At 43.8% G+C, this 72,089-nt stretch overlaps 1 long non-coding RNA gene across 1 annotated transcript; it reads right to left on the reverse strand.

Annotated features, from left to right (window-relative positions):
- Nucleotides 1-39,362: 39,362 nt before the first annotated feature.
- On the reverse strand, nt 39,363-52,184 carry LOC138569259 (uncharacterized). Its single transcript, XR_011303192.1, has 3 exons — nt 52,056-52,184; nt 48,067-48,241; nt 39,363-45,156 (listed from the first exon to the last, which is right to left on the reverse strand). It is a non-coding gene; the product is annotated as an uncharacterized lncRNA (long non-coding RNA).
- Nucleotides 52,185-72,089: the final 19,905 nt, after the last annotated feature.

Genomic DNA, 72,089 nt, shown 5'->3' on the forward strand with positions numbered 1-72,089 from the left:
TCTATGGAATGTAGGTTTATGAAATGTTTGTGTCAATGTTTTTTTGTATCTGAAGGGTTCTGTTGGTAGTGTTTATTGTTCTGATGCTTAATTGTAACACATGATTTTTATATTTTTAAGTTTTTCCTATATGGATATATTTGATAATATGATATCATTCGCCTAAGGATATGTATGTACGTATATATGTATGAACTAGCTGTAACCGGCCACGCGTTGCTGTGGCTCAGTCTGGTTAAATGGAAAAGAAAGATATGTTGCGTGTTCTAGAGTGGGAACACGCAACATATAATTGTCCATGTGAGAAGCAATCCAGGTCTAGATCTAAACCGCACAATTCTAAAGATTGGCCTTCAGCTTTGTTGATGGTGATTGCAAATGCAAGTTGGCATGAATTGAGCTGTTACGATTTCTGCGCCGAACAACGTCATTTGGAAGCATGAGTTTATTTCCTGATGTTAGATGGGAAATGTTTTGATTCAGCGGTATATCCGGCAAGCAAAGTTTTTAATGGCTCTGGCGGTTCTCCAAGTTGAGGCAGTATAATTTTCCGGGCGGCACAACACATTCCTTTCGTTCATCCATTAAATTTCAGAGCCTTGCAATAAGGAAACACTTCAGTCATAATGCCGATGAGAACATGCCGGCTCAAACTATAATCATCAGCTGAGTTGTACCGGAATGCAAGGCGATTGTAATTACATGATTGCTGTGCACGGAGAAGTGTTTGACGCTGATCTGCTGTTTCTCGTTGACGTCTTTCAGCCACTCTCAGCCTGTCGCGTTCATTTTGTTGAGAACGAAGCAGATCTGAAGCTGCAGAACGCGATTGCCGTGCTCGCAACCGTGCATCCTGAAGTGTGGCTGCAAGTCGCTCTGCTGCTTCCTCGGCATGTATTTGAGCCATTCTAAATCAGAAACATTGAAATGGAATCGTAAAATATTTAGTATAGAGTGTGTTGCTTTTACGTCCACCAGATGGTGCAGTTTTTCAGAAAAAGCATGTTTTTACCTGTCAAAGGTGTGACATCTATGTATGGTAGGTATATAAAAACACGTGTGTATTCGAATGCAACGTAGTATCAAAATTTAAAAGCAATCAGTGAAGAACTTTCAGAGATTTAAGATTTTGAACAAACAAACATTTACATTTTTCTTTATATAGATTGTAGTTACTATTATGGTATTTAAATGCTAATTGTATATGTGTAAAGTTTTTTTTCAAAACTATAACACATTAAATAAATTAAGTAACATCCCCCATCTCTCTCCTCATATCCCCACCAGTCAGACTTATCCTTGCTCCCAAATTCCTCTTTCTCTCTCTCTCTCTCTCTCTCTCTCTCTCTCTCTCTCTCTCGCTCTCTATCTCTCTCTCTCTCTCTCTCAACTCCACAGCTGCACATTCATCACTCTGTCTCCTCTCTCCTTCTTGCCCTCTTTCATCCTTCACATCATCTCACACATTTGTACTTCCAATCCCCATACCTGTGCCTCCTCACTTGTCCCTTTCCCTCACCTGAATCCAAGGTTGACCCAAAGGCACACGTGACACCTGACAGTGGATGTGCACATCTTGTATGCCTGCAAACAATGGTCCAGATTGTGTCCGCATCCCAGGGCAAACCCTGTGTCCAGAGTGCATGACATGCTGTGGTGGTAATTTGTTTGCTTCACTGCCAGTGATTACTCTGTCAATGAGTTTGGATTTTGTCAGATTCATTGTTGCTCACACTCTTTGATATGGTCTTCCGGTTGTTGACACTGGGTAGACCATGGCTGTCACATTACCTTGTTCCATATGTTGTTTGTTTACTTTACTCAAATTCATGTCTTTGCAAGCTAAGAATGTTATTTCAGGTGAAATGCTGTGGATGCAAGACAGTTGTGTACCTCGTGCAGGTAGGTTTAAGGTACTCAGGGGGGCACGGGTTGAGGTGTAGTTGGTGGCAGGGAGGCTGTTATTGTGTGAGGTGTTTTTTTATAGCATTGGTCTGAGGTGAGCAGGTCCAAATGCATGGGTGTGGGGACACATGGTGAAGTTTGGCTGGTGAGTCATTGCTTGCAGTTTTTGCATGTGTCATGCCTGAAATGCAACATCCCCTTCACTCAGCTTTTCATGGTATGTCTACCCATGCTGGTAGTCCACTCCTGGCGCTTCTGCTCTGTCTGGCAATGCACACCCAAGACAACTTCACACCCAGCACAGCATTGCAGTCCATAAGGGGTCCAGCATGTTTGTCCAACTGCAGCAGGGTGGAGGGCACACCCCTGGATACCAGGCACATGCAATAAGCCTGGTGTTGTTGCTTGCCATGCATACAGTATAAGCTACACCAGCAGCTATTTAGATGTCTGTTGACAGCTACTGAGTGCATCTCAACGCTTCCTTCAGTTCCCAGTTCATTGGTCCCATTTCAGTCCAGTCCCTCTGTGCTCTGCCTTCCCTTCCTCTTGCCTGTCCCCTGCTTCCTTTTGTGTGCCATTCTCCTTTTCCTGAGTTTCCCATTCCCTTCTCTTGTCTGCTTGTCGGTTTTCTGCCTGTTGCCTCTGTCTCCTGCCTTCCTCTATGACTGCTGCCTGTTGGCCCAGCTGCCTTCTTCCAAATCCTATCTTTACTGCAATTGCTGACCTTCCGACATCTTGTACATTCCATCGTTGGCTCCCCTGCTAGTGTTTCCTACACTGTCCTGATGCCATGTTTTAGTTTATTAAGAATTTGTTAGGCGCCTATACAACACAATCGTTTTTGCAAGCGCCTCAAGACAAGTGCGAAGAGACAGTAATTATACAATTGGGTGCTACTAGGCCTTGTGACATTCGGAAGTGCAAGTGCAGTAAAAAGAAGTGCAGCAGATAGGTAAGGGATAGAAGAGCGCAAGGAATGTGCGACTGCTAGTGAGACCATGGGAGTGAAGTGCTGAGGTGTGCCAGGGGAGGAGGCCGCTGGCTAAGTGCACAGGTTGAACAATCCCAGGGGGTGCTGTACAGCCATCTAGTTGGGGGCACACAGGTGCAGTGCTGGGGGAGAGTGCTGGTGTCGACTGGGCAGGGGCCTGGTACTTGTGAGATGCATGAAGGTCCAGGCAGCCAGTCACAGCGGCAGTGGGGTGATTAGCAGGAGAAGGAAAGAGGGAAAGAGGTCGAGAAAAGCAGAGTTTTGTGAAGTTTCCAGAACTTAAGGAGGTCCAGCTTGAGTCTGAGAGGTGCAGGGAGGCTGTCCAAAGAGAGGCACCAGCTGAAGAGAGAGACCTGTCACCCACTCTCTGCTTAGAGAAGCGTTTTACAAGCAGAGAGTTGGATTTAGAGGGCCAGAGGGCTCTAGCAGGGATGTATTTAGGTAAAGAAAGTTACAGATAGCGTGGTCCCAGGCCCTAGAAAGCCTTGTGGATGATGCAGAAGGTCTTGAATTCGATCCTCGTGGCCACCGGGAGCCAGTAGAGAGTTCTTAGGAATGGAGAGATACGGTCCCGGGCTTGAGGCCAAGGATGCGTCTTGCAGCCCTATTCTGGATTAGCTGAAGGGTGCTGAAGGGAAGAAAGGGGGAGATTGAGGAAGCGGCTGTTGCAGTAGTCCAGCCTAGAGAGGACCAGAGCTCTGGAAATATTGAGCTTCTGGGGAAAGGTGAGGAATAGGAGAATGCCTCTGAGGGGGTGAAGCTGAAAGTGGGCCTTCTTACCAAGTTCCAAGATGTGAGGGGTAAAGGAGAGAGGGGAGACGAAGATGACCCCAAGATTGTTGACCTCTTGGGATGGTGAAGGTAGAAGCCCCAAGGAAGGCAGCCAGAGGGTGGCAGGGAAACAGGGCGCAGGTGTCCCAATAAGAAGGATCTGTGTCTTACTGGCATTAAGAAAGAGGTTGTTGGCCACACACCATGTCTGGATAGAGGTGCATGTTAATCAGGGGAAGCCAAATCATGGCATTGGAAGGGCTTCCAAGGATCAGTGATCTCTATTCGGAAGTCCTCTCAGTGTTATTCTGAGTACAGCTGGAACGAAGAATCTCAATGACCTCTCACCAAAACAAGGGGTAAATGGTACCTGGTCCTCCATGGCATGGCTCTCAGGGGGGCAGGCAGTGGAGGTGTTGTGGTGGGGGAAGGTGTCACTGTGTGGAGTGTTTTTAAATGCATTGACCCGAGGGGAGCAGGTCCCACTCCATAGGTGTGGGGACACATGGTGATGGGAGGCTAGCAAGTTATTGCTTGCAGTTTTTGCATGGCACTCAGGGGAGCACAGGTTGCACTGCCATTGGGTGCATGGATATGTTGCCTGCTCTGACCTTGTGTTATTTTTCTCCACTGAGGCATTCTGCAAGAGAAAATGGTTGCCGCTCTTCAAGGTAACAGTGCTGTGGGATGTCTGCACAGAGCACCCCGGCAGTGTATTCTGGTTAGGACACCTACGGAGGGGTCATGGATGAATTCCTGGGTTCAGCTGGAGCAGGCTCACAAGGGGAAAGATGTGAGGTGAAGTGAGCTTGCATTTTTCTCTCTCTGTTCAGCTATTCAGATGTAGATGTGTAGTGTGAGCATAATTGTTGACAGGGAATGGGGTGGCCATTAAACCTGTATATTTTTGGGAGACACGCAGTCTTCACAAGTTTTGATTACTGCTTTAATTGTGTGCTGTGCCTTCCTACCTGTGTTCTCCTGTGTGTTGTTGGGGGTCTGCGAGCACAATAGTTGGTGGTGGGCATGTGAAAGTGTTAGGGGATTTTGTTGATTGTGTTGTGTTCCTTGGTGTGGACGACATGAGTACAGTTGTTTCCACTTGCTAGACTGTGTCAGTGGTTATTTCCATTGATTTGATGGCTATGGACACACACAGTTTGCCTCTACCAGACACACATCCTCAGGGTGTTATTATGGGCACGGATGATTGTCCCCGATTCATCATTGATTGGCACCAGGAATGTGGTTTTACTGTGTGTTCTCCACAGGGTCTGGTATTCATGTGAGGTATGGTTGCACAAGCTGATTGCATGCAACCTCTCCCTGTGCCCTTTGGCTGACCAAATGCATAGGTGGTGCCTGTGGCTGAAGGCAATGTCCCTCATGAATCCATACTGATATGCCACTCCATGTGGCAACATTGTGCAGGACACAATCTACCTCTATGTCTGCGCATACTTCTGGTGGTGCATATAGCAATACCCCCCCCACACAGTGGTCAACGGAGTGGAAATGTGACTTGAGCACCCCAAATATGCGCTCCACTAGTAGCTATATGTGCTACGTTGTACCTCAGCTGGTGTGGTGGTATTCCTGAGGGGTATGAGCAGGAATCTTGAGAGCGTGCAGGCACTGTTCCCTGCAAATGTGTAAATGGTGTTATTGGCATTAATTGTCATGGTCTGTTGTTCAGTGTGTCACGTGACTGCATGCATATCCATGACAGTGGTTAGTCACCGAGGAGCCAGGTGTTGCCAAAGGTTCCCAATGCCAGGGCCTGGTACAGTGGTGACTGGCAGGAAATAAAGCTGTGTTACGCTCACCTGGTCTCTGCGGAGGCGTTGGGGCACGGTTGCAACCCTCCCTGAACTTGACTCACCCCCTTTCAGGCCTTTCCCTCAGTAGAAAAGCGGTGAGCGGTGATAGGTGATACTGCTCCTGCGTGGAAAAAAGAGTGTGTGAGTGCACCAATCTGTGATTGTTGTACCTCTCGAACCCTTCTCCCCAAAGTACGGTTTCTGTGAGCATACGCCGGCCCATAAAGCTCACCTGTGAATTTTGGAAGGTAAGCTCTCCATCCTGCTACTTCTGCAGGGGCACGTTGAATGGGATCTAGTTCCTTCACTGATCCCTGATAAGGATTAGTCCAGTCCAACTGGGGCTATACTTCTCCTTATGATTGGTAAGTGTCTCTTGAGCTCTTGTGATTCTGTTCATTCTGTTTAATGTCTTTATATGTTGCTCCTTATGCCCGCAATAATGTCTCTCTTCTGTTTTCTTCCCTTAGATGGAAATGCAGCCTCAATGCAGCTGTGAGAGCGGGCGGATGGAAGATTGATGCTACCGCAATGTTCGACAGCAGGTAAGTGATGGTTTAAGGAAAAGCACGAAGTATGGCGAAGCGTGACCTTAAACTGACTGTTTTTTTCAATGTCTAACCTTGTCTTCTGTTTTTCCTTTCAGGTACTGCTGTCGACGATGGAGCGTGTCGTGCTGCGGTGCCAAGATGAAGATTTCAGCGTTCCGGAAAGTGTAAAGATGTATGCTCGGTTTGCCGAAGAGATGTACAGGTAAGAACAGCTTCACCCAGTTGGTAAGTATGCTGGCAGGAAGCAGGATGTCCAGGAAGCAGAGTCTTCAAAGGTAAGCAGGTCTGACCTCAGGCGATGGTGAGCGTTACGCTGCTGGTAGGAGAAGAATAACGTGAAGCGTCTGTCTTGAGGATCAGGGCAGCTTATATAGCTGTGAATCCATTAGCAGCCACACCCAAGAATACACTTGGGGCTGCTTAATGGATGGAATTTTCAAGGTTAATGCATCTGAAGTGCTTAGTGGATGGAATGTTCAAGGTTAATGCATCTGAAGTGCTTAATGGATGGAATGTTCAAGGTTAATGCATCTGAAGTGCTATGTCCATAATAAAAGCTTTTGGTGTTAAATGTATGTTCTTGTTTACTTTTGTTCATAAGCCTGGTGCCAAAAGCGCCACGACAGTGTCCACCCAGGTCTCCGTGCATGCGACCCTTGCATGCCTGTGCCCCTGACTTCATGACCATGACAAGCTATCATGTGTGCTTCCAGGGAAATTGGCTTTGACATGCATGATGACTCTGCTTACATTACAGGCACATTGATGGAATGCCAATGCTTCTGGTTGGCGTAAATGTGCTCTGTCAATCAGGGGCGCTGTAGTGCGAAATGCGTGCAATCAATGGCTCTGAGAACACGTGGAAAGTCTGCTACAGCATAAAACTCCTGGCACACAATCTGCTTTGCCTGCGGTGTGCATGTGATGTGATGCAGTCCAATACCTGGTATAGACAGCAGGATTGTGTGGCCTGTGATATGCCCCCAACAATGGCAGTGGTGCAATTAAAGGAGCCTGTGGCTAAAAAATGTAGGGCTGTCAGCACCTTCTCCAGGGAGGTAAGTGCATGGGAGCAGATGGTGGGTGATTTAAGGTCTTTTACCGCTCCCTGACCAGGTCTGGGATGAATTGGAGGCAACTTGTACCTTGCATACACCTGGTCGTCTGACAGCACAAATAACATGGTAAGACCCTTGCTATCCTCATCCTCCTCCTCCTTCTAGCTCCATGTACGATGGCTCCCAGTATACCTCCATTCGTCCCGGCTGAGCGGCGTTTGAATGGTGTGCATTGCATGCTTTATACGGATGGGTTCCTTTGCACGCTGTACTTTGCGTCTCCTATCATGTGGCGGTAAGATCACAAAGTTTGCGTGTGACTTTTCCCGATGTTGAAGTTGCGCATTGAAATTCATGAATTTGGTTGGGTTTGCGCTTGACTGGGTGTGTAATTTCCATCAACACGCATTTTGTGTGGGGGATATGCATGTTCCGCCCCCTATTTGTTTGTTTGCGCAGGCCCGTCCCAAGCTCTGCGTGGTGTGTTGCGCAATGCCCTCGGCTGCATGCAAAGTTGTGATGGACCCACTCAAAGCCCTGAAAAGTCACGCAAGTCTGACACACGAATCAGTCGATGGAGTTCTGCACGGTGAAAAGTGCATGAAAATAATTCTGTGAACCAGGTCCAATGATTTTCATCCTGGTCATGTTAAATTCATGTGTAAAATCCATATGTATACACTACGAAGGAATTTTCACTTACTCCACATTTTAATGCATTTGTATCATGGAGTTAGGGCACGGAAAGGAATATCCATTTCTGCCTGAACCATCTGCTCCGCCATACACAGTATTTACAGCACATTTAAATTTTCATGCTATGGAATCTGCTTGCTTTTTACTGCAGCAAAAACGGGATGGATGCCATAGTATCCCATTGTATATACAGGAACTTGGTAAAAGAGCCCCAATTTGTACACTAATTGGCAAGAATCAATATAACATTGACTCGGAATGGGAGTATTGACTCCATTCTTGCATTACATGGAATCAGGGTAGGAAAAAGAATTCCTATGTTTAAAAATAAAATCGTATTTGGACCTAAAAGGGGTAGGCAGCCTGCACAGTTAGTGTACAAGAACGTGCATTTTCTTTCAAAATCTGGTTGGAAACATATTTTGGCTTCAGGTATCATACAAATAAAAATTCGGAAATCTCATGATAACAAACGGAAATATCCAAAGTAATGTGTTAGGGGTCAAAAAAGCAGACACAAATTCCAGTAAGCCAGAATTCAGCAATGTTAACTGGAAGTCCACACAATTCCCAAAGGACCGGTGGACATTCTCCTGTAGGCCTTCCTATTGTATATTAGAGTTACACCCAAAGAAGGCATCCTTTTAGCACAATGTTTCAATGGTTTCCAGGAAGGCCAAGGTAGAGCAGGCCTGTGCAAGAAACACCCATCGAAGATAAGTGCGCAGTGAAAAGCAACCTATAAATTACAAGATAGACTAAGGAAAACGAACTGGAGGCTTCTTCTAACTAAAAAGAAAAAGAAATAGTAGGGAATAAATACATAAGTGACAGTAAACGACTGTGATTAAACACTGACATGTCTCATGACAGCATGTCATTGCTGCATGCATCTTCTAGTGAAGTACAATAACACACTGTTTGCCCATTTTTATTTAGTTGTACATGTCTTTTTGGTGAGGGTAAAACATTGTATTTTTTTGCATTTGTTTATTATTTGTATCGCGCACCTAACCCTGAGGTAACTGGGCGTTGGAAAAATTTCAGAATGTTACAGGTATGCATACATAAGACATCAACAGTAGGGTCGACCAAGGTTACAGCTAGGTCTGGCAAACAATAAATACAGAGAGGTGAAGACATGACAATAATAAATACAAATGACATCATAGAATCAAAAAACTGTGAAGATATGACTATGGAGCAACTGAGAACATCTTTAGTGGTGTTACCAACTAAGGATTCAGATGTCAGACTTCTCTGTGAGCCAGCTCTTTACTCTAGTTCTGAACTCACAGAAGGAGGGTTCCATTCCGATGATGGGAGGCAAGGAGTTCCAATATTTGGCAGCTTGGACTGGGAAAATGGCCCTCCAGCAGTTTTTAGGTTAAACCTGGGAACTACGAGGAGATGAGATTGAGCGGATCTGGTGGGGCGGGCTGGTTGGTATTTGGAGAACTTGTCTGACAAGTATCTAGGAGCAGAATTTGACAGGCATTTGTGGGTGATTGCCAAGGCGAGTAGTGTTATTCTATCGCGCACTGGTAACCAGTTGGATTTCTGTCTCAGGCTCGAGATGTGACTGGATCTCGGAATGCTTGGCGCAGATCTTAGGGAATTGTTTCGTAAGACCTGGAGTCTGTTGTCAATATCACCTTCCAATTCTGGCCCCTCACTCCACTCCTCACCTGAGGAGAAGTCTTCAGTAGTCTTCTTCTACATTCACTTGAAAAAGGATTTCTTTTTATGTCGATAAGGTCTGCTGCGAAACAACGCCACAATGGTTGACGGGAAACCTGGAAACCAGTGGCCCCGGTTCCGCAGCAGCCAGTTGGGGAAAAATCCTAATAGGCAAAAAAAAACAGCAAGTTCTTCGTGATGACAGAAGTATACAGTCTGGTTCCGCAGAAGTATCCAGAGAGGGCAAACACACAGAAGACTGAAGAAGAGATCACAGCGGAGAGAAGCACCCGGAAGAGCTCCGGAAATCCCAGAAGGAGACAGACCAAGCAGAACCCCAGAGAAGTGAACCAAGGTAAGTGGGGCTCTGGAGAGTCGGGGAAAGAAGAAAGGGGAAGAAGGGAGCAATATAACTCAAGACGCCCGAGAAGCGCCAAAAGAACAAAGCGGAAGAAGAAGAGCGAAAGCTTGTGAGAGGTGCCACGGTGCACAGGGTGTGGGCAGCCATCCATGCCTGAATTTCTAAGTAGATATCATTGATTAACTTGGAATCATCGTCGTAGCGTCCTGACAACGTGATGAGCACCTGGGTGACATCTGCGTAATTTGTGTAGATGACACCCATGTTGTGAAGGCGGTCAAAGAGGACCTTCATGAAAATGTTGTGTAGCGCTGGTGAGACGCATGAGCCTTGGGGCACCCCACAGTGGATGGGGATCAGGTCTGCCGTGGCTGAAGGTGAAAAGACTCTGGTGGTGTGATTGGATAAAAAGGATTTAATCCAATCAGAGGCTTTGGTAGAGAAAGCTGCTGCCGTGGTTTGGTGTTCAGTGAGGATCTGGTGTTCAACCAGATCAAATGAAGCTGAGAGGTCTAACAGGACCTGGATGGCCAATTTGCCTTTGTCTTTATCCTCATCCATCTGTATTTTCAGATCCAGAAGGGCTGCCTCAGTCCCATGTCTGGGCCGAAAACCGGATTGGCGGAGGCCAAGTAGATTATTGTTCTCCGAAAGTTTCTGGATTTGCAGATATGCAAATCTGTCCAGAATTTTTAGAAGGAATGGGACAGTTGTGATAGGCCTATAGTTTGTTGGTATGTTGGGGTCTAGGGCGTTTTTTTTTTTAGGAGGGCATGACCCAGGCCTCCTTGAGGTTGTTAGGGACTTGGCTGGCATTAAAGGAGGCGTTAATCACTGTGGCGATGAAGGGGGACAGCTCTTTGGCGGCTTCCTTGATGATGGGAGCCAGGCAAATGTCTCCTTGACATTTTGAGGATTTTAGGCCTCTAATGATGTCTTCCACTTCTTTAGGAGTGACCGGGGAGAATGCAAATGGTGGGCAGTGAGGGGCTTGGTGCTTGGGTGAGTGCTTAGAGGATGTGCTGCTCGAAAGGCTATTCTTTTTGGCTTCTATTTTAGTTTGGAGGGAAGCTATTTTGCCCGCTAGAGCTTGTTGTATTTTGGCGCACCAGGCCACATCCTTTGTGCAGTCCTCTGATGGTGGGGCTGGGGATTCCAGTTCTGTTAGGATGCTAAAGAGCTCCTTAGTCTTTGATTTAGCATTGAGAATTCTATTGTTGTTGGTTTCTTATTTTGGTGGTGAGGATGGAGGTTTTGTAGGGGGCTGCTGCTATGTTGTACAGTGCTTCATTGTGAGAAGTAGGTGATTTACGCCAGATAGTTTCCGCCATTCTTTTTTCATTCCTCAAGGTTTCTAATTCTGGTGCGAACCATTTGTTGAGGTGGGCAGTTGGTTTGGCCTTTTTTAGTTTCAGTGTCGCAATATTGTTCAATGCTGACTCTAAGGTATTGTAATAGAGGTCTACTAGATTATTGGGGTCTAGATTCTTATAGATGGTGTAGTCCAAGATGTTGTTGAATAATGGGCATAAGTTGGGCAGTGTTATATTCTGGGAGTTCCTGCAAAGAGATGGGGGGCAATGATGGTAGGTGGGGGTGTGGTCCCCTGGATATCAAAGGATATGTAGTGGTGGTCTGTCCAAGCAATGGGTTTATTCTGGAATATTTTGATGAAGCAATTGAGGTCAGATAGCCAATCTAGGGTTTGACCCTTCACATGTGCGGGCTCCGTGATACAGTGCTTAAAGCCGAGCTGGGAGATCAAATTTTCAAGAGTTAGGGTGTTGGGATAATTTGGGTCCTGGATCCCAAGGTTCAGATCTCCAATTAGTATGATTTGGGAGCGTAATTTTGCATTGGCTGATAGGAGGCCAATGATGTCTTCATCAAAGGAGGAGATGGGACCTGGAGGTCGGTAGATAAGGTGCAATAGTATGGTTTGGGTGGCTGTTAGTGGGAATTTAACTGATAAGAGCTTAGCAGATGGTATGCTTGAGAGGGTGGTATCTCTAAGGTCCAGATTGTTTTTTGCAATGAGGGCAAGTCCTCCTCCTCTGCCTGTGTTTCTGTCATTTCTGATAATAGTATAACCCTCTGGGAGGGCTAGGGAAAGTGCGGCCCTGCTGCCTGTTGGAGCCAGGTTTCTGTGATGTTCAGAAAGTCCAGGCTGTGTTCAGAGATGATGTCTGCAATATTTGGGGCATGGGCAACTAATGATTGTGCATTGATCAGTGCACCTTTACGTGATGGCGTTGTTGTGGGAATAGATCCATGCAGGCTTTTTGAAGCAGTGGGTGATGTTTCCCTAGTATGGGCGGCCTGAGTTGGTAGGTTAGGATTCTTTGTAGAGCCTGCTGAGTGAGTGGTGGGAAAACACTTTTTAGATTTGGAAGTAGTGGGGTTGGGGATGCCATCTTGTGGGCGTCATATGATTGGTGTGTCGAGATCCTAGTCTCTTATTTCTGATATTCACGGGACACGGCATTAGCGGTTTAGGGGGTGTAGCGAAGCGTTGGAATCATTCTGTGGGACTTAGATGATTGGTAGAGGTATCACTGAGATAGGTGTTGACTACAGGTGTGTTGTTTTTTATGGTCTGGAATGGTGGCAGGAAGATGATAGGCCAGATGGCTTGGAATAGAGGGAGAATTGAGGCCATGGTGAGAGTGACTCTATGAAGGGCTGCCAATCGAGCAGATGAGGTGTCTTGGAGGTAGACTGCACTAGTCTGGTCCTTGATGGCACCCAGTTAAGTGCAGAGTAAGCAAGGAGCTTGGGTGAGGTTCTAAGTAGGCGACACTGCAGGGGCTGCTGGCAGGGGAGGTGTCCTATGAGGGCCTAGTGCAGACCAAAATGCACAGTCTTGGTACAGGACCTATGAGCGTAGCAGTTTAACAGTTGTAGGCTACATGCAGGACAGCATAAACACAGCAAGATGCATAGGTGAGCTAGCATAGTATGGTGCAGGATAACATAGTATAAGGCAGGGGCTAGGTGAGTAAGGTGCCGTGCACAGGCTAGGTTAATGCATCACAATGTCCGAGTTCAAATCAAGGTGCACACGCTAGTTAAGCGCAGTAATTGTAAATAGACACTCAAATACCAATTGAAGGTCTGAGATCCTTATGTTGTAGCGCAAGGCTGGTAAGGCATGAGACACTGTGCAAGCAAGTTAACAAGGTATAGGCAAATTAACATAGTGTATTTCGAGGGCTGGGTGAATGTGGGATGGTACGTAGGCTAGGGCTAAGACCAATTAAGACAACTACAATGCACAGATTGTTTAATCATAACATGGTGCAATGGCAGGTTGATATAATACAATGTAGAAAAGCATGAACACAACAAGATGCATAGGTGAACTTGCATAGTATGGTGCATGACAACATAGTATAATGCAGGGGCTGGGTGAGTAAGGCGTGGTGCAGAGGTTAGGTTAATACAACACAGTGTCAGAATACAACTTATAGTGCACAAGCTAGTTAAGCGCAACACGTAGAGAGGGCAGTAAATATATTGGCTAGTAATGGCAAATAAGCACTCAGATACCAAGCGTACCTAATAGCGGGATAAATAGCGAGGGTGAATATCAATACTCAGAATGCAGTGGGTGCCTAGTTTTAGAGGAGCTAGACCTCAGGGTGATAGCGGTAGGCACAAGACAGTGTTCTTCTTCAATAATAGATAATAGAAGGCAGAAGTCAATATTATCAGGACAGCCGTGGCAGACATACACATCTGCACAGACATTGCGTCTGGCCGGAGTGAAAGTCAGGAGGAGTCATCTAATTGAAGGCTGGTGCTGCACGTAAGCAGCACTATGAATGTTGACCAACGCCACTAGATGTAGGAGATAACCAGCGGGTGGCAGCGATCTCGTGGACGGTTGTGTGTGCGATTTTTCTGCAGCGAGATCGACTCTTAAGGAGAGCAGGACTTGCGTCGCCCTGTAGGCGAGGAAAGTGGGTGTGGATACTGTGTGCACAATAGTAGATCAGGCACAGGGGAGTACTCACAGATGTTGGTCAAGGGAGGGAGCAGCAGCGAGTCTGGCCGATGGCATATCCATGCACGGACCGGTAAAGACAGGCGCGCTGTCTTTTGTTGTGGTCCTTCGTATTTGGACCCGGCCCACGCCTTCCGGTGCTGGTGGAGGCTGGATGTATGCGATGGGGCTTCGGTGGGGCCAATCAGCTTCAGTGCGTCCTTTGCTAAGCAACGAATAAACAACATAACGCACGTCAGGACGCCGCCATTTTAGGTTTCCTCCTGGTGATCTGAGCCCTGCAGTTGAACTGGGCAGATCGCAGATTCTACGGCAGATGGGCCGGCAAACGCGGAATAGCACGGCAGGTGCAGGGGAGGCATATTCGGCTGAATAGCTTACCCACAGCATTATGGTGGGTGCCGGCAATGCAGCTGCTCCTCCAAGAGTCAGTGTTTGCAGCAGCGAGGGCTCCTGCCCTCGGTGGCTTTTGCAATCAGAGGGCCTAATTTACAAAAGGTTTAGCACTGCACACAGTGACATGGCACTGCCAACATACGCTTTGCATCGTGCTAAATGCATTTTTTTCCAATTCACATATCAGACTTTGTGCGAGACTGAACTCAATTCGCCGGAAGGGCCAGCGCAAAGAACAGAAAGGCGCCAGAACATGCAAAATCCCCATTAAAGGAGGAAAATGAGGAAGAACGTGGGTATGGGGAAGGGACTCACCATGCAAGCCAACATGCCACATTAAGCGCTAACTCGCTAAGTAAACCCTATTCACAGAAACAATCAGGCTATCTGTTTGACGCAAAAGGAGAACTAACACACTTCCATCCATCACCGGTCGTAAAGCATAAAGCACACTGATACCCCACAGCTAAAAAGCGCAATGCAACCCCAATGAACATACAATTGCCATAATGCTGGATCCTGCATTGCTATCACTGATATTACTACATGGAAGGAGGAGGAAGAGTGCCAGAATCTTCTATTCACAAACAAGAATATTTGGGATGCTAGATGAGGAGGTGTATGGAAGACACAAATTCCCTAACTTTATCATCCCAGACCTGGTCATGGAGTGGGAGAATGATCTGACATCAACCACCTTGTGCTTGCACGCACTGGCACCCCGGGTGAGAGTACTATCACCCTCACACTTCCTGACCACTGGATAATTCCAGCAAACCACAACCATTGTCAGAGGAATGTCGCAGACCACACAATCAAGGTGCCTCCACCAGGTATTGTGCGGCATTCTAGAACATGTGCATAGGCACATATACATACCAAGCACACTGAAGGCATGGCACTTTCCCTGGGTCGTAGGAGCCATTGACTGCACCCATGTAGTGCTGCAACCCCCCGAGAGACTGTGCATATCTATCACAACAGGTAACATTGGTATTCCATCAATGTGCAGGTGATCTTTGATGTCAAGGGACACATCTTGCATGTGAATGCGAATTACCGAGGATGCATGCATGATAGCTACATCTTCCAGCATTCCCCCATATATCTGGCTCATGCATCAGGAACCTTTGGAAACAACTTGCTTGTGGGTGAGTTTCAACTATAGCACACCCATAAGAAGTCATATGACACAAAAGAACGCAAACAATGACAATACATTCAATTAATAACCATTGTATTCTTTGCAGGAGACAGGGCCTACCTGCTGTCACCATTCCTATTGACATCGATAATGAATACAGCCACAACAGGTGAGACACGCTACAACGCAGCTCACATTGCCACTAGTACATATTGGAGTTCACATTCAGAGTGATCAAGTCACGGTTTTGCTTCCTTGAACACTTAGGTGGAGTATTTCAACATGCACCCCATGTAGTATGCAAAATCATTGTGGCATGTCATGTCCTGCATAATATTGTCACACGTTGTGGCATAGCAGTAGAGCTACATCAGGGCCTCCAACCTCATCCATGGGCAACTCACATTCCAGACTAAAGGGCACAGGGACGGGACACATGCAACTAGTTACAAACCTACTCTTCATGAATTGCAACCCCTGTGGAACTCACACAGTAAACCCACATTCCTGATGACCTTCAATGATGCAATTGGGCTAATCCAGCTTGCCTATAACAACACCCTGAGAGTGCTACTCTTGGATTGGCAAACAGTGTGTGCTCCAGAACATTAAAAGTGCAATGCCACTCCATCACAATCCACCACATGAAATACACAAACAACAGCCACAGTCATTTAAAGTGGAAATGAGAGTTTCCATGTCACGGGCCCAAAATTCCAAATTTGGCAAAGCCAGCCCCTGGCACAATGTCTCCATGCCATGTGTTCCCCTGAGTTACACGCATCAAGTGGAACAAAAGGGCTCACCTGCTTGCCATCTTGATGATGTATCCTTCTCAACCATTGCTTCTGGTCCTGCTCACCTCCTATCACCACTGCCATGCAGGTGCTCCTGAGATGAGGGAAATCAACAGCTGCCCACCTACTCCTTCTTCTTGCATGTCTCTGATACCCTCCCTTGTACAATCTTGAAGATGTCCTCCAAATCTTCCAGAAAGCAAACTAGCCACTCACAGAAATCACAAACATAAAAAAATATGTAAGGTTGGACACCCTTTACCATCAACATTTCTTGATCTCATCAATAGGAACACATCACCAACATTACACATGACACATGAGAAAGACACTTAGGCCTCCCACACCCGCACCTCACCAGCAATGCACTGCATACTACACATATCATCCACATGCATACTTATCATCTGAATCATTTTCTTACGTGGATTTTGGGAGTCAGGTGTGTTGCATACTGATGCATCATGGACTTGGGTGGACTGGGAACCAAAAGGGGCCATGGAAATAATTCTAAAAGTGGCCCCATATCAAACATTTTCAACTCAGCCAACCTTGTCGCTGTGAGAAAATGTTGAAATACCACACCAAATGTGCATAGGCCTACCAGAAAATGTCCGGAGGTCCCTATTGGACAGTCCACCTCTGATTATGGAGTAGCTACTTGACATGATGAATGACAGCAGATGGCATGCAAGGCTGACATAACAGATACTGAAAATAAATTCTAGGTCGTAATTATTCAAAAAAACATTATTTTATTCAAAACGTTCGTTTTTCATGAAAAGACAGAAATAAAATCATTCAACTGTGTCAACAAGGAATACTCATTTGGTATAATTACAAAATACAACATGTTTACTAAATAGAAAAGGGCATTAATCAAAACCACTCAAAAGATATTCAAAAAAACAATATTTCAACCAAACCATTCATACACATTCAAAATAATTCATAAAAATTACATTACAAAAAACCAAACATGAAGAGCATATTTTTTCTTTTCTTCTTCAATGGAACTTTATGAATACATATTCCAGCTGAACAGACCAGGGTTCCCTGTCAGGGAAGTTTACAAAGCCCTGGAATGAACAAAGCCCAACCGATTTCAGCGTAAGGTTGTTCAAAACGTCTTCACCAGGGGAAAGCACAATACTATTTAAACAATCCAGATCCACAAAAGGGACAAAAAGAATGTAGGCGGAGATTGCAAAACAGATGGAATGGAAAGTTGTTCCACTACAGATATTCAATAAACTTCAAAAACGGAGCAGCGGGAAACGTTCCTGATACATTTCATGCCATACAGGAGTGCTAAAAACACTCAGAAACAGAGATTCACCCAAAGGGTTGAATGGAAGGTCGGCTCTACAAATGCTATCTGTCACCTGAATGATTCGGTGCAAAGCCCAAACATGAGCTTGTGGGACCACCCGTAACACACAGTCCAAGAGTCTTCAATCTGACTTGCCAGGAGTGTAAATGTAATGCCACACCAAAAAGAAGCTACTGTATCAGCTCTCTCCAAAAACATGTGCACAGGAACATCCTGAGAAGACTGACTTCAAGCAGCAAGTCATGGAGGTGTAACCAGTATCACAAAGCACATGTATAGTTTATCAAGGAAACATGCATACACACAGTTATGTAGGACATCTCACATCTTTAGTGACAGTGATCATCACCAGATCATCACCACATGTAATTATACATGCTAAACCCACTTGTGCCCCATCATGCCACTATTGGAATGCATACTTCACAAGCCATGAACATGCATGACAGGGCACAACCTTACCTGGTGGTACTGCTGTTGTGCTATGAATCCCTCACCACCTCCACCTAATACTGGGACACTGCATTGGTGTTAGGAGGGTCAGTTTCCAGAAGAGGGAACTTGGGTGGATATCGGGTGATCTAGGTGTCCTCTCAGGAAATGTTGGCACTGGATGAGACAAGATACCTGAAATCACATTAAACATTTCTTTGGACCAGCTAAAGGAGTCTGTCTGACAGACTGCACTTATACGCATCAATGTTGAATGGATGTTCAACTGAATGTTGGAGGCTGTACCAGTCCACAACACCATGTCAGTTGACTTCACTGAGCATGGCTACATGCCCAGTCCCCCAGCTCAGAAATGAGGCCACTAGCTAGAGCAGTTGAGTCACTGCCCTTTAGAGCACAATGGCCCTGACATGAGGCCAATCAAATATACAGTCACCTTGGAGGGGAAAAAGAACAGGAATACAAATCCATGCTCGCTCCACAGGCTCATGGAAACCAGGTGCATGATGAAGGGGTGGTGAGGGCAAGAGTAAAGAGGTCTGAGGGGACATGGTCAATGGCATCACCTGTGTGGGTCACTAGGAACCCCCATCCTGTGAATCATGGGATGGTGCACTATGACCACGCAATGCCAATGCCTGGTCCTCATTGGCTATGGCCACTCATGAGAGAGATGTGTTCATGAGTGCCACAATTGCAACAAGGTCCTAATGATGGTTAACACGAGTGCACAAATAGTAAGCAGGCATGGTGACCCTTGATATCTCCAACTGCATGGTGTGAGTTTGCCACAAGGCAGACATCTCCTGACAGTGGAGGCCTGTCAGGTTCAGGTGTTCCCTTCACCCCTTCCGAGTCACTCCAATCCCCTTCCTCCTCACCTGTAAGTTCTGAATTCAAAGTTCCTCCGAACAGCTTCTTCCACAGCTCTTCTTTCTTCTTTCCTTTTTTTGTGGAAGGCATCTGCCCCAAAGGGAAGCCACTCTGAGCCCAAAATAGAAGGTCCGGGGGGCCCTTCCTCCGGTTCAGACCAGAGGGGAAAAAGCCGTTGGCACAAAAAACCCCTTTGTGATGGTCTCTGGTGGTCTTCCCACTTGATTATGCAGAAGGTAAGTTCCGTATTAACAGGGATGAGATGCCGGCAGAAATATGGCAAACAGTTAAGGATTGGAGTGGAGGAGCCAGGACAGGTACCTGGGGGCGGGCCCAAAGACAGACCGCAGAAGCACTGTAGCTAAGACCCAGAGGGAGAGCAAGAGTAAAGGGAAGGGAAAGAGGAAAAGATCTCTGTGAAACCTGGGGGGAGCCCTCGAGTCCCAGGAGAGAGAGAGCAAAAGAAAGACAGGAGGAAGGGCGCCAGCAGCAGGGAAAAGCAAGCCGGAGCCGAGAGAAGGCGCAGGGCAGCACACCGATAGAGAAAACTTACGAGCGCTCCAACCCGAAAGCCGGACGCGAGTTGGATGCAACGCGCAGACTTCCAGGTTGGAGCGGCTAAAACGGTCCTCACCGGCAACCGGCAGAAAAGACTAGACCGCCGCTGAGCGTTGCATGAAGACATGGCGGAACGGCTAATGGCTGCTCCAACGCCATCGGCTCCATGCACGCCAGTCACTGCGGTGTGTGACAAGGCCCTTGAGGCTGACAACTCCTCATGCAAAGATTGAATTACGGAATCCATGTCCTCACAGCGGAATTATCTTGAGGCCAACATATCCTCATGCAGAGATTGTATCAAAGAATCTGTGTCTGCAGAGTGGAAATCCCTTCAGGCCAACATCTCCTCATGCAGAGTTTGTCTCAAGGAACCAATGTCTTAAAGGTGGCTTTTGTTAGGGAGAATTCTCAAGAATGTGGTAATTTCCTTTACCTTTTGAGACCCCAGCAACTTTGCTGGATTTCTAGGATTTTATTTTTTACCTGGGAAGAGTGTGAGCCTTTTTTTCCCACTCTTCCATGTATTTTGATGTGTGTTTTACTTTTGTGTTCTTTGGTTATGGAGTTTTAAAACAATTCCATAGGCATTATCTTTTTCTGGGTGTCACACAACACCTTCAGTGCAGTGGCACAAGGATGTCTTCCAGACTTCACAAGGTTTAAATACCTTCTCTGGGAGGGCTACTGTCTCCCAGAGCATGTAAAGTTAAATTGACTTTGGTAGTCTCTTTAAATTTACAGACCCAACACACACTGTCTTCCTATAGAGTGCTGGAGGGGTTGCCTAGATTAGATTTCCCTGAGTCAAAACACTCATGTAACAGTCAAATGTTACCCTTTCCTACTTTAAATGGCTTGTGGCAGTGGTTTAGATCAAACTACCATGATTTTTCCCGACCGCGAACAACGGTATTTAAAAATCGGGTCAGCCGTGTTTTTCAATATGGCGCCCAAGACCTAACTGTAGAAACAGACTTGGGTCGACTTTTTTCGCCATTTCTTTTAGGAAAGGTCCTTCTTGTGTTTGTCTCTACGTGCCAAACCAGGTTTGGTCACTTTGTTCGTTGGCCTTTGGTGGGCTTCAGTGCTGAAGCCCTCCTCTGGCACCAGGGTGTTTGAGGTCGACAGGATGAGAGGGAGATGCCCAAAACTCCCTGTGCTTAGTCTCCTAGGGGACCTGAATGCACTCCGGCGTGATTGGCCGGCTCGCTGTCCGGCAAGGACAGCCACCATGCTGTGTGAGTGACAGCCATGCTGGAATGAATGGGGGAAACTGTTTAAAAGCAGGTCTCTGGGACCTGGAAAGCAGATTCGACCACTGGAACGAAAGAACCGAAGACGAGCTGAAGGAAGAGGACTGCTGCAACTCCTGGACAACCAGGAAACCGTGCTGCAGGCCCGAATTGCCTGAAACTCCATCGGCAGAGAAGCCCTTCAAGGTTAACGTCTTCCCTTGAGTTTGGTGTGAACAACCAACTCGTAAGCCGGCTGGACACAACGTCCCCTCCTGGTCGAATTTTCTGCAGAGTGCTGTCGAAAACCGGATACCCAGTGGGAAGGATACCAGTTTGTGGTCTTTAAGGCACTCACACCTTAAACCAACATTTTGCCAAGCTTGTGGCCTCATCCCTGGGCAGTGCAGGAACCTTCTGACGTCCTCCTTTTAGTCCCCACGACTGAAGCTCAGGAACAGTGAGATCTGTTCGAACTGCCAGGAACAACTGCCTCAGCTACAGCTCTTCCTACAGCTCTGTGAAAACGCAGTCCGGAAATCTTTTCGGCCATTGCGAAAGTTTGTGAAACTTTCCCAACTTTGAAGGATTGTCCTTTCCTAATCATTCGTCTAACTTTTCACCTAACCAAATTTTTCTAAACTCTGTGGCAAACACTTAACTGTTTACTATCTGAACTGTTCTATCCTTTACAAAGACTCTGAACAATTGACTTTGGCCCAGGCCTATTGAATTGAATTGCTGGTTGTAGTCTACTGAAACCCTTTGCCCTGCCTATCAAAGTATTTGGGCTGTTGATTCTTGTGCAATTTTGCTCCCACTTCAGGGGAGCTGAACTTGTTCAGTACTTATTGGTTGTGTATTTGTGGTGTATTAAGTATATGATATTGAGCTGCTCTTGCTAGTGTAATGTTTTCAAACTGACTGTGTAAATAAATATATATTCTTTTACCAAGAAACCTTGAGTAAGTGTTGGTTTGAAACACTGTATGTTTTGGTCTTTTGTGTAACTTGTCCTACTGCTCACTCAACTCTTGAGACATGTCTGGCTGCTCAGCCCCTGCTACCACATAACTGTGTAGTACAGGCTTGCACCAAAGGTGAAATTGTACTGACACTTGTAGTCTTAATTGCATGTCGTTTTCCCAAAGGGTACTGCATGTGATTCTGCCTAACACCTTTTCCTTGATACCAACAGCTATGTATGCAGGGTTTGCCTCAAGGTGTCCATCTCTTGCCTCAGGATGTCCCATGAGGCAATAAACCCATCATGCATGAATTACCTATAGGTAGAACTTTGATGACATTTTCCACCAGGCAATGAATATCGCTGGCCATCTCTTGCAGGACCTCCCCTCATTGGGCACTTGCATGCACCAACTCCTCTTACCACTCCAAGTGTCCATCAGGAATACATCCACTACGTGTGCATGGCCTATCAAGCCAGGATGCCAGTAACGGGCATGTCACAGTGAGTGCATTGTCATAGGCTAGCAGTCTACAACCCTCCCACGGACATCAGCCTCTGCTGCTGACTCCATGATGGTAGGCAAGTTTGCAGACACAAAATCCACCATTGAAACAGGCCTCTCCACTGCCATGCCCAATTTCTCCAGGCTGTCTTTGGCTATCTTTGGACTCAGCAGCCTCAAGGAACTGAAAGAGCTCCAATGCATCCAAACTTCTCAGTGGTGGACATTCCACTATGTCCCCCATGTCTCCAGCACACTGCTGGCAAGGTAGAGAGTGTGCAGGAATTCTACGCAATTGCACACATTCCACGGGTCCTGGGAGCCATTGACTGCCCCCATGTAGCCTTCCAGCCGTGCTGAGAGACTGAGCACATCTATCGCAACCGGAAACTTTGGAATTCCATTAATGTGCAGGTGATCTCTGATGCCAAGGGGCACATTATACATGTCAATGCAAATTACCCGGGAAGCATGCATGACAGCTATATCTACTGCCACTCCCCCATATACCAGGCCCTTGAATCAGGAGCATTTGAAAATACCTAGCTGGCGGGTGAGTATCAGCTATCAAGCAAATACAAGCAGTCACATGACACACAGAAAAACAAGCAATGTCAATCAATGCTAACAACAATTTCCTGCTTTGCAGGGGACATTGCCAACCCACTCTCACCATTCCTATTGCCACTATTCAGGGATCCAGCCACCCCAGATAAGGCAAGCTACAACATAACACACATAGCTCCTAGGACCCAGGGAAAGTGCGCATTCAGGGTGTTCAAGTCACGCTTCTGTTTCCTTGACCACTCAGGTGGCATATTGCTATATCCACCCCCTCCAGTACGCAAGATCCTCATGGCATGTTGTGTCCTGCACAATATTGCCACACATCATTGCATAGCAGTAGAGCTGCAGGAGGGACACTGCCCTTATCCACAGGCACAACCCATTCCCTTAGTAGGCCAAAGGCCACAGGGGCAGGGCATACTCAATCAGGTTGTAAAAAGAATCTTCACCTGAACTGCAACCCCTCTGGATCACACACAGTGAAACCACATCCCTGATGCCCTTCCTTGATGCAAAAGGGCCAATCCAGCTTGCCCATAACAACACCCTGGGAATGCGTGTCTGTGAATGGCAAACTGTGTTTACCCCATAACACTAAAAGTACAAAACCAGCCCATCCACATCCATCACGTCAAGTACATGAACCACCCACACAGTCAAAGCAAGTGGAAATAACAGTATTCTTGTAACAGGAAAAAATCATAAACAGAATGAAGACTTCCCCAGGCACAATGTCATCATATTGGCTTGATGTATGAATTGGGGTCACCCCCACTGAGCTGACACCCACATTTTAAAACTATGAGCAGCTGCAGTGGTCAAAAGGGCATGCCTTGAGCCCTCAGGCACAAAAAAATAGAAAAACACATTAGTGTTCAAAGCCACTTTTGCATAAGACCCAATATATAGGTTCAAAATGATCCTTATATCTCACAAGGAAATAGCAAACAAAGGTCTATAGGTTAACAATGTCCTTACACAGATCTGGTCCGATAGCACAGCAAGTAGATCACTTGCTTCGACATCTTTGCAGAGCCTGGTGACACAGGTTCAAATCTCGGCAGGGCCAAACTCAGCCTTTCATCCTTACAAGGTCAATAAACAAACACCACACACCGTGGGTAATAATAAGCTGAGCTCAGATGCCTGAACGTTTGTAGCGCTATATAAATGCTAAATTTTTATTTAATATTTTTATATCTCAATAGACAATCGTTCACAAAGGTTCATGGAAGATTAAACGTTCTTAACAACAACAAAACCAAGAACCCCCACAGTGTATTTCCTGCCAAAAGTGCATAAGGTCTTGGATACAATACCAGAAAGGAGACCAACTGTAAGTGGAATTGGTTGGGTAACTGAAAAGTATTCCAAATACATAGACAGTATTATTAGTCAGGAAGTACCAAAACTCTCTTTCTATTTGAGAGATACAATGCAATTTTTAAAAATGTGTAATGCACTCTCATGTGCAAGAGATTGACTTTTTGGATGTACACTGATATGTTAAAGTCAATAGAATCCTAACAAGAACATTCCGTAAGCCAACAGAGGTGAACTCAGTACTTTCGACTTCCAGTTCACAGAAGTCTAGTGTTATTCAAAGTATACGAGTGGGTGAGTTTGTCCGGGCACAGCAAGCAAAGGAACATAGTTTGCAAATGAACAGAAAGGATTTGCTGCAACACAAGGGGGTGGGGACTGGAGGGTATTTTGTGGAGATTTGGGGCCTGACGGTATTTTCTTACCGCCGAAAAATAACTTAGCAACAATCACTCCTTGTATTCAGATTGGGCCATGTACAACAATAATACAGTGGACATGCATTATTTCAGCACACAGACATGCGTATTTGGTATGCATGGTTGGTATGCGTGGTTGGTATGCATTATTCCCTTGTTTTATTTGTGGCCCCAATATCCAGAACCCCTTATTTTTGTTTAGATTTTTCGTGTAATCACTAGAGAGACCTCAGGCTTGCATTTCAAGAACACCACATTTTTATTTTTAGTGTGCCACCATGGGCAATTTCTCTGTCTTATCTACGACAGCGAGCTATCATGTGGTATTTTCACTATCTTATATACGGTAGTGAACTATGTCCCGGGCCTCCCTTTTTTGCCGACTCATAGACCTCCAACAAACTACAACACACACAGTTAGTTATATTTGCTCATACTGAATTACATTGTGCACACGGCTGCTGCCAAATTTGATGTTTAGCTAGCTTGAAAATGACAATTGCACTCTCTAAACATCTCCCCACATCATCAGCACTGTATTGGTAAATATAAAACACACCACCCGTCTGCTTTCAAATATTTTTGTGTATTATAAAAGTTGCATTTAAACACAATCTCACTTTTTACAGAAATAAATAAAATAGCACAGTAACAGCATTGTCTGTGATACACTGAAAAGAGAGTGGTGGAGACAAGAACTCAATTTGCAACATTAAACATGTGAGTAAAGCACAGGAATGTCTTTTCCTACACTGACTGAATATTCTCGTACACACTCAGCCCCCACACTTCTGTAATTACCTTATCTGTTCAGCGTGAGTTTTCTCCAGCTGTTCTCTTTCTGAATTTGGCTCTCTTGAAGATTAACCCCAGTGAAAACAAGCGTCTTTCGTTCTCAAACCGGGGTTATTGCCTGGAATTCTCAGCTTTTGCAGCAGGAAATCTTCAGCCAGGAAACAGGTCCTTCTCCCAGCTCTGCCAAATCTCGATTGTACTCCCCCTCTCCTCAAGCTCCCCCAGCAAAACTCTAATCACTGCCTCTAGCATGATACTTGCTATGACGCTGCTCCAATCAGAATCAATCATGCCATCTCCTCCCTCACTACACAATGGCTCATTTCTACAGTAACCATTTGTAACCAACTGATTTCCTGTTCCTTCAAGCCCTTTGCTTCCTGTAGTTATGTGGACAGAGCAGCAGAGAAAAAGAAAAAAAAATTAATGTGCGTTTAAAAGTTCACTTTCAGAGTAGGCCTAATTCTGCAGTGGAGACACATTTTTATTAGTGGGTTATGTTAAATGCAGTTTTATTAGTCAGGTTAGTTATTAATGATGTTAGTTATTAATTTTCAAATGTGTCTCTTGCACCATAGGCATTTCAGGTGAAAAATAGTGTGCATCTTTGAATGTGCACGTGTGCTTTTAACTGTAAAAATAGATTTGCATCTTATATGTTAAAATCGTTTTTGACTGAATAGTCTGTCTTTACTTATATGCCCATGTTAATCTGGCAACACATATAACAATGCACCACACCCGTGTGGTGGTGCTGCATCAAAAAAAAATTGCTACCTGTGCAGTAGTGCTGTACTCTGTGCTGTAACACGCCAAATATCCTTACATATACCCTCCTTTTGTTTTTAGAACTTGGCTATGATCCAAGCCAATTCCTAAAACAACTTGTTCTTTTTTTTCTTTTAAAATGCATGTGTATTGGGATATCTTTCTCTTCCTGACGTAGCTAGTAAAATCAGTAACATTTTCATTTTTACTGATAGCACAATCAACCATCCACCCATGATTATCACCAGGACAGCCAAACCCACTATTGAGCGTTCCCCCCAGGTTCCCCAATTAAATCTTTCCACTTCTATTATCCCCAGATTACTAATTGTAATATTGTTTTTTCTCAAATTCATTTTTATAACATGTCTTTCTTTGTGATTCAATAAATATTCCACATCCGGATCTATTGGAAAATTATCCCTTTGAAAAAAATCGATATTTTCCACTTGGCTTTCCCAAACATCATTTGTTACATGAAACAGTGTTAACCCCCCAATTGACACAATTGTATCCTTTGGAACCTGTAAATAAAAAACATTATATTTCACCTGTTTAACCACGTATGTTCCATGGTTTAAATGTACTACCGTCATGTTCTTTAAACAGGTGCTGACCAACCATTTACCTCTGACCATCTTAGCCTGTGCCATTTCTTCACTCCCCATATTGATGTACCCGAACGGAGCTCTAAGCCAGGCATATTGAGTCCTGTCAAATGTAAAGGAAAATAAATGTTGTATCTCCTCTGCCAATGGCACTCACCAATATCCAGAGGTGAGATCTAATGTGGTAAATACATTTGAACCATGTACCTGAGCTAGGCCCTGATCAATGAATGGCAGTGGCCATCTAGATACTGGTACTCTTTTATTTAACTCTCTCAAGTCCGCACATAGCCGCCATTGACCATTTGGCTTTAACACACCTAAAATAGGTGTATTGGATGTGCTATGAATGGGCCTGATGATTCCCCGCGATTCCAAATTTTTAATAATCTCTGCCAATGATTCTAAACATGCCAGCGGTAGTCTATACTGGCGTACAAACACTGGATTTCTGCTACACCCTTCTGGTAGTGTGGCCACATGTAAATCAGTTAAACCACAATCATAAGCATCTTTTGCAAATACATCCTTAAACTCCATAAATATCTCCCTCAGATTGTCCCTATCCTCATTGCTTTCACACGCATCCGCTAAGGAGATCTGCTCTTCTACCATTTTGGAAAATTCTGGAAAATCTTCTGGTAAGGCAATCTCGGCGCTTTCCTTTAACTGTGTGGCTGTGTCTTTTTGTAAAGCTGCCACTTTTAAATATTTTGGCATATCAGCTTCCACTTCAATGGGCTGATTTTCTGTTTCATTTTCATTTAAATTAAATATTATGCAATCCTCTTGATGGCAGCACACTGTCTCATTTGAATGTTAAGGATACACAGAATGAATTTTAAATATTCCTTTGGGCTGAGAGTCCAGGTGTTCTGGCAACTCACCCTTGGCATCTACATACTTTTCAGGAATATTTCCAATCACCATGTTATTTAAATCTGCCGTATAATGTGATTTTTGTATGGCCATTCCTAATGGGGAGTTTCCCTCTAAATGAATATCCTGACAACCTTTATTATTTACCATAATTTTTACAGATTCTTCACCAATGTCTACCAATGGAATGTATTCATAATACAGGCCTTGCTGTTTTATAGATTCATTCAGGCATACAAATGCATCAGAGCCTTTCATCTGCTGTCCATTTTTACATTTCAGTGTTATTGCAAACTGTTTTGTAAATGCAGGAATAATAGTATCTTTCCTCATTTGAAATTCGATTGCATAAGGAACCAGTTATGCACAATGATAAGCCCTTCTTTTGTCTTCAAATTCAGGTGCCGGACCACCTAGGCGTGACCATATTTTTTGATTAAGGAAATATAACACCATACACATTCTGTGCATGATGTCATTGCCCATGTAAAATTCATTTTGTGCTCCACTCACTATCCATACATTATGGTAAATTGTTTTCTGCCCAATGCTAATTTTAAGCAATGCATCTGCCTGCAATTCGGTTTTCAAAGTCTGGACTGTCCAACCCAGAAACATATTGGTTTTTAATCTTAAATCTCGGGATTTCTTCCCTCTCCATTATTTTTTGCAACAATTTCTCATTAATGAAACTCATTTCATGTCCAAGCGCTAAAGTGGCTTTTATTGTTTTAAAATAGTCATTTATACCAACATGAACCCATGGTTGCTCATCTTCCATGTGTATTTCTGCCAGAGTGGTAATGTGTTTTTCTGAATCTGTTTTAGGAGCAATATTCTGTTTGCATGTTTTCTCTTTTAAATAAAAACGTAATGTGTGCTCATCTATGGCAGTCTGCCAATTTTTCCTTGGGTCCAAGTATATTTGTACAGGTAGTTTTTCATTGTCGCTCTGCATTTTGTCTTGACACATTAATATAACAGTGACACTAGGTATGCAGCTATTCTGGAGATATACCTCCACAGCATCATTTGTTTTGGCAACGGTGTGACATTCATTTATATTGCTGTTTTGTGATTTTAGTTTCTTAGGCCTCAATGGTTTTTTGGTTAAGGACCACAGCACTCCATTCACCCCATCTATGAGAGGAGACAATCTTTTCAGGCAACCTGTCCCCATCAGAAATGGAATTTCACAAATAGATGTGATCAATACCTCTTGTTTCATTCTGTGCTTTCCTATTTTTATGTCAACCTCAGTTACACCTATGATGGGCACCTCCTCCCCATTAAAGTTATGCACTGGGCTTGATTTTCCTTCACTGTGATCTGACTCTGTGGGGGTCTCCCTTCATTGATATTCTTTACCAGCTCCTTGGACATAATTGTGGCCTGTGCGCCAGTGTCAATCATTGCAAAGGTGTGGCATTTTTCTTCTACAGTGATGGGTGTATAATATCTGTCCTCATTTTCCTCTAATACACATAAGAAATGTGAATTCTTACTGATTTCAGGGCTCACCTTTCTCAGGTCTTTTTCACTTTTGGCTAAACACATTGGTAAATGGAAAGACATTTTTCCCTCCTTTTTACCCATTTCTGCGCGAGAGACTTTATTTATTTCTCCATGATCAGAGGTTTTTTGGAGTGTGGCCACTGTTCGCCCATCCATCTGGGTAACATCAGAGACCACATTACAACCTTCCAACTGAACATGTGTAACAACATCATTCAGCAATTTGTCATTTTTTTAATTCTGTGCATTTGTGATCATTTAGTGTGATACCAGCCCTTTCAGCCTCTTCAAAAATATGTGGCTCAAAGAATTCTTCAGGTGATTGACTTGTACCCTCCTTCTGAGTATTTCCTTTTTCTATCTGTGTTTGGTCATTGTTTTGCTTGCCCATGGAAGGAGCTATAGTATCCCCACTTACTCCCTGTTCACTGGTATTCCCCATGCATGAGTCATTTTTCTTAAATCTGTCCCTTTGTTCTTTTGGAATTCCTAATGTTTCTTTTTTATTTGTACAAATCTTTACTGTTTTATTTAGCTCTAGGTTAAACCGTACCTCTTTTTTAGAAGTATTTGCACTTTCTGTCACAAGTTCATTTACTGGCACTTTCACATTTAATCCATTAGGCATCTGAGAGTCGTTATGCAAAATTATATCAGAGCAATCATTTTGGCACTGCAGTTATCATGAGTACTTAGTCACTTTTCGGAAGCCCCCCGGTCATTGCTATGGCCATCAGCCCCCTCTTTGGAAGGTTGTTTTTGCGCTGTACAGAGCTTTCCTATTTGCTCAGCTAACATTTTCACTTGGGCCTCAAGGCACTGTAACCTTTCCATCTCTCTAGGATCCTCTTTCTGTGGCCTAGGTCGATATTGGTTGTTTTCCCCCTGATTGGATCTATTCTGATACCTCTCAGGTGATTGATGTCGGTTGGGATGGTTTCTGAACTCTTGATTCATTTGTGGAGGGGAGCGGGTTGCACCCATCCTTTGATTATAGTCCCCTGGTGGGGAATCATTGTATTGACGTGGATTGTAGTTCACGTTTTGCCTCATGTCCTGTCTCTCAGATTGAGGGTACTGGCCCCTAGGTTGATTTCCATTATCAGTAAATCGATCCACATATCGGGGCCTATCCTGATTACCATATATCATGGTGTTGGGATCAAATCTGCTCTGTGTCCCCAATGACTGGTAGGGACCATCATTTCTTTGATCTTGATTTTGTCTCTGGTTATTGTTCATACCTGCCATATCACGCCAATATCCTACCCGGGGTCTGTCCCCTAAATACCTAGGGCTGATGTAGCTCTCTCTATTACTAGGATCATGTGACTGGAACATTGGTACAGGAAATGGCGATCTTTGTTGATTACCCCTTTGTTCAGGTGTCACATTATTTTTACCTTGGCTTTGAGCAGACACAAGGGACATTTTGGCTGACCTGATTTCCATTACTGTGGCTGAGGGTTCTTTAGATTTAGGTCTAGTATCTTTCATTTTATCACTTTCTCTACCCTGACAATAGAGTACCTCATATAGTTTTGTGCTTTGATGTACAATCCATTCAAGGGACTTGTCACGGTCAAATTCACGGACCAATTGGGATATGTCTTTCTGTAGCCCATAGAAGTATGCAGTTTTAAACTCATTGCAATTTGAGTCAAAAGATACATCAAAGCGAGAAAATGCTCTTTTTAAGTCTTGTAAAAATTGGCGAGGGGATGTATTAGGTCCAGCAGTAATTGTGTAAGCGACTTTCTTTGCCTCCTGCAATGACTGAAAAGGAGAAAAATGACGCCTAATTTCTTTTTCAAACTCCAACCAGGTCATATTCTGCTGTTCATTTAATCCCCTTATGATGCTGGCCGTCGGGGCATCTAAAGTTAAATGAAAATATTGTCTGTACTGTTCCTTAGGTATCTGGAGTGCTTTAAAAATGTCATGCACCGCTTCTAAGTGATCCTCAATGCAGCATTCACCTCCCTTTTTAAATGGTTTGATCAGGGCTTTAATGGATTTCATTATTTTTATGGGGCTACTTGTTGCAATGCATGGTATTGCACTATTTTGTGATTCAATCCTGTTTTCAGGTGTATGAGATTGGTGGCTGCCCCCAATGGGAGTATCAAATCCCCCAAGGGCGCTGCAACCAAGTTCAGTCACCGGCCCAGTCACTGGAGCACTAGCTCTTTGGGCAGAGCTAGAATTCACCTCCACTCCATTGAATGTGGTACCCTGCCGCCTCTCCTGGGACCTGGGAATGCACATTTGCTGTTCTAAGTCCTTACACTTTTTAAGAAGTCTGTTTGCTTCATTTTGCAAATAGTTGTTTTCATCACTCATCTTATTAATCACCTCCTGCATGTCGCACATTTGCATTTTGCATTCATTGAACTCTTTATTTCTCTTCTCTTTCTTGAATCATTTTAATCATTTCTTGTTCTGCACTCTGGAGATCACATTCTTTTTCACAATGTTCTTTTTGTAAAATCTGCATTTCTGAAACAACCTCATCTTTATCTTGTCTAATGTGGTCCACTAAGAGTTTTAAGTGTACCAATTCTTGCTCACAATCCTCAAATTGTTTCTTGCTTTTGGATAACTGAGCATCAAAGTCTCTGCATTTTAATTGCATGTCTTTTTGGCATACATCCAATTCTGCTCTTAACATTTCCTGATTTTTACTTGCCCCATCTAATTCAGTCTTTAACCTGTTAATTAGCTGAGTATCATTCTCCTGCATTCGCAGGGACTTATTCAAAATAAACCATATTTTGCCGCATAGCCGTATTAAACAGTCTTTCTCTGCACTTTTATCGGCTGCATTCAATAATCTTGTAAGGCAGACCTGAATTATGCTGCCTTCTGCAAAAATATTGTCTAGTTTTTCTTTCTGCACCTCACCCTGAATGCGTTCACACCATTCGAACGTGCTGTTCGACGACCAAGTCCCATGTGCAAACAACTTTGCCTCTAAATATTGCACTAGGTCTGAGAATGTGGTTTCCCTTTGTGACATTCTGAAATTCGTTTTTAGTGGCACACTGATATTATAAAATCGGTTCCCTTTAATGTGCAAATGGCAGTGCGAGACACGCTTGCCACGCCCAGTAGGTACTCTATGATCACTTTCCCGGCCTGCAACGCACCATAAATATGTAGGGTATTTTGTGGAGATTTGGGGCCTGACGGTATTTTCTTGCCACCGAAAAATAACTTAGCAACAATCACTCCTTGTATTCAGATTGGGCCACGTACAACAATAATACAGTGGACATGCATTATTTCAGCACACAGACATGCGTATTTGGTATGCGTGGTTGGTATGCATTATTCCCTTGTTTTATTTGTGGCCCCAATATCCAGAACCCCTTATTTTTGTTTAGATTTTTCGTGTAATCACTAGAGAGACCTCAGGCTTGCATTTCAAGAACACCACATTTTCATTTTTAGTGTGCCACCATGGGCAATTTCTCTCTGTCTTATCTACGGCAGCGAGCTATCATGTGGTATTTTCACTATCTTATATACGGTAGTGAACTATGTCCCGGGCCTCCCTTTTTTGCCGACTCATAGACCTCCAACAAACTACAACACACACAGTTAGTTATAATTGCTCATACTGAATTACATCGTGCACACGGCTGCCGCCAAATTTAATGTTTAGCTAGCTTGAAAATGACAATTGCACTGTCTAAACATCTCCCCACATCATCAGCACTGTATTGGTAAACATAAAACACACCACCCATCTGCTTTCAAATATTTTTGTGTATTATAAAAGTTGCATTTAAACACAATCTCACTTTTTACAGAAATAAATAAAATAGCACAGTAACAGCATTGTCTGTGATACACTGAAAAGAGAGTGGCGGAGACAAGAACTCAATTTGCAACATTAAACATGTGAGTAAAGCACAGGAATGTCTTTTCCTACACTGACTGAATATTCTCGTACACACTCAGCCCCCACACTTCTGTAATTACCTTATCTGTTCAGCATGAGTTTTCTCTTTCTGAATTTGGCTCCCTTGAAGATTAACCCCAGTGAAAACAAGCGTCTTTCGTTCTCAAACCGGGGTTATTGCCTGGAATTCTCAGCTTTTGCAGCAGGAAATCTTCAGCCAGGAAACAGGTCCTTCTCCCAGCTCTGCCAAATCTAGATTGTACTCCCCCTCTCCTCAAGCTCCCCCAGCAAAACTCTAATCACTGCCTCTAGCATGATACTTGCTATGACGCTGCTCCAATCAGAATCAATCATGCCATCTCCTCCCTCACTACACAATGGCTCATTTCTACAGTAACCATTTGTAACCAACTGATTTCCTGTTCCTTCGAGCCCTTTGCTTCCTGTAGTTATGTGGACAGAGCAGCAGAGAAAAAGAAAAGAAAATGAATGTGCGTTTAAAAGTTCACTTTCAGAGTAGGCCTAATTCTGCAGTGGAGACACATTTTTATTAGTGGGTTATGTTAAATGCAGTTTTATTGGTCAGGTTAGTTATTAATGATGTTAGTTATTAATTTTCAAATGTGTCTCTTGCACCATAGGCATTTCAGGTGAAAAATAGTGTGCATTTTTGAATGTGCACATGTGCTTTTAACTGTAAAAATAGATTTGCATCTTATATGTTAAAATCGTTTTTGACTGAATAGCATGTCTTTACTTATATGTCCATGTTAATCTGGCAACACATATAGCAATGCACCACACCCATGTGGTGGTGCTGCATCAAAAAAAAATTGCTACCTGTGCAGTAGTGCTGTACTCTGTGCTGTAACACGCCAAATATCCTTACAGGACTACAGATATAAGTCCTGTGAGGATGGTGACACAGTATTCATGGAGAATGTGAAACTGTTTAAAATTCTGCAGAAGCATTGGGGAACACTGATGTTGGATACTGAGTTGCAAGGGTATATATCTAAGAAACCAGATGTGGTCTTTACGAGAGCACCAACTCTGAAAAAGGAACTATACCCTTTGTTCCTTAAATCTGTTTAGAAACCAGTAATGTGTCTAAAGCCTAAACCCAAAGGGTTTTTTAAATGTGGCACATGTGAAATGTGCAAATATACTCAAGAATGTAAGGAGGTTACGATTAATATCTACCAATCGTTGGTTATTCAGGATTCTATTAATTGTAGAAGCAGATTTGTGGTATATGCGATCATCTGTCCACGTGGTCTCTATTATGTCAGTCAGTCAATAAACCTTTATTTGACATCAAATCTTTAAGTCAACACATACAGTAAACAATAAATATCAAGAGGATAAAAGATATTTATACAATGACTAAAATTGATAACATACATTTTTCAATATTCCATAATTAAGAATTGGTAACATGAAAATTCTCCAGTTTTAATCGTTTAGCACCTCTCAACTATCAAAAGTGGCCCATTGTCGAAGTAACATTAATCTCTAATGGACTGGCTTTCTTTTATATCATAGCTCAGAGGAGAGCCCAGCTTGCAGCCTCTGGCCTTAACATTGACTACCTGCTTCCATTGCTATTTGATTTAACATTGTCTTTTTTAATAGCCATGATCTGTGGATATACCTTGCAACCACAAAGACTGAAGTTCATTGTCTCAGGAATAACATTGCTGTCCTAGTATTGCTTACCCCTGTTTCCCAGAGTAACGGTCTTAGATAAAGGTACCCGAGATGTTTCATTTTTTCACATAACAGCATAAAGTGAGTCATTGATTCAACAGCCTCCCCACACAACTGGAATGTATCAGTGTTTGTCTCTTTCCAATTGCAAGAGAAAGCAGGCACCTGCAGAGCCCCCGAACTCAATCTCATGTATAAGGCGTTTTCGTAGTGGGGCGAAATAACATCTTGGTATGATTTTCAACCTTGGGTCATAACTTCCAGGTAGGCGGGCCCAATTTAAGTTTAAGAGCATCCATAGCCAAGCAATCCCTTGCCCTTTGTGCCACCAGGAACCTTTGCACTTTCTTAATTCCCAACGGCTGATCTTGGGGGGTTGCCCAATTCTGAGAGGGTCTTTTTTACATGTCAAACCCATTCTATAGATGTCCCTCCATTTAGGGACATTATGTGATTTAATGTGTCTGTGTGTTTCTCTAACCCTACTTGGTTCCACATTTTTAACCAGAACACTGCAGGTCTTATTGACGCTTTTGAAGCCATTCGGGTTACTTCTAACTGAAAGAGTAACCGTGCAGATGGGGTGCTCTTAGGCAATGAAACCAATGTTTTCAAGAATTTTAATTCGGTACAGGTAAATTTGCCCAAATTGGTGTAACCCCACAATTCTGCCCAATATATTTGTATTTGTATTTATTGATTTATAAAGCGCCTTACACCAAGGCGCTGTACAGTGGAACCACTTAGCACATAAAACATAAACAATATAACGGTAGAAGCAAAATTACAATATGAACCATTCAACAAAACAGTGAAAAGAGCAATTAACTGAGGGGAGAAGGGGGGGTAGTGGTGATGAGTTGGAGGAGGGAAAGCGAAGGGAGAGAGAGGGGAGGTAGGAGAGGGGGGAGAGATAGTCAAGCCGAAAGAGTCAGGAGGGAGGGGATGGAGAGGGGCAGGGGGTTTCAAGGAGGAGAATGGAGGAGGAGAGATTTAAGGGAAGTGCGAAAAGAGGAGAAGGTAGGGGTGGAGCGGATTGCGAGAGGAAGGGAGTTCCAGTGCAGAGGCGCTAAGAGTTGGAAGGAGCGGAAATGGGAGGAGGCGCAGTGGGAAGGAGGAACAGTGAGAAGGAAATGGTCAGCAGATTGAAGGGAACAGGAGTGGGAGTAGAAAGTGAGAAGGGAGGAGAGGTAAGGGGGAGCAAGACCATGGAGGGATTTGAAGACAAGGCATAGAAAGTGAAATTTAAGTTGAGCGTGGAATGGTAGCCAGCCAAGGCAGGATAGCGAGGTGGAGATAGAGTCACGAAAGGTAAGGAGACAAAGGGTACGAACAGCAGAGTGCTAGATGGATTTAAGGGGGGCAAGATGAGATGTAGGTAGTCCAAAGAGTAGGGAAGAGCAATAGAAGAGGCGGGAGAAGATGAGGGAGGAGATTAAGAGTTTGGTAGCGTAGAACGTGAGGGAGGGACGGATTTTGAGAATATTGAAGAGGTGATAGCGACAGGTGCGAGAAGTGAGGGAAATGTGTTGTGAGAAGGAGAGAGAGGAGGCAAAGAGGACGCCTAAATTACGAGCTTGGAGAGAGATAGGGAGATTAGAGGGAGGAAAGTAAATGAACGGGGGAGGTGAGGGAGGGGGAAGAGAGTTGGAGGGAAAGAATAGGACTTCGGTTTTGTCAGTGTTAAGAGAGAGAAAGTGGGAGGACATCCAGTTCTTAATGGCAGTAAGGCAGGAAGAGAGTTTTTGGTGAAGGTCAGTTGAGAAGGGGGAGAAAGAGAGGAAGAGTTGAGTGTCGTCGGCATAGAAGTGGTGGGAGATGCCAAACGAGGAGATAATCAAGAGGATGGGTAGGAGAGGTCCGGCCGCCCCAGGATACAGTAAAGGAGCGGGAAGAGAGGTAAGAGGATAACCAGTTGAGAACAGAGCCTTTGAACCCGAAGGAGGAAAGAGTGTGGAGAAGGAGGGGATGATCGACAGTGTCAAAGGCTGCAGAGAGATCGAGGAGAATGAGGATGGAGGATTGCTTGGCATGGCGAGCAGAGAGGAGGGAGTTAAGGATAGAGGAGAGAGCAGTTTCAGTGGAATGTTTGGGACGGAAGCCAGATTGGGAGGGCGGAAGGAGAGAGAAAGTAGTGACAAAGGATGAGAGCTGAGAATAGGCAAGATGCTCAAGAAGCTTAGAGAGGAATGGGAGAAGAGAGATAGGTCTGAAGTTCGAGGTGAGAAGTGGATCAGCAGAAGGTTTCTTCAGAATAGGAATAATCGTAGCATGCTTGATCGCGGCGGGAAAGGTTGCTGAGGAGAGGCAGATGTTGAAGAAGGAGGTAAGGTAGGGGATAAGAAGAGGGTAGATCTTAGGGATAAGGAGGGAAGGGAGAGGGTCAGTTGGGGCGGACGTGGGGTGGGCTTTGGATAGAAGGGCGGAGACATCGGACGGGGAGACGAGTGAGAAGATGGACATGGAGGATGAGGGAGGGGAGGGGAGGGGAGAGAGGGAGAGGGGAAGTCAGAGGGGGTGTTGATTTTTTGCCTGAGGGTGAGAATTTTGGAGGAGAAGAAGTTAGCGAAGTCAGAAGGAGAGAGCTTGGAATTGGAGGAGGGATCATGAGTGGGAGGAGAGAGAATTCGAGAAAGAGTTTGGAAGATGCGGCGAGGGTGGGTGGCTTGAGATTGGAGTAGGTTAGAGTAGTAGGAGGATATAGCCGAGGTAAGACAAGAGTTGTAGAGTAAGTGGTAAGAGAAGTGAGAGGTTTGGTTGGAGAGTGAGGGAGGTTTGAGCCAGAGTCTCTCCAGACGGCGGAGAAGGTGGCGCATAGAGAGGAGATGAGGAGTAAGCCAAGGTTGAGAGGGTTTCTGAGTTGGACGGAAGAGAGAAAGGGGGTAAAGTTGATCAAGGGCGGAGGAGATAGAGGAGGAAAGGGAGGATAGAGCATCAGTCGCGGATAGTAAAGAGAAGTCTTGGAGAGTTGGAAGAGAAGAAGAGCAAGTGTCAATAAAGAGAGTAGGGTTGAAGTTACATAAGTCACGCCGTGAGTAGATTGGAGGGGAGGGATTAGCAGCAGAGGAGTGTGGGAGAGGAGAAAGGGAGAAAGAGAGTGGGACGTGATTGGAGAGATAGACAGGAAGAGAAGAGACTGGGGAAGAGGGGTAGGAAGAATTGAAGATGAGGTCAAGGGTGGAGCCAGAGGAGTGAGTGGGGGAGGAAGGAAGGGGGGAAAGGAGGTAGGAGTCTAGGATGGAGAAGAGGTGAGAGGATTGCGGGGGAGAAGGAAGATGAAGATTAAAGTCACCCTCGACTTGTTCCCAGGATCTAAGAAACACCTGAATAAAATCCAGGTGAGCATGTTGTGTACTTCCCCTCACATAAAAATACTATATCATCTCCGATTATAGACAGACACCTTCTGTGTGTCGAATCCAAAATCTGGAGTATACCTAGACCCAAACCTATCTATGACTAGGCAAGTGAATGCCATCACTTCTGACCGAGCATACCCCACCAAACTACTAAATTAAGCCAGACCATTCCTATCCAAGGACAATTGCCTTACCATTGCCAAAGCTATAGCAGGGTCAAGACTCGACTACTGTAATGCCTTTTTTGTGGGTATGTCAGCAGAAAATATGGAGAAACTACAGATAATCCAAAAAAGGTTCCTCTGCGCAGCTATAGGCATCCCTAAAGGGAACATATATCTGCCGCCAGAAAACAGGCTCACTGGCTACCCATCAAAGAGTGCGTCCTCTTGAAAACCCTCGCTCTTACCCACAAACGTGTCACCCAAACAGTCACCGTCTATCTGGCCCAAAGAATTCACAGAGCTGCATTGTCCAGACCAACTAGAACACCCTACTCTAAGATGCTGACAGTACCCAAAATCAAGCGATTCAAAGCAGGAGGCACCAGCTTCCCCTACTTAGCAGTCCTGCAATGGAATGCCCTTCCACCATCCCTAAGAGCGGAAACCTCCCACATAGCCTTCAGCAAAGCTGTCAAGACTCTACTCTTCACCTAAACCTGACTAGATGATATATCAATAAGCCTGCCTGTAATATACGTAATGTATGTATTAAGTTTGCTCTCCTTGATATCTTTATACAACAATACAACATGCCTGCCTGTAATATATATAATGTCTGTATTAAGTTTGCATTGATTCCAAAGGCCATGCCCAGGCCTCATGTAACTGAGCTTATCACATGTAACAGCGCATCAATGCCTAAGGGCTGTTTGCGTGCTCTATACATTTAAATAAATAACTAAAAATAAAAATATACACTTATTTTTTAGGCACTTCCGGTCCTCAACCATTTCAACACCCTTGCAGGGGATATCAGTCATTATGACTGAGGGGCATGGATCTCTCCCTGGTGAGTTTGGTCTATTCATTGTTAGACCTCTCGCAGATGTACTTGGGCCATACTTCTTTTGGCCCAACACATTTTGACTGTTCCTCATTGGGACCCTATCACGGAAGTTCCGGCAATTTCTCATTTGGCCTAGCAGAATTGGACCATTCCTCATTGAGGCCCTATAAGGTGGGTTTGCTACATTGCTCCTTGGTATACCATCTGGTGTCTACCCAAAGCTAAAGTATATGGGCCTGTCAATGGAGGGCCCATATCGGCTTGAGTTCTGTTCAGGGTCGGTCCTTAATACTGGGTCCACCTAAAATGTTATAATTCCTCCCATTGCAGGGTTTGTTTAGGCCCCTTGAGGACACCCTACTCATAACTTTTCCTTCAGATGCTGTATTTTTGGGCTTGAGGTCTTCATTTAGTACTGGCATCTGTTGTAGCACATTTTATCCTACCTTTGAACGAGGCTTTCAAATCATCCAACTAATTTTTTAAGTTTGATGATCTTTATTAAGTTTATAAAAACAAAATGTTAGAACATCATAATCAATACCATACAGATAACCATATAGCCAGAGAATATTCAAAGTGTACATGAACAACAAGTGAGCAAAACTGTCAAAAATAATGCTGGGAGAGTAGAACAGGCAAACTAGTGTTTTAAAAATGTCAAGTGCCAGCCAAATGCTACAAACTCCATATCAAAAAGACATATGAATAAATAATAGACAAACCAGGGAGACAGCCAAAGGGACAGACAAGCAAAAGGAAGGAGGGGAAGGAGAGGAGCATATAACATTAAAGCATTGTAAACTCTGGAATTGAATTGAGGCGCCAGTCAAAAAACAAAAAAACAAACGTGCAAATCAGTTTGAGGAAGAAGGGATGGTACAGCAACATCTAAGTGTGCATCAATGGACAGCTCAAGAGCCATGGGAAGTCAAGCTAAAGTGATCCAAATAGCAAATGAAATGAGCCCATTTTGCATTAAATTTGGGAATAGCGTCAAGGTAAATGGCCATTCATTGTTCCATTCTCTGCACATGACTTATGTTGTTCCATCATCCCTTAACGGAGACACTTTGCAAGGTTTTCCAATTTGTAGAGACAAGCTGAAGGGCAAGAGCAAGAAAGAGGTTGTAGAGCTTAGCTGATTCTCGTACATTTACATTGTTGATGGCATGGCTGCCTAGAAAAACATTCAGAAATGAGAGAGGGATATTGACATCCAAGATTAAGTGAAGAAATCGCCACACCTCTTTCCAAGACTTGAGTACATAAGCACATATGTTTATAGGAAGAGGGGGCATCTCCACAAGGCCAACATTTGTCCCCTTCCCCAGGTTTTGATTTAAATAATGTCAGGGGAGTAATAAAGTATCTATGAATGAAACAATACAGATGTTGCGTAATGTTAGCAGAGGTGGAGACACCTTTAATCTTTGCAAACAATAGAGACGGGAGTGTTATCATCTAAGGTAGCACCAAAGTCCAACTCCCAGTTAGACTGCACAAGCCATTTAGTAATAGGATGATCAGGATTACACAAAACTTTATAAAATTGTGCAGCAGGGGCATCAGAAGCCATGGTTAAGAGCAAGAGAGTAGAGGCATCAGGTAAAGGATACAATTCGCAGAACACAGTAGCGCGTCCAAACACGCATTGACCAATTTATTACAAAAGTTGAAATCTGAAATAGGCATGGGGAAGAGATATTTTAGCTGTTGGAATGAGAGAGGGGAGCTGTTATTAATAATCTGATAAATAAATCTGATGCCTTTGCTTAACCAGGACTTGCCGTAGAGTGCCTTGCCATTGATAGCAATAGCTTTATTGTGCCACAGATATGGAGAGAGATGCTGCGGCGGATCTGCAATGGGGGATGAGAAACAGTCTCAAGGCAGAGGTGGAAGCCTTGTTGGGGTCTGAGAATGCAGAAGGGATATGACTGAAGATGTAAATTAGGTCAGTAATGTCATATGGGAGTAGCAGGTTTTTTTTCAATATATACAATGAGGGAATGTGACAAGGAGCGGAAGTGGTGAATCAGCAAAAGGTTCATTTCAGTAAGAAGGCAGAGTGATAGAGTTTACAATCCAGATATCTGACACCCCTGCCATCATACGGGGCTCTTATCTTGCTAACAACAATTATTTTACATTTCTTTGACCCCCACAGGAAATTGAGAAGAATAGAATTTAATTGACTTGAAGAATGAGGAAGGTAATGGAATCGGGAGTAGCTGCAGATAGTACAGAACAATAGGGGCAAACATCATTTTAATGTTATCAAGATGACCTTACCAGAATAGATAAAGGGGTGACCAACTCAATGTGATTTCTTTGAGTCCCTTGATTAGTTACTCAGAATTAATTTTAACAGTGTCGACCAGAGTAGAAGGGAATCATAAACCTAAATATTTAATTGAGTCCTGGCATTATTTAAATCCAAACACATCCAAATCATGCTTAACGCAAAAGGAGTTAAGAGGAAGAATCTCTGAATTATCTCTGTTTACCTTATATCCAGAGACCAAGAAAAACTGACGTAGTCTATCTAGCAAATAAGGAAGATGGAGCTTGGGGTTTTTATTAAGAATCAAGATGTCATCAGCATATGCAGCAATTTTAATGCAAGATGTTCCATATGTGATTCCAGGGATGTTTCCATTTGATCTAATGAGTTCTTACAGAGGTTCTAGAGATAGAATGTAGAGAATGGGGGAGAGAGGGAAGCCTTGCCTGGTGCCTCTTAGTAAAGGGAAGAAGGACGAGGATCGACCATTAATACATATAGAAGATTTAGGGCAGGAATAGAGATAGAGAAGTTTTGTAAGGGATATAACATTTGCACCACACCCATGCCACCACTGAGTTTGAAACATAAAATCCCAGTTGACCCGATCAAAGGCCTTTTCAGCATCAAGTGCAATAGCAGCATAACCAAAATGGTCCTTTTTGCCCTTCAATACCATTTGTAGAGAGCATCAAGTAGAAGCCTGGCATTCGCAGAAATGTTCCTGCCCTTGATGTAGCTGACTTGATCAGACTTAATCAAGGCGGGTAGAGAAGATGCAATCCTGTTTTGGCAAAAACCTTGCTCTCTGCATTAATGAGAGTGATTGGTCTGTAATTGTTGGGAAGATCGGGGTCTTTGTCGGCCTTGGGGAAAAGAATGAGAAGTGCTTCGGAGAAGGAACCAGAGGAACATTGCTTAGATGCAAAATAAGAGTATGGAGTCTTTAACCTGGGAAAGATGGAGCTAGAAAAGTGATTGAAAAAGTCAATAGAGAGTCCATCAGGACCAGGGGCTTTCGCTCTACCCAATCACTTAATAGCATGATTAATCTTAAGAAGTGTAACCTCTCCCTCTAAATGGGCGAGATTAGTTTGAAGATAGGATACTCTATTGATCTTATTGAAGAAAGAGTCAATACAAGTAGGAGAAACAGAAGTCTGGGGGGTATATAATTCAGAGTAAAATTGTTTAAAACAGTTCAGAATATCATCCGAATGCCAGATTTATCCTTAATGTGTGAGATACAGGTTTTCTATTTTTTGGACTTAAGGTATGAGGCAAGAGACTTGCCAGCCTTATTGGAAGTCTGACACATTTTGGTTTTGTATTCCAACAGCGCACCAGTGGCCAGCTCAGTGAGTTCTTTATTTATCTGAAAGCGCAATAAAAAGGACCAAACGAAGATTAGCATCCAAGGGAGATCGATACAATTGTTTTTCAGCATCAGAAAGCAGGCGTTACAAGTCATGGAGGTGTACCTTACAAGAGTAGGCGATGATATGACCACGCAATGTTATTTGAAGGCATCCCAATTGGTGATAACTGAGGTATCACAGCCTAGATTTTCAGCAAAATACAGTTGTTGAAAAGAATGAAATGACTGGATAAACTGTTGATCATGTAGCAAGCTGTTGTTGAATCTCCTGCGAGAGGGTGACTTTTTGATATCAGCAAGGTTAAACATGGTAGAGACAGGGGCATGATCAGAGATGATGATGTTAGAATTATTAGAGTCAATGATAGTACCTGTGAGAGATTTCAATGAAAAAATATAATCGAGACGTGATACAGTGTCATGAGGGGATGAGTAGAAGGTGTAATCTAAGTGAGTTGGGTGAGAGAGCCTCCAGGTGTCGACAAGGCCAGTCTCAGCTAGACAACATGCTAAGGCCTTATGAGACTTGGAGCTTTTAAAGATACACTTAGATTTCCTGTCTAAAAAGGGATCCCGAAACGGATTAACATCACCACACAAAATAAGCTTATTGAGGCCAGAACTAAATAATAATTTAATAGAATGCCAGAAACCAGGTTCAGGCAGAGTGGGGCCATAGACATTCATAATAGACAGAGAATCAGAGCCAATCAGAAGTTTAATGCAAGCCTATCGCCCATTGGTGTCAGCATCCTGTGCTAATATTTTGAAGGACAGTTGTTTGCTGATAAGTATAGCAATACCATTTGTCTTGCCCAGGACTAGCAGTAACATCTTTAATCCAGAACGATTTAAGCTTCATGGTTTCAGAAAGAGACAGGTGAGTCTCCTGTACACATGCAAGAGATGGCTTAAGTTAATTAAGGTGGGAGATGATTTTTTTGTCTTTTAATTGGGTTATTACACCCTTTGATGTTCCAAGTTAAGCACTTAAAAACTATAGTGGCGCATGAGTATAGGTGTAGAGAACTGCAACATATGTTCCAAAACAGAGTAGAAAAAAAGAGTAATCCAGAGAAGAGTGCACCGATAAATCAAATGCAGACTTAAAAACATGCAATAGCAACAAAAATGGCTTCAAAGCTAAGGCCAGACACAGAAGGAAAGAACATGAGGGTGAAGGGGAAGGAAAGGAAGCCTGACCATAGTTAAGGAGTGTTTACACACAAGGGGAAAATAAAATCACCATTCCAAGTGGCAAAACACATTAAAAAAATGATCAGGGTCAGGCTAAAAAATGGGGAAAAATGGGGGAAAAAAGGAACGCGAGTAGGTGACACCACCAGGATCGTCAAACACACACGGGCAGTCCTCTACAGGAGATGGGTCACAAAACCACACCCGGCCCATCAAAAATACAGAACATGAATTTATAACAATAATGCATGTAATGAGTTCAAAGAAACCACCAAGTGCAGAAAAGGATCAAGGTCTCGAATTAGAGGGTGAATCCAAGGAAAGTGCTGTGTCCATGGCTTCAGTTTTTATAGACCGAATAAAGTCCTTCATTTAGACAGTATTGTCAAAAATGGCTGTTCACCAATCGTGAGTAATTTTAAAGGAGCAAGGATGAAAAAGGCTGGATCTCACATTAAGCTTTTACATGGCTGGACGAAAAGACAACAAATCCTTACAACGTTGAGCAGTTATTTTTGCCACATCCTGCGTGAATTGAATTTTGCTACCTTGCCAGCTGAGGGGATTTCTCTCCTTAACCTTTGAGATTAGAAGTTGAAGTTGAATAAATTATAGAAGATAAAATATCAGCATGCAAAGGGGTTGATTAAATGACAAGGATCTTCTGTCTGGACCGATGTTGAGTGAGATATTTGGTTGGAGCCAAACCAGGACTGGTAGCATCTTTTGTAGCAATGATATGGGATCAGACCCTTTAGATCCATATGGTAGACCAGCAACGCACAGATTATTTCACCAACTTCTGTTCTCCAACTCCTCAGTGTGTCTTTGAAGATCTTTGATTGTTTTTAGCAGCAATACCACTTTTGGGGAGACATCCTCCACAAAACCGATTCTTCTCTCCATTTCATCATTCTTCCTTCAAAACCCTTCCACCTGTCATCAAGTTGCTGCAGTTTCTGGTTGGTTTTTTCAATGAAGAATTTTAGAGCTCTGATCTCTTGTAGATAGCTTCAATAGCCGCGTCAGCAGATGAGAGAGGTGGCTGTGAGTCAATGTTGGGCCTTTTTAGATTGGCCGAGGGAGGAATTGAGTCCTTGGTGATGAGCTGTGACTTTTGAATGCCTTTACCAGAAGCCATGACAGCAAATAAGGTAGGCAGGCTAGACCACTGTACAAGTGGAGTAGGATAACAGTGGTGATAGAGCACCAATGCAATAGAGTCAACACAGCAGTCAAGTGTAAAGGTCTGAGCTTTAAAGGTTTTGAAGACCCAGACCAGTTGCAGTAATCAGTATGGGGTGTATAGGAGGCACCAGTAATGCTACATCTAGAAAAAAGAAAAATGAAAAATACGACAGGTTGAGGAATTCTTGAAAGGGGATTCTTTTGTAAAATGATTCAAGACTCCTAAATTGAATGAAAATGTTTTTGTAGGAATGTCAGAAATAATATACATGTGCCACTGTGACAGGTGAGGCACCAGAGAGCAATGAAGTTGCGGAGTGATGGCCTTAAAACATCAGAGAAGCATAAATCAGAAGATGTATAGAATGGAGATATAAAAAAAAGGTGCAGCAGTAAAACTCCTCACAGGAGAGCCTGTAGATTCTTGAAAGTGAGCAGTCAGATTCTTGAAAGTGAGCAGTCAGAGCGTAACATGCTTTCCAAAGTGAAATAATCACATAAGGGCAAGATAACAAATGTTGTAGCAAAAGTCAGCAAGATGAAAAAGAAACACTTAGCTTTCTGTAGGCAGTTCAAACGCAATAATTATAAGAGGCAGGTGGTGGCACTCAATGCGATAAAACAAAGCCGACCAGCCGAAAAGGATCGTCCCAGCCCGTTGCGTCAGATGCGCTCATTTCCCCTCGTTAACGGAGTCCGCCTTGAGACACGAATGCCGCCGGAGTGCAGCGGAGCATGCAGGCGTCGACCACACAAACAGGCAGAGAAAGGTGGTAAGTAGTTATAATATCAAAGTTAAAGAATTGATGGGCCAGAGAGGTGCATTCATGTGGCCATTCTCCCCGGTGCCAAGCCACGCCTCCACCCATCTCATTTTTAATCTCTTTCATTACCACTAACACCACTTTCATCCGCTCTCCCATTTTGGTGGTGATGATCTCTTCCACTGACTTTATTAAGTCATTCATCAATAGAACCTGGTTACTGTAAGCCATGTTGTCCTTTACCCTCTCCATCTTGCCTGTATCCTTTGTCTGTGTTCCTAATGTATCAGACTTGGGGGGCCCCTGGCTCCTCAATTTCTTTAGTACTACCGGTTTGCCCCCTTTGTTATTAATTTATTTTTTACAGCCCGACTCTTTTTACTGGCCTTTTGACTTCTCTCTCCCTTTCCATTTTTAGGTACATTGGTTGAAGTGTATTTATGCAGCAGCCTAGGTACCTATGCTACCAAAGCCCTGTATCGATCAGACAACGCTATTGAAGGGGCAACCTAATATACATCCGACTCCTCATTGACCTCAAGTTCTTCTCTCCCATAGTCTCTTTTGGGATCACTCAAAGAATGATTAACAGTCTCTGGCTGAACCTCAGCTCCTATAAGTGTGGCATCTATATTTAGAACTTGGTGGGCACTAGACAATACTTTATCCTGCCAGTGTAATTCAATAATGCTGGCGACATGCGTTTTCAATGTTATGCCATTTTTATTGATTGGGAAAATATACTTTTATCCTCATTCCTGGCCTGGCAATAATGTTACCTCAAAGGGTACTAATTTATATGTTTTAGCAGTGTGTCTAGTTCCCCTAAAGGCGGTTCCTATTTAATTTTGTGTTGGCTCTGGGTCACAAAAGTCTATTAAATAAAGATTTTTGGGTGCAGCCACTCAGTTCGAACTAGGTGCCCTATATGGGGCTACAACACCTGCTAAACCCTGTGATGGATTTCTGGCCAATTTCACTCCCCCGCCCCCCTCCTTCACTACAACATCTGCACCTGCCATGCCATCCAAATCTAACAGTAGGACCTCAATCTCAGAAAGTAGAACATTTACATCTTTTATCGGTTGCAACATTTTTGAGATTGTATTCTTAGTGGCACCTGGGGGGTCAACCACTTCTGATTTTCTTTTACCCATTTCCCCTAAAAAATGGGGGTTGTTACCTATTAGCAGATCCCTTCTCAGCAATATTAATAGCCCAGGGTAAGGATGAATCTAAAGTGCAATGTGTTAAAGTGATAAAAAATGCTAAAGTACTTGGTGCTTAACTTACAAGACTGGCGATACTGTTAAAATACAAATACAATACAGAAAATGCAATGGCAATTATTTAAAAAAAAATAAAAATGTGTTGACCTAACACTTATACACCAATTAACAAAATACAGCTATTCCAGCAAATTAGTCACTCTGTGATGATCTTCCCAAAGTGTTCAATTGTTCAAAAGCTTTTTTTTTTTTTTAAAGAGGTCATCCAAAAAACCAGCAGTAACTTAAGTTCATATATCATGCTACCAGAGCAAGAATAGGAGCAGGGGACGTTACAATCCCACGTCGGACAGACCGATTGCATTATTTCTGTCTTCTACTGCTGGCCCCTCTGAGTCAACACCAGGTTAAGGCTTGTTAGTACTGGACAACCACAGACAAGACAAGGTTACAGAAGTGAGGCACGGCCGATTGGCTAAGGGGGCACCCATAGTCCGAATCCCACTCCTCGCTCCATCAAACTCTCACCACACTAACCTGCTTCAGTTAATAATTAGCAGACTTGTTGGCAGCTTCACACTCAGTTCTTGGCCCTGATCCTTTCCCAGTTCAGTTGTAATTAGACTCAACATGACAAAGCTCGGCAGTCATAAGCAAAAGAAAAGCAGCAGCCTTACTTCCTTAGTGATGCAATCAATGTCCAAGGTTAATGGGATCAAATCACCTCAGCAACCTCTATTTCTTCAACAGATTCTCCAGACTAACCTCTAGTAGAGCCACACCAAGCGTTGCAAACTCCACCCGCGCTCAACTCCCAGTAAGAGTGCAACTCCCACGCCGTTGCTCACTGCAGGTTTTTGGCCCGGCCAGGGTGATTGCTAGAAATTAAGTAAAAGGAGGCGGGGCCTAGGTACCGGCTGTACGGTGGCCCTCCTGGGCTTGATGCTGCTTCTGAAGTTAGTGCGACTCCCACGCCCTTGCTCCCCATAGGTTACAACAATAAAGCAGCACCAGTAACTGTCCCCTCCCCCCCTTGGTTGCATGACTCCGGCTACTCACAGAATGTGCACAGTATCATCTGAAGAGTCAGCAGGTCTGGCGATGATTCCCTACAGCACGTGGAGATTCTCACTGGGCACAGCATGCCGGGCTGCACTAGTTAATGTTTGTGCCTAATCCTTCTCCTCCTAGTCCTTCTTCCTCTCCACCCCGTTCTCATCTGCTGTGTAATCCCCTGCGCAAAGATAGATTACAAAATACAGAGACATGAATACCTGGCAGAACATGAATTTGTGAATAAGAATGCATACTGACACAATATGGCCAGTCACACATATATCACATATTGGAACTAGGAGCACTGTGACTTGTAAGGTACAGATAACTGACATTCAATGACCTGTGCAATCTTATCAGTGCATATTAGGCCCTGCAGCATGCCATGGTTTAGAGGATTAGGAGAACATACGTACATAAATGAGAGTGGAATTCCCACCAGTGGATGGATGCCTGTGCATCATTACTGAGCCCCTTCTCTACTATGTAAGGGAGGCATGGTATCACATGTATGACACTGAAACAAAAGGTACAATTTGTAAAACCTTTATTGAATATTTCTCCTACTTTGCCTTATATCTAGGATGGGAGTAGTCTCTATAATCAAATAATAAAATAAAGAGTCCTAGTTGAGTCTGTCAAATAAAAATGGCCTATACTAACAAAGCCTAATGCCTGTCCTACCTCTTGTACAAAAAGTGTGTAAAGGAGAATATGTATGTAAAGGAAAATCAGTGTTCAGAATGTAAAGCATCAAGATGGCTGAGTCAGCTCTCCTCCTCACGTTAGACAGCACGGAAAAAGGCAGTGCCCATAGTTAGGATGACACACTCTGGCTCAGGTTCTTAACCCACAGGCAGCTCAAAACATGGATGGAGGCCCGCCAGGCTTTCCACGTTAATGTCTCTCTTTCCAGCTTTCAAAACACAGTTCAATAAAGTTCACAGTCTCAGTGCTCAGTCTTTTCAAAGCAAAAGCTCACGTCGGTCCGCCTGTTTTTGACTCAGACCTTTCAAAGCAAAACATGTGCAGGGTTTTTCTTCCCAAGCTCAAATTAACATCCTTTAGGGGTTCCTTTCCCCTAATTTATCACACTTCCGGTCTCCCTAAGTCAGACTCAGGCCTTTTCCTTGATGTCAAAGACTTTTGAATGTGTGTGGCTTTTTACTATAGAAATTTGCAGGACCACTTTGACTTTCCCTTTTAAAGCATACTCTTATGGTTTTGCCCCAGTGTCTCTTGTTCTGGGTAGTTTGATGCCATAAGCACCAAAATTCAATGTTCACCTTTTTACTCTCCCCTTTTCTCTGTGTTTTTTGCTCACTTCACTTTTACAGTTCATTCACTTTATCGTTTCAAACATTTCACAATTCACTGAGACTTTCGAGTAGGCTCCTTCCTTTCGTAGGACCCCTCCATTACTTAGTATTGCTGGTTTCACAGCTTTCAGTATTTCAAAGTTCATTCATAGGTTTGCCTTCCTTTGCATCTCATCCACATGAGGGCAGCCTTCAATTTGTACGATATATTGTTGCCACTTCAATCTTTCCTTAATACACGCTGATCTTTCATGTTGCTTGCCCCCTCACCAGCTGTGTGCGTTTCTTTCTTGTCTTTGCAGTTTTTCACGAGTCAAGGCTAATACCACAGGCTTGGCCCCACCTCCCCACCTCAGCCGTTCACCTGAGAGGGTCGCTAGCATCCTTGCAACACAGTGGAGTCTTCTTGTCTGTGACCTGGCTTGCTCCACAAGTCTTTCACAACCTTTTGGTGGCAACAACTTCCTGCAGGGAAATCCTGGTACTCTTCACCTTTGGCTCTCGTCCCTTGGTCCGTCGCTCTGCTCCAGGAGGTTTCGCTTTCACCCCGGAAGCTCTGCTCTTATTCGTGTTCCCCCTTACTGTGTCTCTATGTTCTGCTTTCTATCGATGTGAGGAGAGCTAATTGGAATCAGATATATATATACTTAAAGTCAAATGCCTGACTTTGCCTGACCCAATTAGTGTGACATGTCCAATGCGATATGTAAAGGTTAGCCTCTTTAATCTGAGTTGCCCTCTTCCTCAGCCCAGTGTTTGTGTAGAAAGGGGGGAAGTTGGGACATCAGAGAATCCTATGAAATAGGATGGATCATAGGTGCGGGAAAGGGAGAATACTGTGCTCACCATCGGTCGTCTCACCCCACTCCCCGATGACCACTAACCCAAGGTGATCCTCTCGCACTGGTCCAACCCCAGGGTGTGGATCCAAAGGTGATGGCTGTGCCCTGGCCACCTGACAGAGAGATCCCTAGGGACTAGCGGGTGAGACAACCTTAGGTTTCTCCCATACCCTTCCCCTAGGCATTGTACCCGCATCTGTTTCACAGGGAAACCGGGGTAGGAAATCAACATGTCCCTGTTCTTTACCTTTTCGGTTTTCCACAGTGAAACAGTAGGTTTGCTGGTCTAAGAACCATCACATGATTCAAGGGTTAGAGTCCTTTCGTTGACTTATCCATACTAAAGGTGAGCGGTTGGTAACAAGTGTGAACTTTCTCCCCAGAAGGTAGTACTTACGATGGATAATTGCCCATTTGATGGCAAGGGTTTCTAATTCAAACACAGAGTATTTCTTCTCATGTGGGAAGAGTTTACGACTAGTGAATAAGATGGGGTGTTCTAATCCATATATGAGGGAGGCATCGGTCTGTAACACAAATTCTATTGAGAAGTCTACTAGCTGTAGTATTGGGTTTTGTCATACGGTATGTTTCAGGTTATTGTAACAACGTCATCCTCATCAGTCCACCAAATTTTCTGGGGTTCCTCATTTCTTAGTTTGTCTGTCAATCTAGCTGTTCTATTTGTAAAATCTGGGATAAAGCTACAGTAATAGCCAATCAATCCTAGGAATTCCCTGACATCTCTCTTGTTCTTGGGTGGGGGGGGGTAATCTAGGACGGCTTTCACTTTTTTCTGCTGGTGTTGGACGGTGCCATTCCCTACAAAGACACCTAGGTATTTTACTGCAGACTGAGCCAGATTACATTTTGATAGGTTGGCAGTTAAGGCAGCCTCTCAGAGGGTTCTCATAAAGTAGCAAGATGAAAAAGGTGATCTTGCCAAGTTTTGCTATAAATGACTATGTCGTCAATATAGGCCCCACAGAAATCAGAATACGGCTGTAATATCCTTTCCATGAGTTGTTAGAAAGTAGCTGTGGCCCAGTGCAATCCAAAAGGGAGGACTTTGAATTAGAATAGTCCTATTGGCGTTGAAAAAGCAGTTTTTTTCTTTTCAGGTCCATGTAAAGGGACCTGCCAAAATCCCTTGGTTAAATCTATTTTTGACAGGAACGTGGCACTTCCAAGTTTATCTATTAACTCATTAATGCATGGCATAGGATAGGCATCAAAGTTGGAGATGGCGTGGACCTGTCTAAGGTCTATGCAATACCTCCAAGAGTGGTCGTGGTTTAGTCACAAACACAAAAGGGGAGGACCAAGGCCTCAAAGAGGGCTCAATGATGTTTGCCTTCACCATCTTTCTAACTTCATCAACTACTAACTGCATTTGTGCTTCTGGGAGTCTATATGGCTCCAAATGGACCACTTTCACCTTTGGAGTTCTGATATAATGGTAAGTACTATGTAATCTCCCTGGTTTCTCACAAAATACTTTGGGGAATTCAGCAATAAGGTTGTTCAAATCTTCTTGCTTATGTTTAGATAGTTCTTGGGGAATATGTTCAGAGTTGTCTATTTCTTTGTGTACCAAACAAGACAATATAAGAAGGTAGTAGCGGAAGGATTTACTTTCCACTCTTTTAGGAGGTTTGCATGTTAGAGGTAGGTCTTTTGTCTTCTATCAGGTTGGGCTATTCTATAGGTACAGGTCTCTGTTTGCTTTAGCACCTCAAAGGGCCTGTGCCACTTTGAAACAAGATTATTTTCAGAGGTATGTAAGAGCACTAATACTTTTTGTCCTACTGAAAATTATCTTAAAACGTACCTTCTTGTCATAGGTAGATTTCTGTTAGGCTTGGGCTTTCTCCATGTGAGTGTGGACTTTACTCCGGACAAGTTTCATGTGCTCTCTCAATCGGGTAGCTATCTGCGAGAGGGAAACTGGTGCCTCGTCTCTTTCAATCCTTAGGAATGGATAAAAAAAAAGTGCAGATTTTTTCTATAAACATTAATAGAATTAGAAAAACATATAGAATGAGCATTCTCAGATCTGATATATAAGTATTCCCTGTTGATTCGTCCAGACTAACAGACAAGCAGCTACTAAACAGCTCCAAGGAGGCTTCCGCACTGATCAGAAGGCTGCAACATGTAGCCGAGCAGCATTCAATTAGAAAACCGGATTCTGCAAATGATGAACACTAATACAAGGACTCTACATCGTATCAATTGGTCACTTCAAGGAAAAAATTTCATTTTTGTAACTATATTTTTTTCTGTTGTTACACATGATTTATGTCATACAAAGGAAGATAATGTTTAGTCAGAATGAGTCAGTATGTAAGTATGACTATAAGTTTCTTGAGAAACCAATAAATATAAATTATACAAATTAAAGTTGCATACAAATATTCTAAATCAGTGAATAATTTGACAGTTCAGCTTTACGGAAATTAGGGTGCACTGATTATATGTTGTTGACAAAAGATGTTAATGAGTTCATACTAAAATCTCTTCTTGAAGACTTCTAAATAGAGAGTAGCCATAGTATGTTTTATGTTGGTCCCCAAAGCAGTGCCCCCTAATCGGTGGCACAATAAAGCTTTATAGACCTTTCAGAGGGCTGTCTTGTGTTATGTGTTGTTTCACAATAAGATCTTCAAACATCAACAAGGAATCCTAAAGTGAGGCAAAAAGACATCCTGGGGTGACTGAATATTCCTATGTATCTTGAGTAAAGTGCTTAGTAATGCTGTCATTGGATGTTTCAGTGCCAAATACATGGCTTCCTGATTAGCGGGCACCTTGTTGCAAGTCTCTGGCTGCTTTCGTCTCTATAAGGACCATTGATCACAGCAAGGCTAGAATAAATTATCCCAGTTATCACAGGAAGGGCTATGCAATTATTCCAGTTATTACAGCATATCAAGGCCTTATTATATAATGCCCAGTGAGCACAGCATGGCCAAAATCTAGTTGACTTGTTTGTCACAAAAATGGGCTATTCCATTTTTCCCAGTGATGCCACCAAAGCCATTTGACTGAAGACTGAATTTCATTATGCTGCACTAATACCTGATCTCATTAATGTCAGCTTTCCCAAAATCATTAGAAACATTTAAAATAGGCCCAAAACCAGCAACAAGTAAAAATCAATCCAAGGATCAAAAATGAGTGCACACGTTTGCAAGAATAACATAAGCTTATTAGATGTAGTTTCGGCTGGGAATAAAAGACAAGCTTCATTCAATGCATCATCATTAAATGGTAGTATGTTTAGGAAGGAAGACATGACATGATTTGGACATTTTTTCAACCGCATGTAAATCCTTGTGCATTAATTGGTTGACAATTTAAACCCCCTACATAAGTCTATACATTTATGTGTCCTATTGTCTTAAACCTTCCTCTTGTGACCAGACTAGTACCATCCCTCTGTTGGATATTTTATGAGGTTTCCTTGCTTGCCATAATATGGGCCTAGTCTTACATTGGGATCTTTTGCTGAAAACAAAAGCAGAACTTAGGGTTGCACTAGGGGCACCATTTCCCTACCTTATTTATAGTGGATTGCTATTACTTACACTGGATCTGATATTCCAGGCCACCTAAACAATTATGTGTTTATAACATGGGAAAACAGCTTTCACTGATTTGACTCAGATCAAAATGTTTTGGTGCACTTTACTTTTTACCGCAAGCGGTAAGGAAAACTACCCCTGTAGCTTAGCATCTGTCTATGAATTACCAGAATAAATAGAGCACACAAGAAACAGACTAGCACTGCTCCAATTCTTTCACGTATTTGTATAGGAAATATATTCTCGGCTCAGCATACAGCATTAATGAAAAACAAAACACCATGTGTAATGTAATAAAGTCAGCATAACATTTTCAAAGATACAAGAATGAAAGCGCAAGTCGCAATCTCTTATTTTTCACTGCTGTCATGCAAACATCCTTCACAGCCACTGCCCGCCTGCAATAACGTCCTTTCCCCCGTAAAATATGTCACTTATACTTTACAGTTTGGCTGGAAATGCACAGCTATCTGTAAACCTGAACAGTGTTAGCTACTTTGGCAGGATTGTAAGCTTTCAGTTTGCATGTGAAATTGGCCTCTTGGACAGGGGGGAAAAACACACCAAACAGCTATCCACATTTGTATCATCTGTTCATTTATTTCACTTCTATCCTTCCCCAATGCCCGGAGCCTTACTGATAAGTTGCTTTGCACATTATTATCGTTAACGAAAGGTCATGCTCACCTCATCCACAAAAGGAAGTCATTTTGCATGGAAGTTGCTGTGCTCATTTCAGAAGCCTCTCTCTCTACACTCCGAGATAGTCACTGCAGCTCTACCTTCCAGAGACAGCTTCTCTCTCACCCCTCCACTGGCAGTTATTGTCTCTGCAGCTCTCAGCACACGGATTATTCCTCAGAAAAAGCAAAAAGACATGCCTTACTCTTGGTGTCTTCTTTTTAAAACCTCCTTTCCACCTGCCCACTTCATGTATATTGCCCTACACAATGTCTAAGAACTGCCTGCCCCTAACTGTGATTTCCCATGTCAATCAGACAACTCCTCTGTATAGCCAAACCACCTGGAAACTTTAAGAAATCCCTATTTTGTTCCACCCCACCTTTGAGCAGAGTTTTAGAATCGATGAGCTACATTTCTTCCTGTGCTAGAACAAGGGCAATGGAGCGACTTTGAGCAACATGATTTTGCACATTGCAAGTTCTCCAAACCTCACGTCTCCCATTGCAAGAGCGGCTTTAATTTTTACAATATTTTCTAAGCAGCTTTTCAGAGCATGTATCTGCTGTCCCATTGACATCCGAGTTTGCTCCCTAAGTTTGCACCACTGATTTGCACCACTGAATTGCACAAAGCGCTATGGACTCAGCTATCCCATTCTAAGCAATAATTGCATTAATGGGTTACGGGTTACTATTAGTAATTAGTCATGTTAGAATTAGTCCCTACACTCCCTGAACATTTGTAATGCATTGACAGGTTAATTCCAATGTTACCCCTACCCTCTGGTTTGTATGAATTGTCAATGCTTTCTCACACCAATGTCTCCCGTACACCCTCTAGGTTATGATTCATCATCTGAAAATGTGCAGTACCCAAATCTCCTACACCTCTAATCATGACCTAATGTCAAATTAGGTGACAGCCCACGTTTTCATTGTTTGACGCTGGTGATACAATTATATTTTTTTTCGCAAGCCCATTCTTCATTGGTTGTGGGGACTCTTTTTGTGCTTCATCCCTGATTCTTGGCCAATCTCTGTGAGGTGCTGAAAGTATTATATTTTTAAAATGAATACCATATCCCTTTGCCATGCGACCAGACTTGCTGGCATCCCCTGCACAACTAATATTTTAATTTGCAACTTCTCGTTGGACACACGTTGCACCACCTTCCATCTTCCCTTGGGAATCGCTCGACACTGCTTGTTTGGGGAATTGCTTCTTTGATGTGTGTATGCTTTTAGTTTGCTTTGGATTTTCTAAATAGCATTAATTGGGAGGGGCGGGATAGTTTTTCTCCCCATCTCTTTGTGCCACATTATTTAATCCTCTTCCTTTCTCATATACTTATTCCTCCTGAAGTCATGTTTCCTATTTTCGCTGTTTATTTGTTAACCATGTTCCCAGCTACCCGGCTATAGCTTCATTCTAATTTACCATTTTCCTCCAGGGGGCATTGTGTTCAAAACCAGATCTGGCCTCCCTGTCCCTAATTCAGCATTAACGTGTTTGCACTGACCTGTGCCCCTCGTCTGCTTAAACACTTTCCCTAAATTGCAAAATATAATTGTATTATTATTCCTCGCTCGAGGCCTGAGAACTAGGTCTGCCCTTCCTTCCTGAAAAATCCCTGCATAGCTCTACACTCTGTCTTCCAAGGGCACTGGCCTTGTTTGTGCACTGTCTAAAATGACATGACATGAATGAAGTGGATTTTACAATGAGGAACAGTCCGCGTGTTTCCGTGGCCTAACTGTTTTTGCAATGGGCCGTTCTCTATATATTATGCAATTAATAAGCAGTAAAACATATTTATATTATGTTTTGTAGCTACTGCCTATGGCATTACTAAAAGAACGTTTTTCCTCTACTTGTGGTGCCCTTTGCACCTTTCTCTGCTCACACATGTGTATCAAACCTAACACACCTTTGCACAATATGTGCCTTCTGCATTATGTTTCATGGGCTGTACACTCAATGTGTGTTTCTACTGTATGTGGATGGCCTCTGTTTCTTCAGGCAGTGCTCCCAGAAACGTATCTCTCACCCTGGCTGCTCACATAGAGTAAATGTAACTAAGGCCATTGGCATTTTAATATGCATATCGTACATTCTATAGGGATTTCTTAAACGTGTCCTTCATCTCACGTTTGGGGTGTTGCAATTGCATCCCAACACACCTTTAAATAAGAAGTTAGAACACCAAATACACGTTTTAGCCAATTATCTCAGCAATGTCTGATTCTATTTTGAAAGAAATTCCAGCAACATCTGAATCCTGAATCAATATGGTCCAATTTCATTATTTCCTGAAAACAGCAGGACCAGTTATATTATGGGCTTTCACCATGGCAAGCACCTTCCTGTAAAAGAGAGTGGGCAGAGGCTCCCTCTATGCTCAACTTTCTCAGACTAGCACAATGGACTAGACGCCTACATCTCTATGTTGCCCCAGCCCTGCCTTGTTTCATATCCTTGATGCCTTTGACTGTTTGCAAGAGTAATGGTTGGGGCATATGTGGAGAAGTAACATTGGAATGTGACATCATTGCACTTTTCATGGCTCATTCAATTGTCAATGGCAGAACGGCTGAGGAAGAGAGCTGGTTAGGAGAAACACCAGAGGGACTGTAGAGACAAACACACGGAGAGCAGTGACCCACTGTCACTCCACTAATGGCATGACTTCCCTTTGCTTCTTTTTCGGCCTTCTTGTTTGTTTTCACACAGAGATTAATGGAGACACTTGGGCACTATAATTTCTGAGCAATTCTTTTGGCTGTCTCCTTAAAACCATATACATCAAAATATGCCAGTATTTTACCGGTTATCTTCTGCAAGAGTTAGAAGAAAGCACTGTCTGCGAGTGGTTATGATTGAAGGCATTCTATCCATCACATTTGAACTGTTTAGTGAATCTCCTTAAGTTACAACGGGGTACCAATAAAAATGTCCTATGATCTCTGTGACTACAGCCCCAAGACATACATCACTGATAATGTTCAATGTAGCTGAAACATATGTGGGTTTGTTTGTGCTCACATTCAGAAGCAATGTGGCCAAGCAGTTGAGGAGGGACATCCAACTTAGGGGTGATATGCCAAAATTAATGTGCACATATGCATTCCACTTTGAAACGAAACATATTGTGATTTAAAAAAAAAAAAGAATGGGCATATGCCCAGTGGATTTGCCTGGGGTTATTATTGATTCCAAGCTTCCATTTGGTTACTTTTTTTTAAGGGATGCATATCTGTAAAATGGAGATGTCACAGATCTATGCAAAAGCTGCTCAATCCATTAGACTGCCTCGACTTGATTGGTGCTTAATAAGGATCGTCAGTAATTCACTAAACTGTCTGCTCTGAATGCCGGTGTATACTAGAAATGTGCTCTCGGGGCTAGTTTCTTCAAGCTCTGTGATATTGGGCCATGCTGACCTACATTTGCAGGAAGGTCCATGTGCAAACCTAAGAGTATATTTTCAAATATATTTTAGTAATTCTCTGAGAAATGCCAACAAACACGCTCATGGATGCAGATGGATTAATTTCACCCTACCATAATTACTAAATTGTTGTCAGCGTTATCTCCCTCAGATTCGTCTGAATCAGTCACAAAGTCCCCTTCTTCCTACTCACCTGACGATATGGACTCTGGAGAGGGAATCTTCTTCTCTCATCTGAGGCGGTAATCCTTTTTTTTAGTAGGTACTGCCTACCACGGAAGGAAGCCACTGTGACCGCGAGGATTCAGCAGGCCAGTGACCTCGCTTCCGTAATAGCCAGGAAAATAGGGGAAAAAGCCTCCAGGCACAAAAAACCCCTGTGTAAATGCCACAGATACAGATTGCAGATAAACGTCCAGGTAGGTGATCCTTGCCAGTGGTGGCAAAATCCAGGTCAAGTGTCAACAGAAATAGTACACTACGGGGGGTTCTGAAGGCACAGAGCAGAAAAGGGACCCCCAGCGTACAGGTAGAAAAAGGAAACCAACACAGACTGTGTGAGGCTGTGACAACGGAAGGAGAGGAGGCAACCAGAGAACCAGAGAAGTAAACCGGGAGCCGGGGGTAGAGTGCACGCGAAGAGGAGAACTCCGGACAAAACCTGAAGAGGGAGAAACAGAAACCAGGTAAGAACGGCACTGCAAGGCCGGGAGCGGGAGACCAAGCAAAGCCGAGAGAAAGCAGGGTCGAAACGAGAGAAAGAGAGAGATAGACCGTTGGAGAGAAAGAGCTCGGCTGCGGGGGAAAGCAACAGAGCAGAGTGAGAGCGAATCTCAGGAGACGAGCGCTAAACAGGACAGAGGAGCGGAGCACCGTTAAGGGAAAATAAACCAGCAAAACGAACCCAGTGAGGAAAAGAACGCTGGGAGAAAGAGGAATATGAATCTCCCGGACGGCAGCCATGTTGGAACTGAAAACTAGACCGTTCAGTGGCCGCGTAGAAAAACGTGGTGGCACAATCAATGGCAGCAGTGTTTCCACTGCTTCCAAAGGCGCCAGCTACCCGGTAGCATGACAATTGTACATGAAATGGCATATTAAACTACTAATCATATCATGTTCACTCAATAAGTCCATACCTTTTAATGATCATGTTTTACTGTTTCGAATTATTTTGCGTCCAGGTGAGCTAATTCATGTGCATGCAAAATGGCATGACATATGCCAGATTCCTTTTAAATCACCATGAAAAACTTAAATAACGTTTAAGTGCATTCAAGGCACTATGCCCAGTTATTTTAAACAACTTATTGTGGACAAAATCCAAAGTCAATCTTTAAGGTCTAGTCACCTGAAACTCTTGATGCTCCCTAGAAGCAGGACCAGAAGGGCCAAAAAAGGAGCCTGCTATCTATTGGCCCCTAAAGCCAGGAACAACCACCCTCCTGCTCTTAGATACCAACCTAATCTAGAGTCCTTCAAAAGGAATCTGAAAACCTGGCTCTTTATGTGAATGGTTTCTTTGTTCCTTTCACGGCTCCATCCTATGATTTCTTCTTAGCTCTATGTTTTTAGTCAGCGCCCTAATGCCTACGGGTCCATGGTCTGTGCTATACAAGTGATATAAAGTAAAAGTAAAGTAAATGTCAGTATGGCATTAACATCATGTATTTAGATCACAAATGAAGTTCTGACTTTTTTGCAGTACATTTCAATTAAACAACGGCCTGTAATGCCTGCAACTTCATGCAAATATATTTTTGGAATATTCGTAAACCATGTGTGAGTTCCTAGCTACAAAGTGTTCAACAAGGACATTTACTCCCACAGCAAATGCATATTTAAACATAATTGTAATTGATTATCACTTTTGCTTGAGAATCAGGTGCGGTGAGAAGCTATGAGATCCCCGCAGCTGTCAGAGCACAGCCAGCCTTCAAATACTACATATTTTGACAGGAATATGTACTTTCCCTCTCTAATGTGAGAGGAGGTTTAGAGTGTATCAAAAATACAGAGTTTGGTGTTAAGAAGGCAACATGTTGTTCTAATCACCAGAAGCATCGTAATACAACTTAGTGAACATTTCAACAAGTTTTAAAATAAACATTTCCCAGACAGTGCTTATGGCATAACCAGCGTCCACCAATGAACATGACATTGTAAACATAACCATGTCTGTATTTAGTTTGTCTCGCTCCTCTGCAGCTCTGATAAAAAGAGATGGTCCTGAGAATCAACCTCAATCTCCTCAGAAATCATATGCAACTTCTTAGACAACAGCTCCAAAGGAAGCAGAGGCAAGAGTGTGTTGGAAGGATATTACTCAACGCTGTGCGGCTCTTTACAACTGTGCCGGTACGGTAAAACAGGGACGTCATTTCACCAAAATGCCAGGGGTAGCAGAAGTGACATCACATGGCCCTTGCCCTCAGATGACATCACAGGAAGTGATGTCATTTGACCCCACCCTGAAGTGATATCACGGGAAGCGATGAAACACAACCTTTCACCCCTTGACAAAACAGGAAGTTGCATCACATAGCATTGTTACTAAGTACACTACGAAAAATATGTTTACTATATCACTATAATGTGATATTTATTTCATACAAGAATGGATTGCCATATGTATCATTAAGATCAGTGTGTATAGGCCCATATTACCAAACTAGTGTGAATGCAAGCAGCCGTCCAAGGCCAAACGATAATGATGTGTTATTATATAGCACTTACGCTTAAGTGCTTTATATAGAACAAATCAGGGGTGGACTGGCCTTTAGGGAACTCTGGAGATTTCCCGGTGGGCCTCTGCACCCTGGGCCTCTTTTCTGTGGTATTTCCAAATTTTCTCATAGGAAAAGCATTGGGCTTGCTGAAAATGTGTCATATAGGGCCACTTTGAACTTTATTTCCTGGGCCTCTTTAGGTCCCCAGTAATTATTTCCAGGGCCTCTTTTAGTTCCCAGTCCAGCCCTGGAACAAATATACATACAATATGATCCCACCTGTGTTGGTACTGGTTTAACGACTTCAGAAGGATGAAAGGCTGAGTTGAGGTGTTTAAGAACAGTGACTCGCAACCTGAAGTGTACCTGAAATAAACCTTTAATGAGTTTAACAATTATTGTATATAATTCCAGAAAGACAAATGACTTGTTATTCCTATTCTTTCGTATTTAGGGTCACTGCTGAAAGTGGTAAACTTGTGGAACCCCTGTTTTTTATTTTTGAATAGGGCTGAACAAGAAAGCCAGCCACCCCAGAAGTAAAAAGCCCCATGGTGCTGGCCACAGCCCAGGAGATTGCATTTAAAAAAAAAAGTATGTTTTTTTTTAGGTATAGCAAGGGAGAGCGGAGGGGTAGCAAGGGAGACCACAGGGGTTGCAAGGGAGACCTCAGTGGTCGCAAGGGAGACCTCAGGGGTCGCAGTTGCGACCCCTGGCGACCCCTAAATGACGTCCCTGCAGTAAAAGAGTGCCAATAGCCCTGTATACTGCCACTATAACCGGACTGGCGTATCCAGAGCCATGTAGCCAGAAACACTGCCACTGGTAACAGCGTACACTGCACTATAGACAACGGTAACATAGGCAATGGTAGCAATGGCAAATCCCATGGTACCTGCCAGTAACACCGGCATTGCAGAAACACAGGCACATTACAAGTATGGACTTACTGGCAATACAGGCAGAACAATGCCAGTGCTAATGGCAAATCCATGCCGGAACAACAGCACAGCAGGGAAGCTTGTAAATGAGCCCAGGTGGGGGAATTAAGGCCGCAGGTGCACCCTCTCCAACCAGGTGCACCCAATACACACAGAAACAGTACTAATGGACCACAGCCCCCCCAAGGACACTCCCAAACCCAACCATGTTGCCACTCATTGTTGTAGCTAAGGACATGCAGGTGCTGCACGCTGGAGTTGAGCTGGAGCTTCATCAGTGGTGACAGGAGGACAGGGAGTGGAGGAGGAGTAGGAGGAGCAAACTGGGATCAAAGTGGCGATGCAGAGGCGTCCTGTGATTCCCTGCACAAGGACTACACACTGGGCCCTGACAGATGGCCAGATACACACCTTGTACCGCCTAAACAGAGTGACAATACCAGAACTTATAAACCTTATCCAGGATGACATTGGGAGCAGGATTGGCATCAGGACAGCCATATCACCGCTGTTAAAGCTGGTATTGGTCCTGCACTTCTTCGCCACAGGTATGTTCCAGCACTCTCTGAGCCAGCTTCATGGCTCACAGCCTACATTCTCCAGGGTGCTGGTGCAGGTACTGGAGGCCCTCCTGCACCATGTGGGCCAGCACATTGCCCTCCCAACCACCTAGGCACAGGTAAATGCCACCAAGGCCTGCTTCCATGCAATTGTGAGCATGCGCAATGTGTTTGGCAGCATTGGACTGCTGGTTGCCCCCCATTCCTAACAGGAGGTTTACACGAACCGGTAGCAGTAACATTCACTTAATGTCCAGCTGACGCCAGCTTGCCAATGCTGTGCCTGCTTCCCAGGATCAACCCACCACTCCATGGTCCTGTGGAACAGCTCCCTCCTGGCATACATGGCACGTTACAGAGGGCAAATGACCTGGATTTTGGGTGAGTACATGTATGACTACACAAACATTGCTGTATGGGTCACAGACTAAGGGGGGGTGATGGCACAAATGTATGTCACACAATCAACCTGCATATGTAGGACCATCCAGCACATGCTCAATTGACAGAACACAACACATAGGAGTACACAAGACTGGAGTAGTATCATTCAATGACCAATCGATTCCTAACCTATAGGGACCTAGCTATGCAATGCACTACAGGTACAAGAATGCAACACCACCACTCCACTGAATCCAGGGTACCAATACACTGTTACACATAGGTCCATAAAACTCATGTGCCGCTGAGACATGGTGCATGCATGCACCCACTGATTGTGTATAATCTGCTGTCAAAGGCAACAACATTGTCATGCACCATCACTCACACGTGTCAATGTCATGGTCAATGTGAATGTCAATGGTTCTCACATAGCACACTGTTTCCACTTGCATAGACTCTTGGCACTGAGGTGGGACTGCAATGTGAGTAGTGCAGGGGTTGAAAGTCAGTGGGATTTGGAAGGGAGAGGGGCATGGCATCCATGCTGTACCATTGGCAGCTTCAGTGTGGCCAAACCAGTAATTGGTTATCCAGGACTTCTGTGCATGTGGTGTTGATGCATGTCAAATAACGTTTAGTCCATATTGCGGGTCTAAGGAAGTGTTTGCAGTCACAGGTGTGGCAGAGGCACGGCCATGTCCACACCAGACTATGATGATACGTATGCAGACTGGTGAGTTCTCACTAGGGCCAGTCAGTGGAAAGTCATGCCCCACCCCCAGCAATCCATTCCAGGGAGCAAAACCCAGCACACAATGCATGTCACACAGTGGCTGTTTCAGGGTGCAGCAGAGTGCATGAGGCACGGCCATACCCTAGTACCAGATGCATGATGTTGATAACAGACACGGATGGTCAAATTGAAACACAAAGTCCTGCAACATGCATGACATGGCTCACCTTGTGTTCTCCACCCTTGAAGGTGTTTCTGGATATCTGATGCTTCTGTGGCTGATGAGAGATCCTCAGATGCAGGAGGAAATGGCCTACAATTGTGTTCATGTGTGAACCAGTAGAACCATTGAGCAGACCTTCGGCCATTGAAGGCATGTTTCAGATGCCTACACTGTTCTGGGGGTGCACTCATATACATGCCAGAGAAGGTGGGGCAGGTAGTCCTGGACTGTGCAATGTTACATAACATCTGTGTCAGATGCAACATACACCTGGCCCCAAATGTGGACATGCCACGGCCAGAAGGTGAAGATGATGAAGATGGGTAGCACCAGCCAGGCACAGGCACGTGAGCCTGGATGCCAGGGATTGCCTTTCAAAAACTCCTTGACAACTTCTTCTGAGTCACCCTCCACAATGCACTAACCATGTCCTTTACTGCATCTGATTTACATACTCAATACATTCTGGCACATGAATAAGGAATGTTCACTCATTGCTGCAAGTGTTAAAAAAAATGTATTGCTTCAAATGTCCTGTCTATCACTAACACCCTGCGTGCACAACCCCCTCCAAACATCCCACTTTCCCTTCCCCTCCCTTCACACCTCTGCCCCAAACACACCCCTTGCCACACATCGTCTCCCCACACTGCCTTCTCCCCAGACCCCCCTCCACACACCCCTCCCTCTCTCCACACACACCCTTCGCACACCCCTTCCCCACACCCCTGCCCCACACACCACCTCCATACACAGCTCCCTCCCCCTCACAACACACCCCCTCCCCACACACAAACCCTCCACTGGCCCACACACCCCTTTCCCACACACAACCTCTGCACCCCCCAAAAAAGAAAGTGTCATATATGCAGGGCATCAGTGTAATTTCCTTTGCTTCTTAGGCAGGTGAGACTGTACGCTGCCAGGAGCAGCTCCTTGTGCTGCCCTGGTGAGAGCTTGTGGGGGTGGTTGCACTGGAGAGGGGGTCAGATCTGTGGGCCCCCATGAACTGAAAGGTGAACTGCAGGGTGTGTTAAACACTCTGAAAGTGCAGACACCCCCTTGCTGCCCTCCCAGAACCTATGTGCCAGTGGCACTGGGCAGAGGTGGTGTGGCCCAGGGCACATGCACGGCACTGGCTGCTAGCCTGCAGGCGCTCTCACATCATACAGAATTCTGTTAGTTTCTGCTGGAACATGTCCACCATCTCAGTGTAACTTGCCGCTATCCCATGAATACAGGTGTCCATTTCCCTTATGTTGGTCATAGGTGATGGAGGGGGGCTGTGCACAGTTGAGCGGCTGAAGGTAGGCATGCGATAAGGAGTGTGATCCTGTGATTCATCTCTGCCATTGTCTCCATCTGCTGCCTCATCCTCATCAGAGAAGGTGCAAGAATAGGCTGGTGCTTGCTGTGGAATAGGCACATAGAACGGTTGTGTTGTCTGGTAAGCTGACTGTGGTGGTGCAGCTGGCTTTGCGGGTGGGGCAGCAGGCTGTGGTGGTGCTGCTGGCTGTGTGGCTGGGGCAGCAGGCTGTTGCAGCTGGGATTGGCATGGATGTGGTGGGGGGGTGGTGGTGTAGCCATCCTGCCTGCAATTGCCTGGACTGTGGAGGGTTCAGCATTGCCACTGTCAGAGGATGTGCCTGTTAGGGTGAGATGAGGATGCAGTTAGTCTCTTGTGTGTCACGTCGACAGACTTTCATTAAACAGATACAACTTTGTGTGTGTCCTGGACTACAAATGATGTCTGGTAGTCAAATTTTCTCTGATGCATGCATGCATATGTATGTGGTGTGAGTGCACATTGGTTGATGTTCGGCCCCAGTGGCTTGTAGTTGTGTGTGCTTTAGGGATATGCTAATTGCCATGTCCTCACTTTGCACACATTGCCAATACTCATGTGCCCATGTTTGTAAATGCCTTTTGTTTTGTTTGTTTTGTTTTGTTTTATTCGTATTTATATAGCGCACAACAGCCAAGGACATCATGGCACTTGTTACAGTACAAAGCTTAGTTACTTAGTTACATGGTCATTAGCAATATATATACAGGTTGCAATATAGTTATATTACATTTGTGTTATATTACAATATACATGGCAGAAGTAGAGGAGGCAGTCCTCCACTTGCTAGTTGAGGAGAGTGGCCTTGAGGTTGTTGCGGAAGACAGAGATGGAAGTTTCAGCTCTAAGGGTGGCAGGGAGTGAGTTCCAGAGTTTCGGTGCAATATAGGAGAAGCATAGACCTCCTGCTGTGGCTCTCTTTATGCGTGGTATGTGTAGCTGGTTGGTGTACTGAGCTCTGGTGGGGCGAGTGGATGTGGTCCTTGATATTGCTTCAGATAGGTATGCTGGAGCGGTTTTGTTGATGCACCTGTGAGTGATGGTGAGGATTTTCAGAGTAATACGGTCTTTGACCTGGAGCCACCGTGCTTCACATCTGGCGTGGGATATATGGTCTCTTCTAGGGATGCTCATGGCGGCTCTGAGGGCATTTTGTGTACAATGCTTGTGCATGGCTTACTCCGACCATGACCCCTGCCATCTGTGTGTGATAGGATCATTTTGCTGTGGTATTCAAGTATTGTACCCATTTGCTTGAACATGCCTCCCTAATCTGAACTGTGGATTTTCAATATGTCTTTTGGTTGGCCTTTAGCTGTGGTTTGTTGTACTCACTGCTGTCTCCTTGGGTCCCTGGTCCGGCCTCTGCAGATCCGACCCCCTTAATCCCCTCCATATTTACGATTGAGCTGCAGGTCTCTTTCCATGGCATGAGTGTTAAGGGTGAGGCCGTCCCGCCTATTGTGGTAGTCTCTGGGTTTGTGGGGGACAGGACCCACTGCTGTGACCTTCTGGCCAACCTCTTGCCATATGGCAGACTTGCACTTCTGGCTTGTTCGCCTATTTCCACTCCCAAACAGTGCATCAGCAAGGGCCACTATGGTATCAGTCAGCACTATTAATTCGGCTCAGTAAATCCAGGCTTGCGTAACCGGACCTCTGGCAGGTGTGACTTGGTGCTTCCTGACATGTTTTCGGTGTTTGCTAGAGGATGGCAACAGTAAGTGCCCGATTTTAATTGGATTGAGATTTCCAAAATGGCCACTGGCAGACTTCCAGTTCTTGTGATGATGCTTTTTCTGCCGGCCGGTGTTTCTGCCATTAGTTGCAATGGTGCTGGTGTTTCTGTCAGAAGTCACACTGGAATCACTGTTACTGGCATGTGTGTTCCCTGGAACACTGTCATTTTTATATTTTGACAGTGATTCTATCATGCTGGAATTTACGTTTCTACCGTGGAGTTGGAATATGTCAGTGATTCCGTCACTCTGGTAGCCAGATACTATACTACCAGCATGACGGAATCACTGGCTTCATTCTGGCAAACTCATAATTAAAAGACTCTAAACCCCCTCACATTACTGAATGAGATTAGATATTGTATTGCAAGCATTGAGGCTCCTTATTATGCAGAGTTAAAGCTTGCGCAAAGATGTTTTGAAACATGCATTACCTTACCTCCATGCACAAAATCAAAACAGTGATCACTTTAATACTGTCACGATTAGACTATACCAACTTTCTGTCATTGGGCTCCGATACTACCTACTACACACTCTGCTACACACGCTACAGATGGAGATCTTCTGTAACTTCAAAGACACAAAAACATCTACCAAGCCCCCAAACACACCAGTGGACCCAGATCAGACAAAGGTTTAATTTCAATACTCTACACAAAGCCCACCATACATTCCAACATTTCACCACATGAAACTTTACCCACTACAAAAATCAAGAGTGCTTTCATTCAGCAACATAGCCTTAGTGACAATGCCAAGCATTAATCAGAAATGCCACAGAGCAATAACCATTCACCTTACTTGGAACTAAACACTGTAATTATATTTCCAGACATCCATGTAATGGAAAAAAAATGACTTAACCTTCTGAAAATTCCTAAAATCCTATCTATTTAACTGACACCACCACAAGACCAACACAAACACACAAGCAAACAGATGCCCACTCTTGATAACTTTTTCAAGATGGAACCTCCATTACCTATGTACAAGAACATGCCATACACCTATCAACAACCAAACAGCTAAGGCTGCGGAAGACTTAACTCATTCAGATTGGTCTCACCAAAACAATCTAATGGAAGTAAACTGAAACTCATACAAGCATGCAATGGACCAGTACTCAAGAGTACTGGAGAGAAATGCAAGTGTATCTCCCTGCATGGTTTACACCAGGCAGAACAGCAAGAACGTTCATAAATACAGACATCAACTAAATACTTCATTAGCACAAGCCCAACATCTTGAATCCAATGGTTTCCCTTTGCTTAATGATTCCCTGCTCTTACCAATTCACATTGTGATCTTTCTCCACCCCATTTGCCCACAGACAGCATGCATTATTGGTGCAACAACACTTCTCACTTCTCTACTCTTATAACACAGAGCAGTCCAGCATATAACTAAGTCCTTGAAGTGCAGACTTCAACTGGCTGTTATTGGGCTCTCTCAATGATTCTCTCCAACTACCAAACTACAAACCCACCACCACTAATGAGCAGGGTACTTCAGGCCTGCATGTATCAATACAACAGGATTCACGTCTACCTTTCCCTCTAACAAAACCCCCAACACATTCCCTGCAGGTACATAGACAGGGTAGACTCCTAAACAGGCAAAAGGGTGCCACACATGGTCAGGGATCTCGAAAAGACATGTGTTAGCAGATTTCAGGACTCAGCCAGGACTGTACAAATGTACCTTGCACTCCTGATATTTAGGTGCCAGTCAATGTGCACAGTTGAAACCAAAAACAGGACTTTAAAAATGATACTATTTGTGTTGGGTAACCAATAAAGAGATTGAAGAAAAGTAATTGAGGAGTTTCATTTTGGTATTACAAATCCAACAAACCACTACATTTTGTGTTTTCTGAAAGAGTGCAAGATGGTCTCAGGAATTCCCAGGAACAATGAGTCAAATAAATCCAATTTTGCATTAAGAAGGATGCCCATGAGAGAGAAAAAGGAGATCATGTCCACGTAATGGGCAATCCTTCAGAGAAATCAAAGTTTATATAACAACAGCTTTGACAGTTCATTTATCTAATGGTTAATATCAAGATCTGCTTGCTAGTGAAAACACAGAATGTTTGTTATTTTGGTTGCAAATCTCAAGAGGCAGTCTAAAGAGTGGAGGGAGACAGATATATGAAGGTCAGAAAAGTGTATTCTTAGGTCCCAATAGGATACCACTTGTTTTATTATAATGAATCAAGTATTCAACTTCATCCATACAACTAATCAATCAACTAATCGTGTTCCCTAAATCGTGTACAGCAAACACCTGGTAAGCTGTTTCCAGCCTACTTGGGGTCATTTTGTTTTTTTTATCTGTGCTTTAAGTGGAATTTACATATTGTTTTTCTTCTGGGGTGCCTGTCCATTGACAGTAGTTTCCCTGGCTTGCAGTTAGAAATCCATAGGCATCCTGTACAGCAGGCATCTGGTGATACATGTCCAGCGTGTCTGGGGTAATTTTGGGGGATTTATCTGTGTTTTATGTTTTAGGTGGATTTTACAAATCGTTTCTTTTTCTCCTGTGGTGCCTGTCCATTGTCAGCACTTTCCGTGGCTTGCAGTTAGAGATCCATAGGCTGCCTTTAGAGCAAGCAGCTGCTAATAAGTTTCCAGTCTGGAGTCATATTGGGGGTTTTATCTGTTTTTTAAGAGAATTTTACAAATCATTTTTTTCTGCTTGTTCAACTTCTATAAGAGGACTGCCTAGGGGTTGTAGTCAATTGTTTCTGTTCCTTGTTCGTCTCTCATCCCATGTTGGTACCAATTGGCTGAGGGAGTCAGGGGCACATGTCTATTGTATGTAGCTTTCCCTGGCTTGCAGTTAGTAATCCAAAGGCATCCGTAGAGCAAGCACCTGGTAAGATGTTTCCAACATGTTTGGGGTCATTTTTTGAGTTTATCTGTGTTTTAAGTGGCATTTACAAATCCTTTTTTCTGCTGCGGTGCCTTTCTATTTTCAGTAGTTTTCCTGGCTTGCAGTTAGACATCCATAGGCACCCTGTCCAGCAAGCACCTGCTGATAAGATTCCAGCCTGTTTGGGGTAATTTGTTGTTTTTTAAGTGGAATTTACAAATACACCACATTTAGATAGATTTGTGAAGATTAGTCATGTGCTACATTTACATATAATTGTGAAGTTTCGCCATGTGTCACATTATCATAGAATCGTAAAGATTAGCCATGCATCAGATTTAGAAAGATTTGCAAAGAATAGCCTTGCGTCACATTTACATTGAATAGTGAAGATTGGACATGAGTCACATTTAGATAGAATTGTGAAGATTAGCCAAGGTGGTTTCTGACCAAAGCCATGCTACCCTTATTTGCCAGGGAATTGATGCCATTAACTCCTTTACCCGGGGTGCAGTATCAAGTATGCTTGGGTTGGACTTGCTCTTTTGTCTCTTGCGGATATGCACTACACTCTCCAATCATATAAGCTCTCTAGCACCCTTAGATCTTGGAAGGGACAATGATACAATATAATTCAGCAATTCAGGACAGGAATACCCATCCACCAGCTGTGAACAATTACCCGGGACCCGGAAAATGGGCACTTTGGCACTTATAACCGAGCTTCAGCAATAGGCTGACTCTGATCCACCTCAAGGGAACATGAAACAGGTGACACATCTGGCAAGGCAAGCTCCTGCAACTGACATCGAGGTGCACCTCGATGTCAGTTGCAGGAGCTTGCCTTGCCAGATATGTCACCTGTTCCAGTTGATTGTGGGTTTCCCAGACATTGGTTCTATACACAAGCCTACCAGCATGACAGAATTGGTGCTGCCTGACTGGCTTTGTGCTTAAATAGACTTCTACATTACACGCGCTGGCTGTATACTGTAACCATAAAGTAGTATTCAGATGAAGGATCAAACATTGATTTTTTTTCATCAACATTGTTGGTTTAAAACACCTGAAGTAAGTTCAGAAACGTGCATACAAATACACACATTTTGTATCAATCATGGTTCCATTTTTTCAGTGAGCACGAGTAGGACTCTTTCAACTTGAGCAATAATTATCTAGCAGCAAATGTCTTTCAAAAGTGCTTCCAACAAAACCTCGTGTTGCCATCGATTAGCACAGCCTTGTTCATATGTTTATGAATTACCTACACATATTCATTGTGCTGCTGTTATTCTATTTCAATTTAATGTAGTGCTCTGGGCTCAGTACGAGTTGATATCCAAAGAAGAGCCTGGCTTTCCATGAATGTTGAATCTGAGGAATGATTTGAATAACTGTCATGCATCATCATGGCCTTTCGAGGGTCATAGTTATTGAACAGTTGGACAAGTGGGGCGAGCATTGCACAAACAGTGTGGTCTTTGAAGAAGGATTTGGCCATCCTCCTTCAAACAATGATTATTGCATCAGTGCCAGCCTTGGAAAGGGCCCAAAACTTGGAATTTCACCAGCTACCTTTGCTGCATTTTCCTAGGAAGTTTCTCTGTTTTCCGAAACACCATCCTCTTGAAATAGTCCAGCCTGATAACTATATCATCCATAAACATAGCATGCCTATGAGGTTCTCATCTGTCTATATCCTCTGGTTTGCATACACCAACTTCTTCTTATTCACATCATGGAGCATATGTGGCAGACTTGAACATAACAACAATACACACTTATTGTACTGTACAAAAGCCTTGCAAAGAGAAATGTAAGGCTGTTGTTTTACACCCTGAGGTTACAACATTAGTAGTGGGTCCCACTGAAGTCAGGTTGAACCGTTCAACAAAATGAGGGTGAGTTGAGAGGCATCCATGTTTGTACTGCAACCAAGCACATCATTCACCCCTTCCCACCCAGACCCTAGCTGCCATTTCCAACTCCAAGCATGGTAGATGATGCCATTCATAAGTTGAACCAAGCGAACAGAGAACATGAGATATTTGAGATGGGTCATGGTTCTTTCTTAATCTTCCATAACCAGGGATTTGTCTTTCTCACATAGGTAGCTACATACATGCAGACCTACATACATGCAGACCTACATACATGCAGAGGAAAGGAAAGGGAATATGATGCAGGAACTAGACAGGAAATTGAAACTCCAGACTGAAAGGGCACCACCACACATGCCAATATTTTTGTATCAGATGTGAGACAGAACTGAAATTCCCCATTGACTTGCTTTGGGATGAGTAATATTTTGGATGGGAGAAAGTAAATGTATATGACATTTCATGAAGAATAACAACACGATTCTCTCAGAAATGTGGAGTCTTTACGCCTAAATAGGGAGGATTGGCATGCATTGAAATTATCCCCTCCTGCAAGTTACTGTGCAATGCCCTGATTCTCCGCTGCACAAACATTTCCAATTGCTTCATTCTCTTCTTTCTGTGGTTGTGCCTTTGCTTTCCCTCTCTATGGTACTAGATGGCATATCATGTGAGGAAAGTCCTGAGCAAATTGGAGGTAAAGAAGCGAAGGATGCAATGTACAGAAAACCA

The sequence above is a fragment of the Ambystoma mexicanum genome, chromosome 2q, assembly GCF_040938575.1.
Source record: "Ambystoma mexicanum isolate Mex_15411 chromosome 2q, UKY_AmexF1_1, whole genome shotgun sequence".
Classification (NCBI taxonomy): domain Eukaryota; kingdom Metazoa; phylum Chordata; class Amphibia; order Caudata; family Ambystomatidae; genus Ambystoma; species Ambystoma mexicanum.